Below are 72,089 nucleotides of genomic sequence, written 5' to 3'. Positions count from 1 at the left end.
ATGAAAACTGACCTTTTCCAGTCCTGTGACCACTGCTGCGTTTTCCAAATTTGCTGGCATATTGAGTGCAGCACTTTCACAGCATCATCTTTCAGGATTTGAAAGAGCTCAACTGGAATTCTATCACCTCCACTAGCTTTGTTCGTAGTGACGCTACCTAAGGCCTACATGACTTCACATTCCAGGATGTCTTGCTCTAAGTGAATGATCACACCATCGTGGTTATCTGGGTCATGAAGATCTTTTTTATATGGTTCTTCTGTGTATTCTTGCCACCTCTTCTTAATATCTTCTGCTTCTCTTAGGTCCATATGATTTCTGTCCTTTATCGACCCCATCTTTACATGAAATGTTCCCTTGGCATCTCTAATTTTCTTGAAGAGATCTCTAGTCTTTCCCATTCTATTGTTTTCCTCTATTTCTCTGCACTGATCACTGAGGAAGGCTATTTTATCTCTCCTTGCTATTCTTTGGAACTCTGCTTTAAGATGCTTATATCTTTCCTTGTCTCCTTTGCTTTTCACTTCCCTTCTTTTCACAGCTCTTTGTAAGGCCTCCTCAGACAGTCATTTTGCTTTTTTGCATTTCTTTTTCTTGGGGATGGTCTTGATTCCTGTCTCCTGTACAATGTCACGAACCTCCGTCCATAGCTCATCAGGCACTCAGTCTATCTGACCTAGTCCCCTAAATCTATTTCTCACTTCCACTGTATAGTCATAAGGGATTTGATTTAGGTCATACCTGAATGGTCTAGTGGTTTTCTGCACTTTCTTGGTGTACACAATAGGTGTATATGTAAGGTATTAAATGGAATAGACAGATTGGGGTGAATGTACTTGTGTGCATAGTTTTCTAGATCTGCTTTATTTTAAATTACTTAATTTCCCCAGGATACATCCAACTACATGCTGTATCAATTAGCCTAAATATTCCTCAAAAGAACATCTAACTCAAGTCCAAATTAGAACTTATCTCTGTCAGCAATGCCACTAGCCAAACCTTTTATTATCCTCAACTCCTCCCTCTCCTTTACTCACACATTCAACCAGTCACCAAATCTTGACTTTTCTTTCTCCCATATAGCTCTAAAATGGAACTATTTCTCTTGATTTTCCACTGGCCAACTTAGGTCCAGGCCATTTTCACTTGAACTGTTCCCAAACTCTTTTGTCTCTGGCTCCCAGTTCTTACTGTTGCATGCATACTTATGTAGAACCCCACATCTACTCACCCCTTGGATTGACAAACTTATCAAATAAAATTACAGAACTCCCAGTTACATTTGAATTTCAGATAAACAATTTTACTATAAGCATTTCCCAAATATTGCATGGGACAATGTTGCAAGTATTACAAATAGTCAGTCAATATTTCAGACATACTTATATTAAAAAACATTTTCTAAATCTAAAATTCAAGCTTTACTATATTTTGTCTGTTAACTGTATTTTATCTGCTTAACTATATTTCATCTGGATCTTTATCTGAATGATTAACACTGCTATCCCCTGATCTCATATGCATCCCCTTGTCACTTTTTCTATGGAGATATAACATTTTATGTGATCATTGTCAACTTACCCCTCAACCATTTGTTTATGTAGTTGAGAGTTACATATATAGCTAAAGTATGAAACCATATGTGTAAGAATAATAACACTAAATTCGAGATAGTAGTTTCTATGAAGTGTGAAGAAGGAAATGTCATCCGTTAGGGATACAGGAGGAAATTCTATCATATGAATGTTTATATAGAGTATATTTTTAAATTTTGCTTTTGAGGTTTTTCTCTAAGAGTATTTATGTTTCATGATACATAAATGGTGCAAATGCAGACTTTTTATATTACTACGCTTCTTTGTGTGTCTCAAATGTTTGCAGTAAATATTTTAAAAATCTCTAATAGCCCTCTAGATAAAGTCCAAAGAACAGAACAAGGATTACAAACACCTTCATAGGTCCACTGACTCTGTTTATCTCTCTAATTGTACCATTTCCAGCTTGTACTCAACAGTTTGGTCATGTTGAAAAATTTTTGCAAAAGGTGTCCAAGACAGTCCATACTATTTTCTCTCAGAGGGGACTCAGCCCCACCCTCATCCTTTCATCACTAAGTCTCAAATTAATTATCAATATCTTTGGGGGAACTTCTCTGACACCTTATCTGTGTCTGGGTTAGGTTCTTCTTCTATGTATTGAGTTGGCCAAAAAGTCTGTTTGGGTTTTTCCGTAAGATGTTACAGAAAACCAGAGCAAACTTTTTGGCCAATCAATAATTTCAGTGCTTTGAGTACTGTCATCCCCACTTACATCTAGGCACACCACAGTGTAATTGCTGACTTCCTTCTCTGTGTCTCCCATAGAATGTAAACTCCTAAGTACAGACTATGTTGTGTTCACCCTAATATCCATAGCCTGGCATTAATGAACCCTCAATAAATACTTGCCTTAGAGAAAAAAATACTTACAATAGGAATTAGTTAATTAATGAATGATGGACTGGTTTATTTAACATTCTTCTGGCCTGGAGAATTCCATGGACTGTATACTCCATGGGGTCTCAAAGAGTTGAACACGACTGAGCGACTCTCACTTTCACTTTCACTTCAAGGCATGCTATAATTTACTTTTAATAAGAATCCTGATTTGTAATCAGTATTTAGATGGAATCATAAAATCTTACCACCTCATGGTGTGTAGATTGGAAATCATTACCTGGAATAAAGTTCTCTTCTGTCATTCATATTGCAAAGTTTAGTTTCAATATCATCTGTCACCTAAACTAGGTTTTGCTTTTGCTGTTTAGGATTAGCATATCATAAACATTCATCAATTTCTACAACCTACACAGGCATATGTGATGTTTCTGAAAATTGCTTTTTATACTTATATATTCAATTTAGTGAATATGATAGGCATTCTATTATACATTAGGTATTAGATATTTATACCACTTGCATTTATGGAATCTAGTGTAAATTTTGTTGTTACCTATATCTTCTGCTCAGTCTGCTCTTTTCCTTCATTTTCTTTAAAGTCCATGTGCTACAAAAGTTGTGATTTACTAAGAATTCCTAATCCCTAACCATGTGTAAAAATCAATGCATTATTACCTTAATAAAATAATACAATTTTCATTTACTATGTAAATTTGCCTCTGAGTTTTCTCTCTCCTGTCATCTGTTTTCTGGATACAACTATTAATTTGACCAGTACTCTTCCTTCAATTCTGATTTTAAGATGCTTCTTAGAGTCTTTGCTCCTCAGCATTTTCCCATTCTCATTTATAGAAAAAAAAGTGGATATTGGGAAAGCACTGAAGCAGGAGAAATTGGTGCAATGAAAAACAGTATGTGAAACATACTTCAGACTTCCCTGGTGATCCAGTGATTAAGACTCTGTGCTTCCAATGCAGGGGCTATGGGTTTGATCCTTGAGGGGAGAACTAAGATGTCACATGCCTCACAGCCAAATTTTTTTTTAATTTTTAAAAAAGGATGTCATCTTTATTCTACCTACTCCCTGTTTATTTATTTCCATCCCTCAAACTTCCATAATTTCAACTCTCAGTTAAGTCTTATCCTCACATTCTACTCTTGATACTTCTAAAATAATATCATCTGGATTGTTTTGAGGCAATATCAAGAGAAGAAAATTAAGTCAAGTGATCATATAATTATTGAAGATCCCCTATTGCTAAAATCCAACCTACCATACTTCCCTGACTGTTATGAACATTTGGTCCAGGGAATGCAAAGAGTTACCATTTGGAGAATGTTGGCTGATAATCAAGAGCCTTCGATAGTGGAACATGCTACAACGGATTCACCATAGTCCATGAACTGGTCCCCAGTATGACAAGTAAAGAAACCTATTTTTGTCAGCTTCTTGAGAGTCAGTCCATTTTTCAGGAATGGACTTGAGACAGTGGAAGATAAATGACTGATAAATCAGAATTCTAATCTAAAATTAATGATGGATTGGGCTAGAATTACTCAACAGCACACCCTCCTGTAGATAAATCTCATACAAAGCCAAATAAGCAGAAGGCTGCTTGGTGAGCATGGAATCAGAATAAGTGGAGCCAATTATTTGATTCTAATGTTTAGTGGCATTGTGTTTTGTGAGCTTTTGTGTTCTGTGTCACAGGAATGAAATTTCTGTCTGTGAGGCAGATGGAGATTTACATGACCTAAGAAGGACCAGCCCACGCCTCATCAGCACACAATGCTTGGATTGCGGTACAAATTTGTGCGTTCGTGATTCCTTTTTTTCCTGGAATTTCTGAATGATTAACACTGCTATGCCCTGATCTCATATGCATCCCCTTGTCACTCTTTTCTATGGATATATATTATAACATTTTATGTTATCATTGTCAAGTATAAGCCTGGAAGCTATTGTTTCTTTCCATGACTTTATACATTTCTACTCAAATTGACTATGTGATCATTTCAAATTTTAACTTTCAAATAACTCTGCTTACTTGTAACTGCAATTTTTCTTCCTGGAGGAGGCTCCTCATCATGGTTTCTATATAAGGCTAACACATGAAAGCAAAATATTTTTAATATTTCATCTCAGGAAATAAGGATTAGGCATAATACTAATGGATGTGATCTATCAGTTGAAATATTTGTTAGACTTTTTAAACTATCCTTCTGAATGTATACACAAACACCTACACAATATAGGACAATTCTTTTAGTTCTTGGACTTCCCATGTGGCACTAGTGGTAAAGAACCTGCCTGCCAAGCAGGAGACAGAAGAGATGCAAGTTCGATCCCTAGGTCAGGAAGATTCCCTGGAGTAGGAAATGTCAACTCACTCCAGTATTCTTGCCTGGAGAATCCTATGGACAAAGGAGCCTTGTAGGCTTTTACTTTCACTTATGATATACATTCAGCTTCATTTTGATTAATCAGCTTTTCTTTAAACTTGTTTTTAATAGTAGGATAATTGCTTTACAATGTTGTGTTGGTTTCTGCCATACAACAATCATAAGTATACCTATGTCTCCTCCTTGAACCTCCCTCCCATGACCTACCCCATCCCATCCTTCTGTATCGTCACAGAGTGCCAGGTTGAGCTTCCAGTGTTATACAGCAACTTTCCATTACCTATCTATTTTACATATGGTGATATACATGTTTCAATGTTATTCTCTCAATTCATTCCACCCTCTCCTTCCCCTGCTGTGTCCATAAGTCTGTTCTCTATGTCTGTGTCTCTATTCCTGCCCTGCAAATAGGTTCATCAGTACTGTTTTTCTAGATTTTCTATATATATGTTAATATACGATATTTGTTTTTCTCATTCTGACTTTCTTCACTCTGTATAACAGGTTCTAGGTTTTTCCACCTCACTGGCAGTGGCTCAAATGTGTTCCTTTTATGGCTAAGTAATATTCCATACATATACCAACTTTGTTTTGTTTCCAATCTGTTGCAGACTAGTATTTTGTAAAATATACCAAAAACAAATAGCTAGAAAAATTTAAATGTCATACAAAATTTTGTTATACTCAAAAGATATCAATTTACTCTGTCAAATTTTTATAGTAATTTCTATTACTCACATTTCATGTCTAACCTGCAACAAATAGTCTGCTGACAGACACTGCTATGAAGACCACACTTGGAGTAGTGCTATCCTATACTATAGGAGCTCCCCAGGTGGTGCTAGTGGTAAAGAACCTGTCTGCCAATGCAGGTGACATAAGAAACATGGGTTCAATCGCTGGGTCAGGAAGATCTCTTGGAGGAGGAAATGGCAATACCCAAGTAATCTTACCTGGAGAATCTCATGGACAAAGGATCCTGGGGGACTACAGTCCATGGGATCGCAAAGAGTCGGATATGACTGAAGCAACTTAGCATCCTATACAAAGGGGTTTCCCTGGTGGCTGTGGACTAAAGAATCCACCTACAATGCAGGAGATGCAGACTCACTGCAAAGATGGAGGTAAAGGGTCTAGAATGGTATGTTTATGCAGTAGAAAGAATGGCTATTATTGTGAATGTCAGTCTTGGGCTTCCCAGGTGACTCAGTGGTAAAGAATCTGCCTGCTACTGCAGGAGACACAGGAGTCATGGGTTTGATACCTAGGTTGGAGTGGGAAATGCAACCCACTCCAGTATTCTTGCCTGGAAAATTCCATGGATGGAGAGGCCTGGCAGGCTGGAGTCCATGAGGTCCCAAAGAGTCAGACATGACTGAGCACACGCTTATAGCCCTATGTTTGGGCTTCCCTATTGGCTCAGATGGTAAAGAATCTGCCTAAAATGGGGGAGACTCAGGTTCAGTTCCTAGGTCAAGAAGACCCCCTTGGAGATGGGAATGGCAATCCACTTCAGTATTCTGGCCTGGAGAATTCCATGGACAGAAAAGCTTGGTGGGCTAGAGTCCTTCAAGTCCCAAAGAGTGTGACATGACTGAACAGCTAACACTTCCACTTTCAAGGTAATAGAAAGGATTTCTCCTTTCGATTGCTCAGAATAGAATCCCATTGATTGATTCTGTCACTAGCTATGTCCAGGCCTATAAGTCTTTCTTTCCTTGGACAGCCATAATGCACAATAAAGTAGTCACTATGAGTTAATAGCAATATATTCATTGTAACGATTGACTGTCCTTTTGATTCAAGAATGTATTAAAAGTGTATGTAAGGAATAAAGTTTGTCACTCTGAGTGCTTAATGAAAATTGTATTTGAGTGAGTAAAAAGAAGTTAACTGAAGTTAAGCACAAAGTGTTTTTTGAGTAGTAAAAATAGTCTGTACGGTATTATAGTGATGTCAGACATTTGTCCAAACCCACAGAATATGCAATACTGAGAGTGAATGCTAATGTAAAATATGGGTTTAATCTAACAAACACACCACTATGGTGAGGATGTTGAAATTGGAGAAGCTGCACACATGTAGTGCAGGAGGTAAATAGGAAATCTCTGAATCTTCCTCTTAGTTTTTTAGTGAACCTAAAAGTTCTCTTGAAAATAAAATCTTAAAAAAAAAAAACAGAAGAAATGAAAGATTTTCTGAATTAATGAGAAAAAAAAGGTTGTTAGCCTTTGGTGCATTTGAAATGTATATGGTTATTTGTAATATTATTTAAGAACCACTGGGTCTTAATGCAATCCTTCAGGAGTCAAGGGTTCAATCCCTGGGTTGGGAAGATCCTCTGGACAAGGGCATAGCAACCCACTCCAGTATTCTTGCCTGGAGAATTTCATGGACAGAAGAGCCTGGTAGGTTACAATCCACAGGGTTGCAAAGAGTCAGACATCACTGAAGCAACTGAGTACAGCACAACATATCCTATACAAAATAGGGATTATTATTTCCACTTTCCTGTTAAAAAAGAAAACTTGGCTAAATAAAATAATTTACTTAATTTCACTCAGATAATCAATGGCAAAGGCCAAATGTGTAACCAAGACTAATTCCAAATTCTGAAGTTATAAATAAGTATGGTTTCACTGACAATTCTAAAATGGTGCCATCCAATACAATAGTTGCTAACCACGTTTGGCTATTTAACTTTAAATTAAGTTTAATTATATAAAATTAACTTCATGTTTTCAGTTCTTCAGTTGCGCTAGTGACATTTCAAGTACTGAAAAGCCACATATAGTTCGTTAGTGGCTACTGTATGGAAAAGTACAGACAAAATTCGCATCCTCACAGAAAATACTATTGAAATGTCTTGCTCTAGAATACCAATAATTCCATGTTTGTAAGCTACTATTAGACACTTTGGGGTTGCCTGCTTGACACACAATTATCCCCTCCTCTTCAAGAAGCTGCCCTCTCCTCAAAACAAGGCAGTTTTTATCCTCCAAGAATTTGCCCCACCTTTCCAGTCATGGCTGACTTAACCAGCTATGAACAACTTACAAAGAAAGTGAAGTCACTCAGTCGTGTCCAGCTCTTTGTGACTCCATGGACTGTAGCCTACCAGGCTCCTCCATCCATGGGATTTTCCAGGCAAGAATACTGGAGTGGGTCGCCATTTCCTTCTCCAGGAGATCTTCTGACCCACGGACTGAACCCAGGTCTCCCACATTGTAGGCAGACGCTTTACTGTCTGAGCCACCAGGGAAGTCTATTAGCAGATTGGTATAAACCCCTGACAGGGTTTCTGCCATAAGCTGTATTAGATCACTGCGGAACCACAGCCAAAGCAAGTACATGTGTTTTTTATCTTTAGGAGAAGGTGCAGGCATCCTAAAGTTATTTACCTTGGTGAAAAGAGAACATTCACAATCTAATAATGTCAATTATTTCTCAAGAGAAAAGAAAATAGTAATTAAGGCATGAAAAGGAGAATTTGACCTAGAGTCCCACAAAGTATCAGCTCCAAATCAAACAACTATAGTTATATATTAAGATTGAAATGAACTAATGTGACAGCCTTGCAGCAGAGCCTATGGATCAATGGAAGAAAATTGCCAAGGAAGAGGAAATAGTAATGAATTTTGTATCTATAGCTATAGCCAACATTGAGTGTTTGTTTACTGTTTTTCAGTCATGTTTAGGCATTTACATGCCTATCTTCTTTGTTGTTCAAACAAATTTTTGAATACACCAATTTTGCAAATAAAGGGTATAGAGAAAACTGAGATTTACAGAGCACTAGGGCATAGTTATGGAGAAGACAATGGCACCCCACTCCAGTACTCTTGCCTGGAAAATCCCATGGACAGAGGAGCCTGGTAGGCTGCAGTCCATGGGGTCATGAAGAGTCGGACAGGACTGAGTGACTTCCCTTTCACTTTTTACTTTCATGCATTGGAGAAGGAAATGGCAACCCACTCCAGTGTTCTTCCCTGGAGAATCCCAGGGATGGCAGAGCCTGGTGGGCTGCCGTCTATGGGGTCGCACAGGGTCGGACACGACTGAAGCGGCTTAGCAGCAGCAGCAGCAGCAGCAGGGCATAGTTAAAATCTTTGGTGGTTGCTGAAACTTCATACAGTAAGAAAAGTACTATACAACACCATAAAATATTGAGTTAGAAAAATCAATGTGAATTCATAAACTTACAAAGAAATACTGGACTCTAGTTGTATACTAAAAGTGATCCAGCTGCAATAGTCGTAGCAGTACTTTTGCCTGCCACAAAAAGCCATGGGCAATCCTAGCAGCCCAGATTTTTATCCCTAATGTTATTTTAGGAAAAAATAATAAGATTGAATAGAGGGCAGTTGAAAATATTTTATCTATTATTTATTTATCTATTGTTATTATTAAAAAGTGAGGATGATTTCAAGAATGTCAGGGACAGGAAAAAAAGTGCCATCTTAAAGGGATTTCCATCCACCAACTTGTAACAATTTGACCATTAGAAACTCAGTAATGATATTGAAAAAAGAAAGATTAACAATGTATTTTTAATATGTGTGACTATAATCAGTCATTTCAGTTCAGTTCAGTTGCTTAGTCGTGTCTAACTCTTTGCGACCCCATGAATCGCAGCATGCCAGGCCTCCCTGTCCATCACCAACTCCCAAAGTTTACCCAAACTCACATCAATTGAGTTGGTGATGCCATCCAGCCATCTCATCCTCTGTCGTCCCCTTTCCCTCCTGCCCCTAATCCCTCCCAGCATCAGGGTCTTTTCCAATGAGTCAACTCCTCGCATGAGGTGGCCAAAGTATTGGAGTTTCAGCTTCAGCATCAGTCCTTCCAATGAACACCCAGGACTGATCTCCTGTAGGATGGACTGGTTGGATCTCCTTGCAGTCCAAGGGACTCTCAAGAGTCTTCTCCAACACCATAGTTCAAAAGCATCAATTCTTCGGTGCTCAGCTTTCTTTATAGTCCAACTCTTACATCCATACATGACCACTGGAAAAACCATAGCCTTGACTAGATGGACCTTTAATAGTAGATGTTAAATTATATTGACTTTAATACAAATAGAAAACATTAATATATAGGTGCATTTTCTTTATTCCATTAAGTATGTGTCTATAAAATATGGATAAGTCCTTTTTTCTAAGTATAAGCAAGATACAACTTACATTGCTGTTGTTCACTGTTGCTCAGTCAACAAGTCACGTCCAACTCTTTGCAACCCCATGGAATAGAGCACGCCAGGCTTCCCTGTCCCTCACCATCTCCTGGAGTTTGTCCAAGTTCATGTCCATTAAATCAGTGATGCCATCCAACCATGTTATCCTCTGTCAACTTCTTCTCCTTCTGCCTTTGATATTTCCCAGCATCAGGGTCTTTTCCAATGAGTCAGTTCTTGGCATCAGGTGGCCAAAGTATTGGAGCTTCAGCTTTAGCATCAGTCTTTCCAAGAATATTCAGGGTTGATTTCCTTTAGGATTGACTGTTTTGATCTCCTTGCTGTCCGAGGGACTCTCAAACGTCTTCTCCATCACCACACTTCAGTATCAATTTTTTGGCACTCTGCCTTCTTTATTGCTTAGGTCTCACATCCACACATGACAACTGGAAAGACCATAGCCTTGACTGGGGAACTGTCAGTGAACCAAATGCTTCCAGAAAAAAAAAAAAAAGAAATAGGTTCTGTGTCAAAATCAAATGGACTGATATACTCCATGGGTGATATAATATAATGAAGCAGAAGGTGGATCCAGCAATTGCTCACTACTGGTGGTCATATACATAGTAATCAACTTAAAGATAATTTTAAAATTTCCCCCAAAATAATGAATTAACAGCTATCCCACTGTAAGAATTAACTGAAAAGTTGATCTCTCATCTTCTGGTAAACAAAATCTTTAAGTGTTCTCTAAATAACCCTACACAATGAATTATAAATACTATTCTGATATGACTTAGAAAGTTTCCAATATTTGTATCAGACTAGATCCAGTAACAACAAAATGGCATCATCTCAAAAAGCAGGATGGTTAATTGCATGTGAACAATGGCACTGAGGTCAGCTGGCTTATGCTCAAAATAACTTCCTGCAGACGAGTTGTTTGATCTTTTTGTATTTTGGTTTCCTTATCTATAAATTGGAGTTGTAACATCTCCAAACAGTTTCTTATCTAGTGGGAGTTCCAGTAGTTTCTTTATCAATAGTTACTGTGAGAATTAAAGAGTGAATATGTGTGATATTGTAGGATTGACACTACCTGATGTCAAGACTTGGTACAGACATAATACTGAAAGATGAAATCCCCAGGTCAATAGATGCCCAATATGCTACGCTACTGGAGAACAGTAGAGAAATAGCCCCAGAAAGAATGAAGCGATAGAGCTAAAGCAAAAACAACACCCAGTTGTGGATGTGACTGGTGATGGAAGTAAAGTCTGATGCTGTAGAGAACAATATTGCATAGGAACCTGGAATGTTAGGTCCATGAATCAAGGTAAATTGAAAGTGGTCAAACAGGATATGAGTGAACATCAACATTTTAGGTATCAGTGAACTAAAATAGACTGGAATGGGCAAATTTAACTTAGATGACCATTATATCTACTGCTGTGGGCAAGAATCCCTTAGAAGAAATGGAATAGCCCTCTTGATCAACAAAAGAGTCTGAAAAGTAGTACTTGGGTGCAATCTCAAAGATGACAGAAGGAAAAAAAAATGAGAGAAAGATCTCTGTTCGTTTCCGAGGCAAACCATTCAATATCACAGTAATCCAAGTCTATGCCCAGCCAGTAATGCTGAAGAAGCTGAAGTTGAATGGTTCTATGAAGACCTACAAGACCTTCTAGAACTAACACCCAAAAAGGATGTCCTTTTCATTATAGGGGACTGGAATGCAAAAGAAGGAAGTCAAGAGATTCCTGGAGTAACGGGCAAATTTGGCTTTGGAGTACAAAATGATGCAGGGAAAAGGCTAACAGTATTTTGCTAAGAGAACACACGGGTCATAGCAAACCATCTTTCAACAACACAAGAGAAGACTCTACACATGGACATCACCAGATGATCAATACCCAAGTCAGATTGATTTTATTCTTTGTAGCCAAAGATGGAGAAGCTCTATAAGGTCAGCAAAAACAAGACCAGAGGCTGACTGTGGCTCAGATCATGAAGTGTTTATTGCCAACTTCAGACTTAAATTGAAGAAAATAGGGAAAACAAGTAGATCATTCGAGTACAACCTAAATTAAATCCCTTACAATTATACAGTGGAAGTGACAAATAGATTCAAGGGATTAGATCTGATAGAGTGCCTGAAGAACAATGGACATAGGTTTGAGACATTGTACAGGAGGCAGTGAACAAGACCATCCCCAAGGAAAAGAAGTGCAAAAAAGTAAAATGGCTGTCTGAGGAGGCCTTACAAATAGCTAAGAAAAGAAGAGAAGCAAAAAGCAAAGGAGAAAAGGAAAGATATAAGCATCTAAATGCAAAGTTCCAAAGAATAGCAAGGAGAGATAAAAAAGCCTTCCTCAGTGATCAGTGCAGAGAAATAGAGGAAAACAATAGAATGGGAAAGACTAGAGATCTCTTCAAGAAAATTAGAGATATCAAGGGAACATTTCATGCAAAGCTAGGGTCGATAAATGACAGAAATGGTAGGGACCTAACAGAAGCAAAAGATATTAAGAAGAGGTGGCAAGAATACACAGAAGAACCATATAAAAAAGATCTTCATGACTCAGATAACCACGATGGTGTGATCACTCACCTAGAGCCAGACATTCTGGAATATGAAGTCAAGTGGGCCTTAGGAAGTGCTACTATGAACAAAGCTACTGGAGGTGATAGAATTCCAGTTGAACTATTTCAAATCCTAAAAAATGATGCTGTGAAAGTGCTGCACTCAATATGCCAGCAAATTTGGAAAACGCAGCAGTGGCCACAGGACTGGAAAAGGTCAGTTTTCATTCCAGTCCCAAAGAAACGCAATGCCAAAGAATGTTCAAACTACCACACAATTGCACTCATCTCTCATGCTAGCAAAATAATGCTCAAAATTTTCCATGCCAGTCTTCAACAGTACACGAACCGTGAACTTCCAGATGTTCAAGCTGGATTTAGAAAAGGCAGAAGAACCAGAGATCAAATTGCAACATTTGTTGGATCATTAAGAAACGAGAGAGTTCTAGAAAAACACCTACTTCTTCTTTATTGATTACGCCAAAGCCTTTGACTGTATGGATCACAACAAACTCTGGAAAATTCTTCAAGAGATGGGAATACCAGACCTCCTGACCTGCCTCCTGAGAAATCTGTATGCAGATCAGGAAGGAACAGTTAGAACTGGACATGGAACAACAGACTGGTTCCAAATCAGGAAAGGAGTATGTTAAGGCTGTATATTGTCACCCTGCTTATTTAACTTACATGCAGAGTACATCGTGTGAAATGCCAGGCTGGATGAAGCACAATTGGAATCAGAATTGATGGGAGAAATATAAATAACCTAAGATACATAGATGACACAGCCCTTATGGCAGAAAGCAAAGAGGAACTAAAGAGCCTCTTGTTGAAAGTGAAAGAGGAGAGTGAAAAAGTTGGCTTAAAATTGAGCATTCATAAAACTAAGATCATGGCATCTGGTCCCATCACTTCATGGCAAATAGATCATGGCAAATAGATGGGGAAACAATGGAAAGAGTGAGAGATTTTATTTTGTTGGGCTCCAAAATCCCAGGGATGAGGGAGCCTGGTGGGCTGCTGTCTATGGGGTTGTACAAAGTTGGACGCAGCAGCAGCAGAAAAATCACTGCAGATGGTGACTGCAGCTATGAAATAACATATGAAAAACAGAGACATTGCCAACAAAGGTCTCTCTAGTCAAAGCCATGTTTTTTCTCAAGTAGTCATGTATGAATGTGAGAGTTGGACTATAAAGAAAGCTTAGCTCCAAAGAACTGATGCTTTTGAACTGTGGTGTTGGAGAAGACACTTGAGAGTCCCTTGGACAGCAAGGAGATCCAACCAGTCCATCCTAAAGGAAATCAGTCCTGAATACTCATTGGAAGGGCTGACTCTGAAGCCAAAGGTCCAAAACTTTGGCCACCTGATGCGAAGAACTGACTCATTTTAAAAGACCCTGGTGCTGGGACAGATTGAAGGCGAGGAGAAGGGGACAAGATGGTTGGATGGCATCACCGACTCAATGGACATGAGTTTGAATAAGCTTCGGGAATTGGTAATGGACAGGGAAGCCTGGTGTATTGCAGTTCATGGGGTCGCAAAGAGTCAGACATGACTGAGCGGCTAAAGCGAAATGAACTGAATTGGTATTATTAGGTGATTCATCAATCTGGCAGCATCCCATCTGGCAACTACAAAGGCAAGAAGTGATACCAAATGGAAAGCTTAAAAGAAGGGTTGGGCAAGATCATTAGAAAAAGAAAAGAAACCATGATTTGAGGGTGGCACATCTTTTTTTATGGGGAAGGAAATGCAAGGATTTTATCATACAGATTTCCTCTTCTTCCCTTGGGGAAAGGAGTGGGGATGAAAAAGGTCCACGTGACAGATTACTTCTTTGGTGTTGTCATTCAGTCACTAAGTCATATCTGTCTCTTTGGGACCCCATGGACTGCAGATCCCAGGCTTCCCTGTTCTTCACTATCTCCTAGAAGTTGCTCACACTTGTGTCCATTGAGTTGGTGATGGCATTCAACCATCTCATTCTCTGTTGCCCACTTCTCCTGCCCTCAATCTCTCCCAGCATCAGGGTCTTTTCAAATGAGTTGGCTCTTTGCATCAGTGGCCAAAGTATTGGAGCTTCAGCTTCACCATCAGTCCTTCCAATGAATATTCACGGTCGATTTCCTTTAGGATGGACTGATTCAATCTGGTTGCTGTCCAAGGGACTCTCAAGAGTCTTCTTCAGGAGCACAATTTAAAAGCATCAATTCTTCAGTGCTCAGAGCTCAAAGATACTGTTATGTATATCCCTTGAGGTTTCCCAGATAGCTCAGTGGTAAAGAATTCACCTGCCAATTTAGGATATGCATGTTTAATCCCTGGGTTGGGAGGATCCCTGAAGAAGGAAATAAATGGCAACTCTAATATTCTTGCCTGGAAAACCCCATGGACAGAGGAGCCTGGCAGGCTCCAGCCCATGGCATTGCAAAGACCTGGACAGGATTTAGTGACTGAACAACTTGATGTGGAACCAGGACCCTGATATAAGGTTGCAATATTGTTTCTTGACTGCACCTCCCTTGTCTCTGCATACCCTCCCTTCCCTGACTGTTGTTCATTCAGATCTGTCTGACTCTTTGTGACCGCGTGAACTATAGGAGGCTAGGCTTCCCTGTCCTTCACTATCTCCTGGAATTTGCTGAAACTCTTGTCCATTGAGCTGTCAATGCCATCCAACCATCTCATCCTTTGTTGTCCCCTTCTCCTCCTGCCTTCAATCTTTCCTGGCATCAGGGTCTTTTCCCTTTCCTGATTAGCAACTGTTTGAAAGTTTCCTGTGCCTAGAAGCCCCACCAGGGTCCTGCTCATTTTCAGGAGTTTCCTATGAACATTAATGTTTTAGAAGCATTGTTTAAAGTAAAATTGAAACTATCTGAGCTTTTAGGTGTGTGATCATTTCCATGGTAGAACTTTTGTCACTTTTCTAGTCTCTATTTAATTTGCCTTCTTTCTTAAGTCAATTTTTGTAATGCTTATTTTTCTAGTATATTATCCTTTTCCTGTCTTATCAAATCTGTTGCCATAGTTACTATTAGTATTTTCATGATTATTTTAAGATCTCTTACCTTTGTAGTTATATCTCTGTCGTTTAAGTTGATGTCTAGCTTTGAGACAGGAGGGAAGGGGGCAGGGTATAATTGTCAAAAGAACCACAGCTGTTGAGAATACAACATAAACTGATTAGAAACAATTAGGCCCAAGTTGGTGGAAGATTCAACTTCCTGTAGACCTTGGACTTTATTGCATTCTAAATGATGCACCCACAGGCACCATGACAGTTCCAAGGTTGATCATAAAAGGCTAAAAAGTGGGCAGTGCCCCAATTCCTGGAAATCCCCACCGCTTCCTCAAAATAGTTGGAATAATCCTCATTCTTTAGCCTATTAAATTACCCAGCCCGTAAACACTAACCACCTCTGCACCCCAGAGATGCTCTCACCTTCTGAGAAGGCCTACATTCAGCCTATGTAATGTGCATCTCTGCTTTAGCTTTACTATGGCTTGCCCTTGAATATTTTCCTGCATGAACCAAAGACCCTCCCTTGGTAGCCTGTCTCAGGAACTTGCCTGAGACCTGGGACAGGACAGGACCATCCTCTCAAATCCCATTTCCCTGCAACCTCTTTACAAAATATATTAATAAATCTCAGTTCAGTTCAGTCACTCAGTTGTGTCCGACTCTTTGTGACCCCATGAATCGCAGCACGCCAGGCCTCCCTGTCCATCACCGTCTCCCGGAGTTCATTCAGAGTCGCATCCATCGAGTCCGTGATGCCATCCTGCCATCTCATCTTCTGTCGTCCCCTTCTCCTCCTGCCCCCAATCCCTCCCAGCATCAGAGTCTTTTCCAATCAGTCAACTCTTCGCAAGAGGTGGCCAAAGTATTGGACTTTCAGCTTTAGCATCATTCCTTCCAAAGAACACCCAGGACTGATCTTCTTCAGAATGGACTGGTTGGATCTCCTTGCAGTCCAAGGGACTCTCAAGAGTCTTCTCCAACACCACAGTTCAAAGCATCAATTTTTCAGCACTCAGCCTTCTTCACAGTCCAACTCTCACATCCATACATGACCACTGGAAAAACCATAGCCTTGACTAGATGGACCTTAGTCGGCAAAGTAATGTCTCTGCTTTTGAATATACTATCTAGGTTGGTCATAACTTTTCTTCCAAGCAGTAAGTGTCTTTTAATTTCATGGCTGCAGTCACCATCTGCAGTGATTTTGGAGCCCAAAACAATAAAGTCTAACACTGTTTCCACTGTTTCCCCATCTATTTCCCATGAAGTGATAGGACCAGACGCCATGATCTTCATTTTCTGAATGTTGAGCTTTAAGCCAACTTTTTCACTCTCCTCTTTCACTTTCATCAAGAGGCTTTTTAGCTCCTCTTCACTTTCTGCCATAAGGGTGGTGTCATCTGCATATCTGAGGTTATTGATATTTCTCCTGGCAGTCTTGATTCCAGCTTGTCCTTCTTCCAGCCCAGCATTTCTCATGATGTACTCTGCATATAAGTTAAATAAGCAGGGTGACAATATACAGCCTTGACGTACTCCTTTTCCTATTTGGAACCAGTCTGTTGTTCCATGTCCAGTTCTAACTGTTGCTTCCTGACCTGCATACAGATTTCTCAAGAGGCAGGTCAGGTGGTCTGGTATTCCCATCTCTTTCAGAATTTTCCACAGTTTATTGTGATCCACACAGTCAAAGTCTTTGGCATAGTCAATAAAGCAGAAATAGATGTTTTCCTGGAACTCTCTTGCTTTTTCCATGATCCAGCGGATGTTGGGAATTTGATCTCTGGTTCTTCTGCCTTTTCTAAAACCAGCTTGAACATCAGGGAGTTCACGGTTCACGTATTGCTGAAGCCTGGCTTGGAGAATTTTGAGTATTACTTTACTAGCATGTGAGATGAGTGCAATTGTGAGGTAGTTTGAACATTCTTTGGCATTTCCTTTCTTTGGGATTGGAATGAAAACTGACCTTTTCCAGTCCTGTGGCCACTGCTGCGTTTTCCAAATTTGCTGGCATATTGAGTGCAGCACTTTCACAGCATCATCTTTCAGGATTTGAAACAGCTCAACTGGAATTCCATCACCTCCACTAGCTTTGCTCATAGTGATGCTTTCTAAGGCCCACTTGACTTCACATTCCAAGATGTCTGGCTCTAGATTAGTGATCACATCATCATGATTAATAAATCTACTTCTTACCTATCACTTCACTTCCGGCTGAATTCCTTCTGCACTGAGACATAAAGAACATGAGCTTCATTAGGTCCTGAGACAAGTCGTGCAGTTTCAGCAGAAAAATAGTTGGTTTGAGTCTCACCTGAGTTATGGCATCAGCTTCTCTAATAGTTCTTTTTCACTGAGTGGTTATTCTATTTGACCAGACTAATTTTGCTGTCTTTTACTCCCAGGCCCTGGTTGGATGCTGCAGTAAGCCACCTGGATTCCCAGTTCTCAAGCACTCACTCTCCCAGCTGCTTTTGAAACAGGAAGGAAGGGAGCAGGGCACAATTTTGAAAGGATGACATAGCCTAAGGATACAGTAAACTGATTAGAATTAGATGGGTCCAAGATGGCAGACAAGTCAACTTTGACTAGACCTTGATCCTCCATATACACTCATTATAACACATCAGGAAGCTAAATGACATACCCAGAGGAGCCAAGACTGTTCCAAGGCTGACCATTAAAGATAAAAAGTGGGCAGTGGCTCAACTCCTGGAAATCTCCTCTTCTCCCAGATAGTTGGGACAGTTCTCCCACTCATTGGCCTATGAAATTACCCATCCATAAAAGCTAACCACACTACATTTTGAGGCCACTCTTGTCTTCTGTCATGGCCCACACTCTGTAGAGTATGTTTCTTCCAAGGCCACACTCACCCTCTGAGATCCATGGAGTATGTTTCTCTCTAAATAAATCCATTTCTTCTTCTTTTTTAAAAAAATAAATCCATTTCTTACCTATCACTTTGTCTCTCACTGAATTGTTTTCTGCTATGAGACATCAAGAATCTGAGCTTCATTAGGTCCTGAAACTAGGTCTGCAATCTCAGTTGGAACATCATGGGTTTTGGCTGGGTTCAAGTCCCAGTCATGTGAGTTAGAGTCCCAAGCAGGGTTTTGTTGAAGTTCAAGCCCACACCTCATGATTCAAGTCCCAAACTGGGTTTTGGCTGGGTTTGAGTCCCAATCTGCGATGAATGGCTTCACTTTGAATGTTGGAGGCTGATGACTTGCAATTATCTCTCTTTCTGGGGACTGTCTTAGCAAAAGCAAATTACCCTACCCAAGGATATAATTCTTTCCTCAGGATAGCCCACAACCCACTGCTCATCTCCCTGGCCTCAAGGTAGGACAATTCTGAAGGGTCATTCCAGGTCCCAAGCATCCCATGATTACTCCTAAAGCCTCTGTTGCAACTGCACAAGGGTCAAATCCTTCTGCCCAGTTCTCTCTATTGCACCCATCATAAATATTGTTCCCAAGAACACTCCCTAAAAACATCCCTGTATACAAATCTTATAATTGCAAAGACTGTTTCTAGGGGGACCTGATATACCATATTTCTTTGAATATGTTGTAGTTTCCTTTGTCAGCTTTTGAGTCTTAAGTCTGGTTGTAAAGTCAGCCTGAGCTATGGCAGTGCTACAGATGAAGGAAGCAATTCTCTCTTTTTCTGCATGAACTAGAAGTAATCCACTAGTCAATGGTGATATAAGCAGATATAGTATGAGGTCCCTGGAATAAAGAGAACTACGCATATCTTTCTTGACTTAAGAGAAGCCATTTTTGTCCAGGACATTTTGTGATCTAAGCCTGGCCACAAGGTTTGTCCATGAACAGATCTCAGTGATTAATGATCTTAAGGGAGGCAAGGGAATGAAGGAGTAAAGAAAAAAGTCAAGAAACAGTAGTTCAGTGATAAAGTAATCCTAGTTTTGGAATATATGTAACAATTTGATACATGTCTTTGAGTTCTGCAGGACCTAAGACCCTCACTCAGGTGAAGGATGGAAGACTGATGTCAATTCTGACTTCAATCAGCTAAAGCTTGGACTCTGGACCTTTTCCTTCAGAAAAATCACTGAAGTAGTAGGCCTCAAGAGATTTATGGATATATCAATAGATTTCATATAGTATCCTGGTTAATAATTCATCTGGGAACAAAGTTATTTTATAAAGAAGTTTTCTTCACTCAAAACAAATAAACAACACAATAAATAGTATGACAGTACTGATATGCTTCCACTGCTTACAGTTTTTAGACTTCTTGAAGGGAGAATGAAATCTTGGTATTTCCTCAATTGCCCAACATTTATTCAGTCATTTAACAAATATTCATTGAACATATTCTGTATGCCAGATTCAAAGCTAGGAGCTGGTGGCATGATGATACTGCTGCCTTCCTTCCAGGAACAGGTAACCCAGCAAAAGACATTTAAACAAGCAATTTCAAATAAAAACAAATAAGAATTGTTATAGAACTCACATCTGTGAAATGGAAACCAACTCTGGAGACAGTAACCTCAGATAAATCTTGCCAGAAGAGGGAAAGCTTGAGCTGAGACTTATAGAACCTAAAGCAGCTAGCTCATCTGGTGAAGAAGGGGGAATATAATTCCAGGGTAACAATAGGCATGTGTGTGGGTTAGTGGCTTAGTCATGTCTGACTCTTTGCGACCCCATGGGCTGTAGCTCACCAGACTCCTCTGTCCATGGAATTCTCCAGGCAAGAATACTGGAGCAGGTAGTCATTCCCTTCTCCAGGGAATCTTCCTGACCCAAGGATGGAACTCGTGTCTCCTTCATTGCAGGCAGATTCTTTACCAACTGAGAAACTAGAGAAACAATATGTACAACCCATAATCATGAAAGTGTATTGGAACATTCTAGGAACTGGACGTGGCTTGGTGTGGCTGGGGAGGGGTAAGGACTGGCAAAACACAAGGGTTATAGTTGCCAGGTGAAGGAATTTAAACATTTTCTGGTCAGGACATATCATAATCAGTTTTGCATCTTCATTTTCAAAGTTATTCCTGCTAGAATGGAGGATAGAATGTATAGACTAGATAGCCTAGGTAACACATAATAAGAGACTTAAGCAAAGACAAAGCATTATGCTTGCACATAATTGTCACTGAATGGTTGTCTGTTGAATGAATATATCAGTGAAGAATGAGTATAGCTCAGTGTTGTTACACATGTATATACAGCTCTAGGGACAAAGTGCAGATAGAAGTCCTTTCTTGAGAGAAGGGACTTGAAAGTGCTGACATGATCAAAATTGCATTTTAGAAGAATAATTCTGCCTGTAAAGTACAAGGTGAACTGAAAAGGAAACAGGCAGGGCATGCAGTAGCACCTGATCGAGGATACTGCAGCGGGCATGCAGAAGAGAGACTGTAGCCCACCAGGCTTCTCTGTCCATGGAATTCTCCAGGCAAGAATACTGGAATGGTTAGCCAGTCCCTTCTCCAGGACATCTCCCCCACCCAGGGATCAAACCCTGGTTGCCTGCATTGCAGGCAGATTCTTTATGTCTGAGCCACCAGGGAAAGACCCTAACTCTCCTCAAGGTCTTAACTCTCTTCAATTCTGTGAAGGTTGAGAGAGCTGAGAAAGCTGCAGAGGAAAAGTTTGAAGCTTGCAGAGGTTAATTCATGAGGTTTAAGGAAAAAAGCCATCTCGTAACATAACAGTGCAAGGGAAGCAACAAGTGCTGATGTGGAAGCTGCAACAGGTTATCTGGAAGCTCTAGCTAAAATAAATATAAAAGTGGCAACACTAAATAGCAGATTTTCAATGTAAGATGAAACAGCCTTATATTTCAGTGTAGACTGAAACAGCCTATATTGAAAGATGTTGGCATCTGGGCTTTTACATAGGTAAAGAGGAGAAATCAAAGCCTGCCTGAAAAGCTTCAAAGGTCAGGCTGACTCTTGTTAGGGTCTAATGTAGTTGGTGACTTGAAGTTGAAGTTGATGCTCATTTACCAAAAATCCTAGGCCCATAAGAATTATGCTAAAGCTGCTCCCAGTGTTCTATAAATGGAACAACAAAGCCTAGATGCTTAGCATATCTATTTATGACATAGTTTACTGAATATTTTAAGCCCACTTTTTGAGACTTACTGCTTAGGGAAAAAAAAGATTATTCCAAAATAATTCTGTTCATAGACAATCCACCTGGTAATCTAAGAACCCTGATGGAGATATACAGCAAGATTTGTGTTGTTTTGTGCCTGCTAGCACAGCATCCTTTCTGAAGCCCATAGATCAAGGAGTAATTTTGTATTTGAAATCTTATTATTTAAGAAGCAGAACCATAGAAGACAGACTTATTGTTTCCTATGGGTTGGAGTTGAGGGAGAGATGGATTGGGAGTTTAGGATTAGCAGATGCAAACTCTTATGTATAGAATGGATGTAATTTTTTGAAAAAGATTATTTTATTTTTTAATTTTTGGCCACATTGCATAGCATGTGGGATCTTAGTTCCCAGACCAAGGATCAAACCTGTGTCCCTGCAATGGAAGCATGAGTCTTGGCCACTGGATCATGGAAGTCCCAGAATGGATGTCATTAGCAACATTAATGATCCATGAGAAGGGGTCAAATGCAAACATTAACAGGACTGTAAAAGAAGTTGATTTCAACTCTCATGGTTGACTTTGAGATTGCTCAGGGTTTGAGAGGATTGGCTCCAGTTTTGAAAGAATTTTTGCTGTGGGTAAGATGCTATCAAATATCAGTGTATCCTTCAGAGAAATCATTCACAAAAGGAAGGGTTAATCGATACTGCAAACTTCATTGCTGTCTTATTTTAAGAAATTGCCACAGCCATCCTAACTTCAGTAACCCACACTATGACTAGTTGGCAGCCATCAACCTCAAGACAAAATCCTCTACCAGCAAAAAGATTGTATCTCATTGAAGGCTTGGATGATGATCAGCATATTTTAGCAATCAGTTCAGTTCAGTTCAGTTGCTCAGTAGTGTCCAACTCTTTGCAACCCCATGAATCACAGCACGCCAGGCCTCCTTGCCCATCGCCAACTCCTGGAGTTCACGGAAACTCATGTCCATTGAGTAAGTGATGCCATCCAGCCATCTCATCCTCTGTCGTCCACTTCTCCTCCTGCCCCCAATCCCTCCCAGCATCAGGGTCTTTTCCAATGAGTCAACTCTTTGCATGAGGTGGCCAGGTATTGGAGTTTCAGCTCAGCATCATTCCCTCCAAAGAAATCCCAGGACTGATCTCCCTTAGGGTGGACTGGTTGGATCTCCTTGCAGTCCAAGGGGCTCTCAAGAGTCTTCTCCAAGACCAATTCTTCGGCACTTGGCTTTCTCACAGTCCAACTCTCACATCCATACATGACTACTGGAAAAACCATAGCCTTGACTAGATGGACCTCTGTTGGCAAAGTAATATCTTTGCTTTTGAATATGCTGTCTAGGTTGGTCATAACTTTCCTTCCAAAGAGTAAGCATCTTTTAATTTCATGGCTGCAATCACCATCTGCAGTGATTTTGGAGCCCCCCAAAATAAAGTCTGTTTCCACAGACTCTAAAGTGTAAAGACACTGTTTCCCCATCTATTTCCCATGAAGTGATAGGACCAGATGCCATGATCTTCGTTTTCTGAATGTTGAGCTTTAAGCCAACTTTTTCACTCTCCTCTTTCACTTTCATCAAGAGGCTTTTTAGCTCCTCTTCACTTTCTGCCATAAGGGTGGTGTCATTCGCATATCTGAGGTTATTGATATTTCTCCCAGCAATCTTGATTCCAGCTTGTCCTTCTTCCAGCCCAGCCTTTCTCATGATGTACTCTGCATATAAGTTAAATAAGCAGGGTGACAATATACAGTCTTGACGTACTCCTTTTCCTATTTGGAACCAGTCTGTTGTTCCATGTCCAGTTCTAACTGTTGCTTCCTGACCTGCATATAGGTTTCTCAAGAGGCAGGTCAGGTGGTCTGGTATTCTCATCACTTTCAGGATTTTCCACAGTTTATTGTGATCCACACAGTCCAAGGCTTTGGCATAGTCAAGAAAGCAGAAATAGATGTTTTTGTGGAACTCCCTTAGTTTTTTGATGATCCAGTGGATGTTGGCAATTTGATCTCTGGTTCTTCTGCCTTTTCTAAAACCAGCTTGAACATCAGGAAGTTCATTGTTCACATATTGCTGAAGCCTGGCTTGGAGAATTTTGAGCATTACTTTACTAGCATGTGAGATGAGTACAACTGTGTGGTAGTTTGAGCATTCTTTGGCATTGCCTTTCTTTGGGATTGGAATGAAAAATGACCTTTTCCAGTCCTGTGGCCACTGCTGAGTTTTCCAAATTTCAGGATTTGAAACAGCTCCACTGGAATTCCATCACCTCCACTAGCTTTGTTCATAGTGATGCTTCCTAAGGCCCACTTGACTTCACATTCCAGGATGCCTGGCTCTAGGTGAGTGATCACACCATCATGATTATCTGGGTCATGAAGTTCTGTTTTGTACAGTTCTTCTGTGTATTCTTGCCACCTCTTCTTAATGTCTTCTGCTTCTATTGGGTCCATACCATTTCTGTCCTTTATCGAGCCCATCTTTGCATGAAATGTTCCCTCGGTATCTCTAATTTTCTTGAAGAGATCTCTAGTCTTTCCCATTCTGTTCTTTTCTTCTATTTCTTTGCATTGATCATTGAGGAAGGCTTTCTTATCTCTCCTTGCTATTCTTTGGAACTCTGCATTAAGATGGGAATATCTTTCCTTTTCTCCTTTGCTTTTCGTTTCTCTTCTTTTCACAGCTATTTGTAAGGCCTCCCCAAACAGCCATTTTGCTTTTTTGCATTTCTTTTCCATGGGAGTGGTCTTGCTCCCTGTCTCCTGTACAATGTCACGAACCTCTGTCCATAGCTCATCAGCCACTCTGTCTATCAGATCTAGACCCATAAATCTATTTCTCACTTCCACTGTATAATCATAAGGGATTTGATTTAGGTCATATCTGACTGCTCTAGTGGTTTTCCCCACTTTCTTCAATTTAAGACCAAATTTTAGCAATAATGTATTTAAAATCAAGTATGTACATTATTTTTTAGATATAATGCTCTTCCACATGTAGCAGATCGTAGTAGAGTGTAAATAAAAGTTTTATATTCACTAGGAAGCCAAAAATTTTGTGTGACTTACTTTACTGTGGTATTCCCTTTATCCTGGTGGTCTAGAACTGCACCCACGGTATCTCTGAGGAATGTCTGTAGTTTAAAGCCTATTCAGAGAAGCTCTTCTTATTTATTTTTAAATTTAAAATTTTATGTTTCTATCTTTTAAAATTACTGTTGGGAAAACTATTACAGTAGAAATGGAAGATATGCCAAAGGAAGAGAGCGTATTAATAGATGTATAGAGAAGAGTCATCTCTTTAGAAATGTTTAACACTTGGTTTCCTATTCTAAGATTTCTCTGACCCTTTATTATGCTAATAATATGTATTATAACTCTAAAGATGTCTGATTAAGTCTGTAGTGTTTCCAAAACAGTTTTTGGCCACAAGCCATTTGTTTTATATAGACATTCCTAGGGACATAGTTTGGGGAGGTTTGGTCTAGGAAGTGTATCTTAAATATCTTGCTTTCCATTCCTTGGATAACAGAATCTTCAGGATAACAAGTCATTTTCTCCCAGAGTTCTCTGTGTGTCTTCGTTACCAATCCATTCTCCTTTTGGTATGATTAAACTCAGAGCAGTCCCTCGGTTCCTCTAGTCATAGTTCTCAAGTGAGGTTAGTCGTTCCATGTTTGGAAATCTGTGGAACTACGTAGGGGTGTGTCATCCGCTGCCAATGAGCTAAGACAGTCCTGAAACTTGAAGAATTCCCCCTAAAATGATTTCCCTATGACATAAAATTGCTAGCAAGAAAGTCAAGAGCTCTTCAACTGCTGTATTATCAGTTGAACAAGACTTTGGCCCATTTGAATAGTTCAAGTCACCTATCACTCTTATCTTATCTCTGTGAGCTGTGCAAAAAGACATCATTGACTTTCTCCACTGGGATACATGGCCTATGTATAGTATACCTCTGCAAAGAAGCTGAAATATCAAAACATCAAACCATAGCTTTCTGACCTAAGTGCTACCGACTTGGTCTACTTGCCACACATCCTATCCTGGTCTGCCATGAGCTTCTAAGGACTTAACTTTTGAAAACTACGAAGTATTATTATTTTTCTCATTTTTACAAAGGAGGAGCCTGAGATTTAGAGGTTCAGTAAATTGACTCCTCAAGGTAACATAGATAGCACGTGCTAGAACTAAACTTCAAACTCAAGCATTCTGACTCCCAAACTCAGGAGCTTCACTGTTGAAATGCCCCAGCTGCTAAGTCGCTTCAGTCGTGTCTGACTCTTTGCGACTCCATGGACTGCAGTCTACCAGGCTCCTCCGTCCATGGGATTTTCCAGGCAATAGTACTGGAGTGGGGTGCCATTGCCTTCTCCGAAAATGCCCCAGATGGTACTTCATTACATTTTTCAGTCATATTCTGTTCCTTTTATATTATTTGGAATGCATCTTAATGATTTATAGGCTACTTTATTATCCCAAATATCTGAGACTCTGTTTATTATCAGATTAGATACTCACTGTACATGTCAGCAAGAGCAAGCCACAACTTTTTTCATCTCATCACTAAAACAAAGAAATTGTATTAGAAACTTGAGCTCCAGTGTTGCTCTTGATAACAAATTTAATAATTTTATCAAGAGTATTTAGACTTGCTCTCAAGACTTATCACTTTCAATTATTCCATATCAAAACCAGATTAAGGAATTTTCTGTTAACTATTTTGAAAAACGTATTTTTACTAGCAAACAAAAGTAGGTGTCAAAAGTGATATCCTCAGGGCTTTGGCTCCCTGCAGTGATCTACAAAACCCAAATTAAGAACTTGTGTTGTAATGTCCTTCTTCTCTCCCTGAGCCCCAGATTGCCTTCTCATAAACTTCATTGTCAAAAGCCAAGGAAGAGCAATTTTGTTTCCTTTGAGGTAAAACAAAACAGATCTAAGCACTGCCTATATTATGCTTTACAGTCAGAAAATCCCTCCCAGGTCTTTACTGGTTTTGCTGTTCCTTCAAAATATCTTTATCCATAGCCTGACTTTAATGACAATGCTATTTTCATAGTGTGTAAAAAGTATTTATTATACAAATATGAGGGAGCTTTGTGTAATGAAAGAATGTAAAAAATGAGGAATCTCCCATTTCTTCCAAAAACACACATTCATGTAGAATCACACTCCAAGAGGAATTAATCTTTTTTTCAGTGTTATAATGCTGTTTTGCTGTTCATGAGCTCATTTACATGAAAAATTAGCACACACTCCAAACTATATAGCATTTACTATATTTAAAGTAGTTGTCTTCTTTTCACTTAAGAAGTTTTTTCTAAATAACTTAACTGCCATTTTCAAATTAGGATGGCTGGTATTAATTTTATTATTAAAAGGTAGCATATGCTCATGGTATAAAACTTAAACACAAAAGCAAATAAAACGTTATCTTTAAAAAGTTATCGTTTTACGGCAGATCCATGATTTAAACTACCAGAACGATTTTTACACATATTAAATTACACGCTAAGTTGCTTCAGTCCTGTCTGACTCTTTGTGATCCCATGGATTGCAGCCACCAGGGTCCTTTGTCCATAGATTCTCCAGGCAAGAATACTGGAGTGGGTTGCCATGCCCTCCTCCAGGGGATCCTCCTGATCCAGGGATAGAACCCTCGTCTCCTGCGGCTCCTGCACTGCAGGTGGATTCTTTACCACTGAGCCACCTGGGAAGTCCATTGAATTATGTATGTTGCTCTAAAATTAATGCACCATGGTATAAACTGTCTTGAAAAAGTGGGAGCATAATATACACATTGCTTTGCACCTTGCTTTGCTGTCTCAGAAGTTAGAGATCATGACACACCAACTGAGATCAATCTCCATGCTTCTCTACTACACTGTACCCCTCACAGAATTGTGTCATTAACACACCAGTCTCCCATAGATGGATACATAAGCTGTTTTCTATTCTTTTGCTTTTAAAATAGCAAAAATAGGTATGAATAACATCCTTATTCATCCTTACACACATATGGGAATACGTTTGAAGGATACATTCCTACAAGTAAAGTTACTAAGTCATGGGAATCCTTGATACATAATACTGAGCTGCTGTCTATTAAAGTTTTCTCAATGTATGAGAGTGAAAAAGGCTTGATTTAGAGCATTTATACTAGTGTCATTTAAAAAAGAATCTTTTGTTATGGTAATACTAAATACAATATCCATATATATGAAACTCAGTGTTTGTTCACAGACATTAGGAGGTAAGCTCATATAGGAGATAAGCCAATTAAGACTGTGCTGGTCCCTAAGATTCCTATCGCATAAAAACATACGCATGTACAGCTATATATAACTCTTGAAATGAGTTGCAGTTGATATATTTTTAACAGAAAAATGTTAATTAAATATACATTAATATTTATTAGTGCTTTGGAGTCCATTCATTTTTTTCCCCAGGGCTAAAAATTTTGCCTGGTTTCTTAAAAATTTGCAGGTCCTTAGGCACTGCTCCCCAGTGCTTAATGGCTGTATCCTCGTAGTTAATTTGAAAAGCAAATTGCCTCAGTCCTTTCAGTAAAATTTTAAGAGCCATTTATTCTGTATTCTTTTCTTCCTTAATTAGTTTAATAAAGTTTCAGATATTTAGCTAATACTTTGCAGGAAGAGAAGTATTCCTAAATTCCCTAGTCCTAGAAAATAGTAGCCACACTAAATAGGTCAAGTCTGTATTGTTTAGGGAACAAGGAGACTTTTGTTGTTGTTTTTTAGAGGAGTGATCCTTGTGAGAGTAGGGTTGTGGATACAGGTGAATAAATTGCGACCCAGGACAACTTCCATTCCTACCAGGATGTTGCTGGTCAACTGTGTAACAATGAAGGCATTCTGTCTAAGGATTTAAGGCTCGAATAAGTTTTTCAAAGCCACACTTCGTTTTGTATTTCATCAGAGAGAGGTTTCTCTGGGTACTTTAAAAGATAATGATGTTTGAATAGCTCTTAGAAAGGTGCCAGAGTTTTCCTTAGAGATCCTCTCTACAGTAGCTTTACTATTACTTAAAAATACGACTGTCACTCCGATTTCAATCAACGTTAAGTACTGGGTCATTACAGAATTCGGCGTACTTTCAAAGGCAGGCTGCCCGCTGTTAACGAGAACCCAAGGGGCGCATTTGGCAGCTTGGGCCGGCGTTTTCGTCACCGATCTCCACTTTGTCGCTTGCGTCCTTCGGAACCGCCCTCAGGACAAAGGGTGGTAGGTGGAGGTGGGGAAGGGTCCAGGCAAGGGCTGCTATTAAGAGGAGGCTATCTGTGTGGCCTCTTTTCAGGTTACTGGGTTTCAATGTCAAACCAGGTTTTCTCCTCGTCTCCCGTGAACCTCCGGTCTGAGGTCACAGAGACGCCCGGGTGGCTCACAGGAGCCAGCAAGGAAGTTTTCCCAGGGTCAGGACTCAGGAATTTCACCCGCAGGAACCAACACCAAGGGGATAACATAGACTCCAGCCTCACTGCACAGCCTGTACCGGGAAGAGGTTTGGCGGTGACGCTCCAGGCTACGCCTCTGCTGCCAGCCAATGACAAGCGGGGGCCGCTTTGGGCCTGCGCTCATTGGGTCGTGCTGGCTCCGCCCCAGGGTGAAGCAACGCTACCGGCCGGTTAATAAAGTCCCAGCTACTGAGGGGTAAGGTTCGGCTCTTGTGCACTGGCTGCTGGTTCCCCCTGCGTACCTTTACCTCCCATTCACCTGATTCTTCTTTGTTTTTCAAGTCCTGACGCATCAGTTTCATAGTTTTATCTTCCTCGCTCTTTTACTCTTTCCTTTCTTGGCAGCTCAGCATGCAGGAAAAAGAAGCCTCCCCACACGGATTCTTGCCTAGGTTCCAGCATTTCGCCACGCAGGCCATCCACGTGGGCCAAGAACCGGAGCAATGGACCTCCCAGGCTGTAGTGCCCCCCATCTCGCTGTCCACCACGTTCAAGCAAGGGGCTCCTGGCCAGCACTCGGTGAGCTGGGTCTGTCTGGGGCGATCCGGTGTTGGGCGCCCCAACGCTGGGCGCCCCAAAGAGAGATGGCTTATAAATTAAGAAGCACGCAAGTAATTTGTAAGGTGTAATTTGTGTATTATCACGAAGACTGTTTACTGTAAGGATGATGCCTGTAAACCTCCTTGTAGTAAAGCTTTGTATTGGATGGTTCAGGGATCATATTTCTTTTGATAAGCAGGACTAGAGGGAACAGTTTGTCTAACTTGCTGTATAGATTTGGACTGATATTCATGTGATTAGGGCAGATTTGCATGTCAAAATTATCATAACTTCCTTGAGTTACCGTAAGCAACAAAAATTATAAAGATATAGTAAGAAGTCAACGTAAAAAACTAAGTCATAATTCACTTGGAATCAAGATCCTTCCCAATAGCTTTTAACTCCCTATTATTCCAATAGTTATTAATAGATATTGACTACTGCTTGTATGCCAGATATCAGTACATACCTACATTATATCATATGTATTACATATATTACCTCAGATAATCCTTACAGCAATTCTATTCTGAACTGAGTTCTCATGTCTCTCATGAAAAACCTGAGGTTTAGGGATGTTAAGCATCTATTGCAAAGGCCATTGTAATGGAGCTGGGGTTCATTCTTGCTCTAGAGCACCACCCACTCTTGGGCTTTAATCCACACTGTGCTGTACTAACAGTTAGGTTAGCAACAATCTAACCCATTGCATCAGTGTGTCTTAGTGATTAAGAGCATAAATCATGTAGTCAGAGGCCCTGGGTTTGAATTCTAACAGCACCTCTTCTGAGCTGGGCAATCTTGAGGAAGTAATTTAACTTATCCTGTGTAAATAAATGTTTTAATAATAGTACCTGCCATGTAAGTTCATATGTAAGTTAAGCTGTATGGTATGATACATTATAATTGCTTAGTAGTTTCACAGTGTTCACATGTACGTTTTTTCCATTTGATCCTTAACAACCAGATTAGAGTGCAGGACAGGTATATTTTTTGATAGAAAAGGAACCTACTCGGAGTCATAGATGAGACAGCTCTCTGTGTTAATCATATAGCTTTTTCTTTTTCGGTAGAGTACTTGATGGATCTTGTAGTATTTAAAAGTTGCTGAGGTCCAAAAGAAATTACTGTTGATCCTTGAACAACAGGGGTTTGAACTGTGTGGGTCCACATATATGTTGTTGGTTTTTTGTTTTTCAATTGTAACTACTACAGTGCTGCACAACCTGTGGTTGGTTGAATCTGGGGATGCAGAGCACAGATATGTAGGAACCTCAGATATGGAGGGCAGACTGTAAGTTGTACATGGATTTTCCACTGAGCAGAGGGTTGGCACCCTAACTCAAGAGTTGTTCAGTGTCAAATGTAACTAAATAAACTTTGTAGATCTGAAACCTTGGTTGTATCAATATTTCAAACACCTCTTTAGTGTGTTATATAAGTTGAGGAAATTCTTTTAGACATGGCCCTTTGTTTTGTGAGGTGGAGTTCTAAGGACGTTTCTACAACTGGTTTAGGATACTTGGAGCTATTGTAACTTGTAATCAAAATGTGTACACCATCTGTCTTTCAAGTTCCTTCCCAGTGTAAGCCTTCATGAATGTGTAGCTGCCCAAGCTTTAATATTTAATGCAAAAGTTAATAATTTAGCTATGATATTAATAATTAAATGTTTTCAGAGAGTCAACCAGGTGATAAAATCCACAAACTCCTCTTTTTTTTTTCCACCATGCTGTGCTGCTTGTGGGATCTTGTTAATAGTTCCCCAACCAGGGACCAAACCTGTGCCCCCTGCAGTGGAGGCAGGGAGTCCTAACCACTGAAACACCAGGGAAGTCCCCTTAACTCCTCTTACTGTCTTTAATATATCAGTTAAGAGCACTAAAGAGAACTCAAGGAACTGAAATGAGAAGCATCTAATTCTTCATTTCCGTTTGGAAAACCATCGAATGAGTGATAGTGTGGGAATTTTTGCTTCTTTTCTCTCCACAAAGTTAAATCTCTGCCATGAATATTTAGGAAGATGTGGGCTACCTTTCCATGGCAGTAGTCACATGATTCCAAACAGTTTTTTTTGCATCTGGAGTACAGCTGCAGGTCCTATCAAGGAGGCAATGGTGGAGAGTGATGAGGATATCCTGGAGCCCTATAAAATATGTCTACTCCGTTTCTCAAAAACATGGCAACAAAACTTAAATAAACTACAGATTATATATATATATTTATATGTATAAAGCATATACATTTATGTAATATATGTGTTTTTGTTGGGAAGATCCTCAGGAGGAGAGTATGGCAAACCACTTCTGTATTTTTGCGTGGAAAATCCTTGTGGACAGAGGAGCCTGGCGGGCTACAGTCCATAGGATCACAAAGGGTCGGGCATGACTGAAGTGACTTAGCACACATGCGTGCACATGTGTGTGTAACTAGTCCTGGGAGCTCCTGAATCAGAACCAGGTGTAAAAAGTGGTTATGTTTTGTCATGTGCTGTATGAAGCAGGAGGAGAAAAGTATGTATAGGATTTTTAGTCAGTGTTTAAATCCTGGTTTTGAATTCTGGCTCTGACATACCTGGTAACATTTGGCTTTAGTTTCTTCAGAGCAGGTTGTGAGGATTAAGCAAAATGACTGGATGTAGACAGAGACTGACAAATACTATATGATATCACTTACATGTGAAAGCTAAAAAATAAAACTAACTAGTCACTATAGCAACAACAAGAAAAAAAACCATACTCACAGATATAGAGAACCTCGTGGTTACCAGTGGGGAGAGGGAAAGAGGAGAGGGAAGTTAGGGCAGGAGATTAAGAGGTTAAATATTACAATATGAAATAAATAAGCTATAAGAATACATAGTACCAACATAGGGAATATAGTCAATATTTTATAATGACTATAAATGGAATATAACCTTTAAAAATTGTGAGTCACTATGTTGTACACCTGAAACAAGGTAATATTGTACATCAACTATACCTCAATAAAAATATATCAAATAAAATGACTGGGTGACTTCAGCTAGTATAGTACCATATGTGTAAAAGGAATATAACGCAAATTTTTAAAAAGGATTGTGTAGAGCTCTTTTGCTGAGAATGACTCCCTTTTCTGAGTCACTTTTATAGAACTAAGACCTGAACTTCAGGCATTTGTAAGCATATCTTCCTGCTGGATGCTAAACAGAACTTGCATCACTTATTTTTTAGGAAATGACATGCAGGTTAGAAATAGGTTTACTTTGTTGATTCAGGTGACTCCTGTTTCCTAATACCCCTAGATTAATGGGTAGAGATGAGTCTAACATAATAATAATGCTAATAATAAAAACATTTATCCCAGTGGTTAGCACATGCCAGGCATCATGCAAAGAAGTTATACATTATCTCATTTTATCTTCATGTCAATTTTATGAACTAGATACCTGTATTTTTTTCCCATTTTACAGGTCTAAAGATTGATTCTTGAAAATATTAAGTAACTTATCTATTGGCATATAGCTCCTAAGTGGCAGACCCAGAATTCTAATCCAGTTTGGCTGACATAATACTCATTCTTGTGACTAATGGCAAGACACGTCATAGATAAACAACAAAAACTTGTTATGGTGGGATGCTCCTGTAGTTGTGGAGATGTCCGTGTTAAGACTCTGATAATAAATTTAAATCTCTTAGGGTGAACTCTGACCTCTTTCCTTCAGGGTTTTGAGTATAGCCGTTCTGGAAATCCCACCCGGAATTGCTTGGAAAAAGCAGTGGCGGCACTGGATGGGGCTAAGTACAGTAAGTGATTTTTGTTTCAAAGTCTGTAAAATCTAGAATTCATCCTTACTTTTATAGAGAAAATCATAGAGGCACAGAATGTAAAACTGGAAAGAAATAAGGAAATCAGCTGGTTCAAAACTTATTTTTCTAAGACATTGAATTATTTGCCCAAGGTTGCACAGTGGACTTCATATGTATATGTGTAGGTATAAAGTGAAAGTAAATCTGAATAGAGGCAAAATGGCAGAATGTGTCACTTAGTATTCATGTAAATTCACTCTTCACCTGGAGCTGGCAATATAAATAGATACAGATTAACCAAGTTTTATAACACCATGCATGAGAACATAAACTTTTTAATGCTCTGGTCCATTCACCTGCCATTGTGTTGGTTTTTTTTTTTAAGCAGAGGGCTACTTTTTCAATATAAAAATCTCTTACAAGTTAATGAGAAGGCAACAAATATAGATATTAACACAGGATTTGAATAGTCATTCCATAGGAAAAAAAGTATAAATGGCTTTTAAAATTATGAGAAATTGATGAGTAAATTCTAGGGAATCTCATGTCAGCTGCTATTGGGGCCCGAGAATAGGACCAAGGGACATTTGCAATAGCCAGGTGTCCTTGATACTGTGCTTTCAGAGATTACGAATTAACTCCTCAGATCTAGTATTCTTTCAGTGAATAGAATGAATGGCTATTATATCATCTTTGTATTTTTCATACAAATGATACTAAATGAGGGCAGAATAATGAATTAGAAAATAAGAGTCTTAGGAGTTTTCTCACAGCAAGAGTGTAGGAATTAGAAACATTAACATGAGTTGTTGGGGTTTCTTTTTTTTAGATGAGAGAATGTTTTAAACACCAAATTTCTGAAATTTAATACTGTATGGGGAACATTTCCCACAGAGGGTATAAAAGCTGAGGGTTCATATGCTAGACACTTTACAGGTGGGCTGCAGAAAACATGGTTGTTTTGAATTGGATTTCAAGGTTAGCTTTCTATATGAATTTGTGGTTGGACTTTGAATCTGCCTAGTAGAAAATTGCAATGCCAACCTCAACATTTCTGAGAAAATTTTGAAATAATTACATTTTTCAAGTTAATTGGATATCCCATCTATCAGTCACAGGTGATTTTTTATCATAAAGGTGATATATTGATATTTTGTAGGATGTTTTCCTTTACAGGGTCTAATGTACAATGCCACTTTTTTTTTAATAGTTCAATTTCACTATTTTTGCTCAATATGTGATTCCAGATCACGTATGTTTAGAAGAGAATCCACATTAAAACATTTTTTAAATAAAATTTAAATTTATCAGACACATCTCAGGTATGATTTTGAATTTTGTTAAAATGTTTGCTCAATTGAATATCATATAGTTAACGGATGAATCATAAAGAAATTTGAAATTTCTTTAGAGTTGAATATTTTTAAAATATAATATAATTGGCAATTGATCTTTTGACTCAGAATTTTGTAAACAATTATTTCTTTGAAGCTTTTCAGAGAGATGTTGCTATAACCAAAGCAGAATTAAGTATTTTTTGTTTTTGAAATAGAAAGGATTTTGTAATGGTATTAATCAGGGGATTTCTGATGACTCAGTAGTGATGGTTGTCCTTTAGTCAGCAGAGAGAGGGATTTAAAGTAATGCAAATAAATACTGTAGGTGTTTTTTAACCTTTGGGTCTGGCATTTTGGCTTACTCTAGCTTGGTTTTTATTTTAGGTTTGGCTTTTGCTTCAGGTTTAGCAGCCACTGTGACCATTACCCATCTCTTAAAAGCAGGAGACCAAATTATTTGTATGGATGATGTGTATGGAGGTAGGTGACCTCTCTCATTCACGCTGTTTCAGCTGTTATTTTAAAGACAATAAAATGGGTCCTGAATTATATTAACATTGCTACTTGGATTATTGATTATCTTTTCAAAATATGAACACCTCCATGCTGCTCCACACTTGATAAAGGAGGAGCAGAAACACCTGGGGTCTAAGCTCTAGAACTGCTTAAAGACTGATTGTTTAGTAACAATTTTATTTAAGCTGCTGCATGCATGCTCAGTCACTAAATTATGTCCAACTCTTTACAATCCCATGGACTGTAGCCCACCAGGTTCCTCTGTCCATGGGATTCTCCAGGCAATAATACTGGAGTGGGTTGCCATTTTTTCCTCCAGAGAATCTTCCTTATCCAGAGATCAAACCCACATCTTTTGTATCTCCTGCATAGGCAGGTGGATTCTTACTGCTGCACCACCTGGGAATCCCATTTAAGCTGCTGGGATGAACCTATTTGAGACATACTCTGCTCTAGAGAAGATAGTATTTAGGGAGATAGTGTTCTACTATAATTTAAAATTTTTTCTTGCAGTGAAAATGTCTATAGTCCAGGTCATTTTCAAAGGCCTTAACTCTACCCAACTCTTAAGCACCATGCCCCCTGATTTTTTTTTAGGGACTCTTTTGAAAACCCATTGAAAGCTATGGACCTTTTTCTCCAAAAAACATGCTTAAGACTATACTCAACATTTATCATTTTAATTTAAAGATCAAAGGGCCTACTCTTTGTAGCCTGAATCTGTGGATACAAATTTAAGAACTTTTATTCCAAATTGTTTAAATGCTAGTTATAAAAAGTGGTAAGTGGGAAGTTAAGGGAAACTAGTTGCCCTTATCTTTAAGTAAGACTGATATTTGTGTTCAAAACAGCAGCAAAAAAAAAATAAATTTTTAATGTACTTCAGTTCAGTTCAGTTCAGTCGCTCAGTTGAGTCCAGCTCTTTGCGACCCCATGAATCGCAGCACGCCAGGCCTCCCTGTCCATCACCAACTCCTGGAGTTTACTCAAAATCATGTCCATCGAGTCAGTGATGCCATCCAGCCATCTCATCCTCTGTCGTCCCCTTCTCCTGCCCACAATCCCTCCCAGGATCAGGGTCTTTTCCAATGAGTCAACTCTTCGCATTAGGTGGCCAAAGTACTGGAGTTTCAGCTTTAGCATCATTCCTTCCAAAGAAATCCCAGGACTGATCTCCTTTAGAATGGAGGGGTTGGATCTCCTTGCAGTGCAAGGGAATCTCAAGAGTCTTCTCCACAGTTCAAAAGCATCAATTCTTCGGCACTCAGCTTTCTTCACAGTCCAACTCTCACATCCATACATGACTACTGGAAAAACCATAGTCTTGACTAGACTGACCTTTGTTGGCAAAGTAATGTCTCTGCTTTTGAATATGCTATCTAGGTTGGTCATCATTCCTTCCAAGGAGTAAGCATCTTTTAATTTCATGGCTGCAGTCACCATCTGCAGTGATTTTGGAGCCCAAAAAAATAAAGTCTGGCACTGTTTCCACTGTTTCCCCATCTATTTCCCATGAAGTGATGGGATCAGATGCCATGATCTTCGTTTCCTGAATGTTGAGCTTTAAGCCAACTTTTTCACTCTCCACTTTCACTTTCATCAAGAGGCTTTTTAGTTCCTCTTCACTTTCTGCCATAAGGGTGGTGTCATCTGCGTATCTGAGATTACTGATATTTCTCCCGGCAATCTTGATTCTAGCTTGTGCTTCTTCCAGCCCAGCGTTTCTCATGATATACTCTGCATATATGTACATATGTATTCCAAGTGCTTCCAGATAATTAAAAGATCACTTCTAGAATATTATCACTTTGTCTATCTCCTGTTTGAACAACAAGTTAAATCTGTAAGTTCTTTGAAGGAAGAGACTTACTCTTAATAATCATTTTATCCCTCTCAGAAATTTGTAAAAAGCTTTATATTTTATCATAGTTCCCTGTGATAGTTTGATGAATTGAAATTATAGAAAAAACAAACATTTAGATGCTATTATAATACAGTATTAAAGCCTCTTGATAAACCTAGGTACAAAATCTTGAAAATTGCTGTTGATTTTTTTTTTTTTTTAAGAATTCTTTACATTCTTTTTCAATGTTACATTACCTAGGGTCAGTCTACCAAAGGTCTAGTGAGTCTTTGATGATAAAGTTCTTTTTCCTTTTTTGGTTCACTGTCAATAATGGTAAACTTTTCTTTAATTTTGCATGTATAAACCTTAAATCCAGACCAGTGTTTATAAAATTAACTATTCTCAATTGAATGACTTATCTTTTTTCACTATAAAACTCTTGTTGTTTGGTTTACATGATCTCATTTTTCTATTAAGGCTTTCAGAACCACAAAACAAAAAGATTGAGAAAGTACACAGGATAATAACTAGTTCTTTTCTATTACCGAAGTATAATCAGTCTGAAAATTTACTTTGAACATTTCATTGACTTTGGTTCATTTATTTTAGATTTAAATACTAGAAAGGAATTGTTAGAAAAATGTATTGGTGTTTTAGGGAGCATGCCACCTTATGTTTGAAGAGTAGAGACTGCTAAGAAACATTTTCTGCTTCATGCCTCTTGGTGTGGGTATCAAGTGTGTTTTATTTGACTCTTATACTTTCAGTTTAAAATTTAAGCCCTATATTCTTTAGTATGGCTTAAAGCCCTATATTCTTTAGGTGGTTCAGTGGTGAAGAATCCACCTGCCAATGCAGAAGATGCAGGTTCGATCCCGGGGTCAGGAAGATCCACTAGAGGAGAATGATAACCCACTCCAATATTCTTGCCTAGAAAATCCCATGAGCCTAGGAGCCTGGAGAGCTGTAGTCCCTGGGGTCGCATGGACCCACCTGAGCAACTGAGTGCATTCTTTAGCATACAAGAAAGTTCAAATAAAGTAGACTTGCTTTTGGTTGTTTCTTTATTGGTGATTGACACTTCCTTGTATTTTTAAAGTGTTTATACTTTTGAGGAATGAATATTTCTGAATACAATGTTCTTTTTCATTTTATCTGATTTTCTTCTGCCTCAGGTACAAACAGGTACTTCAGGCAGGTGGCAACTGAATTTGGATTAAAGATTTCTTTTGTTGATTGTTCCAAAACCAAATTGCTAGAGGCAGCTATTACACCAGAAACCAAGGTAACTCAGTTTTCAGTTTGTCTGTTTTTCCTTGTGATTTTTAAATTTTCATCATTTCTGTTTACTTGAGGGCATAATTTACATCTGAATAACCAATTTTCCTGGAAGCCATTGGAAGACATCAAGATTAGGATAGGGTCTGACTTCTGTTGGATACTGTAGCCTAATGATTAGGTACATGCATTTGGTAGTGGGATTCAAATTATAATTCTATATCATAGTTGGTGTATTATCATGGGCAAATTATTTAATCAAAGTCTCATTTCTTTCATTTACTAAATAGGGGTAATTTTATCTGCTTTATTAAAAGGTAGTTGGGCAAATTAAATGAGATAAGGCATATGCTCTGCTTAGTTGCTCAGTTGTGTCCAGCTCTTTGTGACCCCATGGACTGTAGCCCACCAGGATCCTTTGCCCATGGGGTTCTCCAGGCAAGAATACTGGAGTGGGTTGCCATGCCCTCTTCCAGAGATAATAAGGCATATGAAATCTTTATTATAGTACCCAATACATGAAGACAGTTAAAAAATTTGTTAGCAAAAGCAGATGATTCTTAACTGCATTACCAAGTTAGTATTGGTAACAGAAGTCATCACAGAGTTTGGATTACAGAAAGGAACCTTGTAAAATCCCAAATCCTAATAAGCATAGCATTAAGGGTTCTGAAGGATACTTTAGCAAAATAACAGAAGCACAGAAGGACCACAAGCAATCCTTAGCTTCCGTCCTGGGAAGGCTTGTATGCCACTGGAAGGTGTTTTGTGCTGGAATGAATGGCATATGTGATATTCTTTCTTGGAACCTCATTGAAATTCTGCATGGGGAAAAGAAGGACCAGCGTCTTTTATAAGTATTAGCCTTTTCCAACTTTTTGCTAATGATTAAAAGGTTTGTACTCAAGATTTTGCTGCGAATTCATTGCTGTGAATGCTAAAAAAGAGAAAATTTTTTCTCATACAAATTACTTTGAAGATTAACTCCAGGGTGCTCTTTGAGTGATTAAGGTTTGTTTTCAAAGGAACTTTTTTTTTTTCTTCCTTGGGAGAAAAGATATTAAAATAGATGGTCTGAGTCTTTCTAAGGGAGGAAAGCAAATTGTGTGTATATTAATTCTTGTCAGCAGAGCTTTGTGTAGTGGTTCCTTACCAACTTGAATTAATACATTTTCCCCCCTGATATATCTGCCTCCTCATTTAAAATAGATTTTTAAAGTCTAGGTTAAATCTACTTTGTATTTATTTACTTATTTGTATTTTAATTACTTTTAAAAATTATGAATGGGAATGATAAATTCTTTCCCAGGAATAAATTTTTATAGGTTCTCAAATAATTATGCTCTTGTAGAATATGCATTATTTTAACTACCCTATCTTTTCTAAGGTAAAACTCTAAAATAGGATGGGTGTTAAGCCAGATCACTTGCTCATTTATATAGGCAATGAAGAAAGAATCATTAACCCTTTTTAAAAGAAAACTGTAGATACTGTCAGGCTTCCCTGGTGGCTCAGACGCTAAAGAATCCAGCTGCAATGCGGGAGACCTGAGTTCAGGATTGGGAAGATTCCCTCGAGGAGGGCATGGCAACTCACTCCAGTATTCTTGCCTGGAGAATTCCCATGGACAGAGGAGCCTGGCAGCTACAGTCCTTGGGGTCGCCAAGTGTTGGACACGACTGAGCAACGAAGCAAAGCAAAGCACGGTAGATAATGTCAATCAAAATAGTAGCAGCTTGTTTAACAAGTAGAATTCTGTTCTTTGGCCTTTTAGTAACTATCAAATATACATGGTGCGGGGACTGTGGCAGGTTTTGGAATAGACAGATACCATCTCTTAAGTGAGCTCTGGCCGGGTTTTTTGTTCTGTATGTGTCACTTCTCTTCCTCACTCCAAAACCCAGGCTCTTCTTCAGGTTCTGGGGACTTATTTTGTAGTTTCTAGTGCATCTGACATTATTTAAGTTACTAGTCATAATATTTTTGGCATCAAATAGTTCTCTTAACTGAAAATTCCAGAATGTCATCTTACACAATCTTTTGTTTATCTTTGAGAGCAAAATTCCCAGACTTTGGAGTATGTCTTTGGAATTCATCCTCTTTTTAATGGAAAATAATTATAGTGATTAACTTGAGTGCTCTTCTGCTTATATGTACGTTATCTCATTTGATCCTTATGACTACCGTATAAAGTAAATGATATCAATCTTATAGTATAGATGCAAAATTGGGAGAACATAGAGGGTTAGTTACTTAGCTGTGATGACCTCTCAGAAATTGATGGGGCTAGGATTCAGATTCAGACCTTTAAACTTCATTCTCCATGGTCTTCCCATGTAGCCTCCTAGATGGTTACAGTGCATGAGATATATGTTTGTGCAGCGTATTTTTGCAAACTGTTGTCATTTTCTAAATTGTTTTAGCTTGTTTGGATTGAAACCCCCACAAACCCTAGCTTGAAGATGATTGACATTGAAGCTTGTGCACATACGGTCCATAAACATGGAGACATCATTTTGGTCGTGGATAACACTTTTATGTCAGCATATTTCCAGGTAAATGAAAGTAATATTTTTGGCATAATTGGTAGACTACACAGGTACTTGTAATTAGGAGAAGAAGGACATGTTTACATTAAGTTAGCCGAAACCTAATCACAATTATTGATTTGACAAAGAATTGAAATTGGATCTTTCCTACCATTAGTTAATATTTTTTCAACCCTAGGCTAGTATATTGTATGGGACTTTGTGTTTTTTAAATATTATCTTCATTAAAGCTTTTAGGTTCTCTGTAAACTCTCTGAAGACCTGCCCTTATTATATGATTGTATATGTCAGTGCCTTACACATAGTAGGGACTTCAATGTTTATGTGTTGGTTCTAAGCCAGTTTTGTGTGTATGTATATACATACATGTCATTATAAGTCCTGCAGATGTCCATCATATACTGAAATGTCATTGAGTATAGCTTTTCCTTTTATTTGCAAGGCTAGGCAGGTAAAATACATGTTATTTCTCCATTTCCCTTCCTTCTTTCTAGTTTGTCTTCTCTTTGTGTTTCATAGACCATTCCTTCTGTATCTTTACCTGACTTGTATCATAAATTCCTATTCTATGTATCACCTTGTATCTGTGCAGCTCCTTTATCGTTCTCCTTTTAAACTCTTTTCCTGCTTATCCCTTTTCATACATCTCTTCCCAACTCAAACCCTCCCATCCATCCTCAATCCCTTTCTTTTTCTCCCTGTACTTTTTCCTTTCTGTTTTGCTCCTTTTGGTAGATCATCTTGGGAATCTTTCTATAATTGCCTAGTTGTCTGCCATTTCCCCACATGTTCTACCTCTTTCCCTGAGTAACTTAACTGTTTCCTTTCCTTATTAGGAATTACCGTCTCCCTGCTCTTTACTTTCTGTCTGTGCCTTGTGGTCATTCTTATTGCACTTCCTGTAGTTCACCTGTATTCTGTAGAGTTCCTAAAAGCCCAGCTCATTTTCTTCAGCTCTTCAATTAGGCTGATGTTCACAAGCTCAGCAGTTTACATTCCCTTCTTCTGTTATCGGTCCCTGAAGTTGGCCCAGGTTGCTGCCTCCATGTGAGGGACTGACTCCCTGGGAGTTTGCACAAAGCTGTTTTCACCTTTGTCTGTTTTATTCAGGAGGCACTACTGTGTTTTATCTTTCTTTCCTGAAACACATTTCCTGGTTACATTGTATTCAGATGGTTTCTGTGCCATTTGTCTTTGGCTTGTGATACAACTTCTGCTGACTCTTCTCTCAAGTAAAGCAGTCTGTTTCCAAGTAAAAATCTCCTGGCATCATCTATTTATCCCAGGTGATTTTCACTCTGGGTGTTTTTATACCCGCTCTTTACTCCATCTACCACTTGGAGTAGGGCAGTTAATACAGCAGAGGATTGCTCTGGCTGAGTCATCATAAGTCCTGTTTATTCTCAAAGCGATTGTATGAATTGTTTTAGCTTGAGCCTGCCCAGGTTACTCATCAGGCCTGGCCCTTTTTCTCATATTACTGTCAGTAAAATAGGTCCAGTTTTTCTGCTTTTCTGAAGCCCACATCATATTCCATTTGCCAGGAACTGCACTTTTCAATCTGGATTCATTCCAGTTGAATTAATCAGAATCACATTGTCCCTAGGCAACCACATGCATTGGTTCCACAAAGCAAATCTTCTGAAAAGATCCTCTCTGTTTTACCCTCATGAAAACTGGGGATGTTCTTTCTTTTCCTGCCTTTTATCTTCTTGATCTTCTGCCAGTCTCACAAAAGGCAAAAATACCAGCATAAAGTTTCAGAGTAGAATCCCTGGATTCTGGCAGTAGTCTGAGTTCTGACTCTACCAGTTTTTAAAATCTGAGTGATCTATTTTATTTGTCTCAGTTCCTTTTCCTTGTCTGTACAATTAGAGTCATAAACATACTGATTTTACTGAGTTGAAGTATTTTTGAAGACTGCTTCACTAAGTTATGTGAAATATTTAACATTTTTGGAGCATAATGAGATCCATAGATGTTAGTTACAGGCTTTTATTTTTCATTTTGACCATAGGGTTTACAGAATGTTAGCACTGGAACAGTCTTCACACATTGTCTAATTTGACCCATCACTTTAGAGATGAGTAAACACATATGTACAGAGTGCTTTGAGCAATACTTTACTTAAAATGTCCTATTTTTGAGAATTTAAGTGAAAAGTCCCCCAGCCTCCAGGTGGTGAGGTTAAACGCACACACATACACACACCTGCATATACACACACTTTATTTTAAAGAAATTTTAAATGAAAAGATGTTGATATTTTATTGTTTAGTGAATAAGTTGGTTATTAATTTTCACTGTGAACAAAGACATCTAAGACTAAAGAACTACTTTGCAGGAAAATTGAGTGAGGGAAACCAATCTAAACGCATTTCTGTACAAGTGATTTTACACTTGACAAAACTAGAATAATAAAAGAGTAATTAAGAGTCAAGATCATGATAAAATGAATAGCCACAGCATACACTGTAAGGTTTTAATGATTAAAAACCTAAGCAAATTAGTTTTACATTTACTTGACATAACAATTGCTAAGTGTTTGTGTCAACCATTCTGTGTATTTACTGAGTCATAAAATGCCAGCATGTCTTCTGTAGGTAATAAATTTAGGGGTTAGTCAGCAATTGCTCTAAAGAAACAAGTTCAGAAGGCCTGTTGACCTGAGTTATCTGCTATTTCCAGAAAATGTCTGCCTTTGGATTGAATAATGAATCCAATACTTTTGTAGTTTTATTTGATGTGAGGGAAGAAAGGGAAAGATGATATCAAGAGAAAGGTAAATAGAGGTCCTGGAAAAATTTAAGATGTATGTATTTTTGAAAAATTAAAATACGGGTGGAAATTACAATAGTAAATAGATAAGTAATGCAGGATATTTTCAAGTGATTTCCCATTTAAAATAAAAGCCTTTTTTTATTCCTTTCAGCGGCCTTTGTCTCTGGGAGCTGATATTTGTATGTATTCGGCAACAAAATACATGAATGGTAAGACATGCATAGTCTACACTTCATTCTTTTCCATGGATAGATGATAATAGCATAGGCTTTATCCTTTTATCCTTTTTCTTCTACTATTATACAGATTTTCTCTGACATAGGTAGAAAGTTAGAGAATCATCCTTTGATTAAATATAGGACTTCATTTATAGCAGACAAAACTATGCTCATGATACATCAGCAAAGGATTAAAATTTACTGTAAAAGCTTTTATCCTGCTGACAGCTTACAAAGAAACACTTATATTTTATAGGATTTTAACTTTATTGTTTTAGATATAGCCTTTGCTACTATCAAATTGAGTAAAGTGTATTTAAACTTATTCTATAAGGCTTTTTCTCAGAGATTTTTTTCAAGTGAAAGTCTCATTTTAGAAATTATAAGCTGAGGAATAATATTTATACATTGCTTTTTAACTTAAAGCTTTTTGGTTTTGTTTTTAGGCCACAGTGATGTTGTAATGGGCTTAGTGTCGCTCAATTCTGAGAGCCTTCATAATAGGCTCCGTTTCTTGCAAAACTGTAAGTATTAAAAAGCCTGAATTTCCCCTTGTGCTCTCAAAGTGACTTCATTTGATATTGTATTTCCACTAAGTGTTGTGAAGTGATAGCATTCCACTAATTTACAAAGAAATGGGGAATAGAAGGGAAATCCTGATTTTTTTAGAGGAAAGAAAAATTGGGTTATAAAAATACTATTTATTATAGCATAACAGAGCAACATTTGGAATGATGGCTTTCTTATACTATACCTTTTATATCTGGAGTGATATCTAATTTTAAATGGCACTTAAGATATATAAACTTGTATTTTTCAACAGATATCTAAATATCTGTTTTCTGTTTAGATTGTTTACTATCTCAGGTGTCCATAAGGGTTTATTGAAAAATACTAGATTTTAACCAATGTGATTTGACAGAGATCAGTATAATTAGGAATACAAATCCCCTTCTAGGAAATAAATATTAGAGCAACAAAAGGGGGCACTGAGGAAGGAAACCAGAATTTATTGTGTGCTAAATTCCTTTCATTTATAAAAAGAAGGAATGAGGCATATATCCTGGAGGCCTGGGAAACCACTGGCTGCCCTAGACAGAAGCTATATATAAGTAGAATTTTGGTAGAACACCCAGGAATAATAGAAGCTGAACTGCTATTTTTTCTGTCTGTTTTAATACTCTTTCAAAGAAATACAAGATTAAGCTATGTGCAGTGTGTCCTTTTATTAAAATCATGGAAATCACTATTGATGCTCATATTTGAAAAATTTATGTGATTGTGTTTGTACTTCATTTTTAGGATATTCATTTCCCTTCTCATTTTAAAGCCCATTTCTCTAAGCTTGTTTTATGCCTCATTCTCATGCTTCTTATTTGCTATATTAATTATTCCTACTAAAACTCAAATATTGAGCTTTGTTGTTAGCTTCTCACAGTCACTATGATGAAAAAGAGTGGTGAGAGGCTTTTCTAGGTCTGTCTTCACCTTCAAACCTGACGCAAGACATACTCGTTTTGCAGCTCTTGGAGCAGTTCCATCTCCTATTGACTGTTACCTCTGCAGTCGCGGTCTGAAGACTCTACAAATCCGCATGGAGAAGCATTTTGAAAATGGAATGGCAGTTGCTCAGTTTTTGGAGTCGAATCCTCAGGTGGAAAAGGTTATTTATCCTGGTATGTTAATCTGCTTTCTAAGCACATGTGGTTACTCTAGGATTTTACATGTTATCCCTTGCATTCTGTTTATGTAACATTTGTAAGTTAGGTGCTTTCATGTTTTTTTGTGTTTGTTTTCCGCTTATCATTGAGTGCTGCTGTACGTGGGTCTGATGGTAGAGAAGACAGATGTGCTCTTTAGCCTAGAGTTGTCTAATAGTCTAGTGGATGCTTGAACTCTGCTTGAAGAGTTAGACCCAACTTAGTGATTGAACAACAACATTCCAGGATTACAACCTTGTACTTTCCAGTTGATTTGCTTATAATCTTATCAGTCTGCTGTTCTGTACTAGCTCTTTTATCTGATATACATTGAGACTTCATACTTACCAAGTTAAAACTTGATACCAAAATTCCCCTGAAATTCTCTTACCTTTTTTGGAATTCCTTCACTTCTCACAAATCTATAAGTGCTGATGTGAATTAGCAGACTTACATGTTACTCTTTGAATTTATTTTACCAAACTTCTATATTGTGGTGGTCTTAAGTAAATAGCTGTTTTAAACCCTTTTGAGGTGTGCATTCATAGAGTCTTGGGTGTAAAGGAGAATTATGCTTGATCCCTGCCTTTAAGGCATTTAGGTAAGCCAAGGCAGAAATACAAATGAGACTGTGTGTGTGTGAAATCGCTCAGCCGTGTCCGACTCTTTGCGACCCCATGGACTGTAGCCTACCAGGCTCCTCTGTCCATGGGATTTTCCAAGCAATAGTACTGGAGTGGATTGCCATTTCCTTCTCCAGGGGATCTTCCTGACCCAGGGATCGAACTCAGATCTCCTGCATTGTAGACAGACGCTTTACCGTCTAAGCCCCCAGGGAATGTACACTAGGTAAAGAGCTGTTGACTGGTGTGTATTTTGAATGGAGAGAGGGAGAAAAGTTTTGGACTGTGCCCTGAGGAAATAGGTTAGCATTTGTTAAAAGGGCCTGGACAAGGCAATTCAGATTTCTTCAATAAATGTTTATCAATTGCAAACCATGGGCTTTGTACTGGGATCTGGGATTCAATTATTAACAAAAGAAGTAGCTTTCTCTTCATGGAGTTAGCCTGATGCATAAGATAGATATTAAGCAAGAAATTACCGAGGATATAATTAACAGAGGGAAGGGGGCAGTGAGCGGGAGAATGTTCCAGGCTAAAAGGATAGCATGTGCAAAAGTCCCAAGATAAAAGAAGAGTACAGTGCCACTGGTGTAAAGAAAGCTGGCATGGCTAGAATGAGGAGAGACTAGGAAAGATAGGTCAAAATGATGGCAGTTTGGTTTTCCCTTGTGGCTCAGCTGGTAAAGAATCTGCCTGCAATGCAGGAGACTGGGTTCGATCCCTGGGTTGGGAAGATCCCCTGGAGAAGGGAAAGGCTACCGACTCCAGTATTCTGGCTTGGAGAATTCCATGGACTGTATAGTCCATGGAGTTGGAAAGAGTTGGACATGACTGAACCATTTTCACTAGATAGATAGGGGCCAGAACAAGAGGTCAGATGTGAACATGGCATAAAGCCTGTTATTAGCCTTATTTGCAGTTGACTTAAACGAAATGATTTTTTGTTGTTGTTGTCCTGAAATTACATGTTTGACTCTGAAGTAAGACATTCATTATACTTTATGACTACAGGGCTGCCTTCTCATCCTCAATATGAGCTGGCCAAGCGTCAGTGCACAGGTTGCCCCGGGATGATCACCTTTTATATCAAGGGCTCTCTTCAACATGCTGAAACTTTCCTCAAGAATCTAAAGGTAACTTTACAAAATCATTTTTCAATTTATAGACATTAAGGCCTTCTTGTAGCATTATGATCTTCATTATTTCTCACTTCCACCCAACTCAGATTAATGTGTTTGTATCTGGAGGTCACACCCACAAACCTCTTTGTCATGAAATGCATTGGGTTAGAAAATCACCTGAAGCAAGAGTGATGTGATAGCAGAGAGAACATGTTCATTTTCTTAACTCTGCAGAGGCTTTCATCCATTTGAGAGAGACAGAATGTTCTAAGCCATTTGTTTTTAAATTTATAGTGAACTGACTGCCTTTTCAAATGAAATATTATGAAAAACCTCAGTACTGTGTCAATGCACTGCTGAAAAACTGTATGGAAATCCAGCCTAGGAATGACTTCCCGAACCCTGTGCCTCTCAGGCTGTGTCTGCCTGGAGTGAGGGAAAGGTGGCCTTTGTCTAAAGTTCACAGAGGTAGGAGTCTCTCCAGAGCCCTGGGAGAGACGCCTGTGTAACTCCATGCTTTGGGTTTTAAATGCTACAAATCTAAAGAAAAGAAAAGGATGCTGCCAGATTAGTCAAAGTCTTCCTGGTTCTAAAATTTGTCCACTTCTAAAATCAGAAATATAGTGGTGTACATTTAATTGCATACAGTTGTGAAAGTAACTTTTAACATGTTTGTAAAATTCTGCAACACACAGTAACACCAAATAGAACTACTGAGTTTTTTTCCCTTCTACTCCAGGATGGGGTTAAATGGATATATTTATTTGATAAATGGTACATATTAATGAGTAAGTTTGTATAACTTAATAGATATTAAGACATTTTTATATAAAGGGTAACCACAAAGCTGGGTCTCAAATGTAATAATTGTGAGGTTTGAGAGCTCATGTTAAAGTTTACTTTTGTATGAGGTCAAATGAGGAAGGTATAGAAGATTCACTTTGATCAACTTTTAATGTTTTAAAAGTTAACACACAGTGTGTCTAATTGGTGAGATCAATTGTTAATGGCCTCATTGTGATGGATTTTATTTTCATTTTTTTCTCCAAGTTTTTATCCAGTTTGTAGTTTTTGTAATAATTATTTTGTAGTAATTATTCATAATTGCCACAAATTTCCATCTCGGATTGCAGGGTCATTGTATTTTATTTTTAAGGTTTTTTTTTTTTTTAGTATTTTTATTTTTTAGTGGACAGTCTATATATATATATATATTTTTTTTTTTTTTGCCATAGTTATTTACTCTGGCTGAGAGCTTGGGAGGATACGAAAGTCTTGCTGAGCTTCCGTAAGTATATTTCTGTTTTTCTCAGTATTTTAAATTTGATTTCAGCTGTAATGATTGTTTGAGAAAGGAGTAGGATAAAATCAGTGATTGTTCAAGTTATTTAGCAATAAGGACAGCATGGCATTGTCCAGTTGGAATGGACTCTTAACTCAAGAGAATGGAGACCCTGTTAAAAATCTACTGTGATCAATAAGCTGTGTTTTCCCAAGTTTTGTTTTTTTCTCTGTTTGCCTAAAGAAGATTTCAGCAGTGGTTCTCTGACCTCTGAACCAGGGCTACTTATTCTACCCGATTCTGTCCTAGAAGGGAGGTTGAAGACTGAACTAGAAGGGCTGATTTCAAAGCTCCCAGAGAATGTATTTCTGATAAAATACCTCCACATTCTTATTTGTCAGAGGAGAGCCCTACTAGTTGCCATCAGGTCCATTTATTTTCTTTTCTCTGGGGTAAAAGGTAAACCCCCAAATCTAACTTAGTATTCCTGGCCCTTCACTATCTAATCTAGCTAATTCATCTAATTTTATCAAAGCACCAGAGGATATTAGAAAACCTAATATCAGGGAGTCCAGCAACTTATATTACAGACAAAGAAACAAAGATTCAGAAAGTTTTGCTGATTGATCAAATGTCACACAGAAATATGTTAGCAACTTCACTCTTGAGGCTTTGCATCAAAAACAGTGAGCAGGGAGGTAAGTTTCTATGACCATATATTATAATTATTACAGGGATAAATCAATATTGTTTGCTATTAATTTTCAGCTGTATTAGATGCATGGTATATTTCTATGTTTTAATTTTCATAGACATTTCTGAAATAACTATGTGTTGAGGAATGTCAGGGATTAAGAATGTAGGCACGTTTCCTGTCCTGTTATAGTAGTTTACAGTTCATGGGGAGAGTAAGGTAATTTCATAATCTTAAAAAGATGATGCCCAAATAATGATTCAAACAATTAAGAGAAGACAGAGACGTTTTTGTTAGTCTTTCAGGAAGATGCCTGCTAGTAAGTCTGGATGCACAAGAGGGCACACTCAGCATATGAAATTGGTTTATTTTTCGTAGTAATACAGTGTGTATTAGTTTTAAGACTCTCTTAAAAGTAGACCTCACCTGACTTATTTAGGGATTTGGCTTAAAGTTGCTCGGCCATCGGGCACTCCAGCTAGGCTGTAACCCCAATGCCAGTGGAAGAATAAATTTAGGTCAGAGCTTGTCTGTTCTGTCCTCCTCATTTCGAGTCTCCCAACAATGCTGCAACCAGTGCAGCATTGCAATCAGCGAGAGAGAAGCAGAGCCAATGGGTACTGGGTCGGTCTCTCAGCCTAACAACATGTGTTAGCTCAGTGGCCTTAGAAAACTCACTTATCCACTCTCCATTTCAGTTTCCTTGGTTGTAAAGTGTCGATAACACCGTACCAGATGAGGAAATTGACTTGAGGACTGGTAACTTACAAGCCCAACACAGCCAGTATGTGGAGGGGCTGAGATTCATGTACCCAAGTCTTTTGCTCCCAGAGGCCTGTGTTCTTGTTTCTGAGTATTCAATCTCTTTCAGGGAATTAAAAACCTTAAAAGGGAGAAATTTTTAAGGAGGACATTTGCGTGTAAAACTTCATTAGTGATAGAAGAGGATATTCATTTACTGTGAGCATCACTTCATTAGAGTCATAAAAGAGGTTATTCATTTAATATTCATTTACTAAGATTTTCTTTCCATGGGCCTGAAGTGGGTAGGAGAAAGTAGTTCCTTCTCCTGGATGTGGGAAGGGAGGGTTGGGTGTGGGGGCAGTGTACTCAAGTGCTCAATAAGACTGTAAGCCTTTCCTCCACGATGCCTCAGCCCACAGAGATTCAGCCTCCACTGAATTCCAGCAACCCTTGTTGTCCATACTTGTTTAACATTCACCGTAGACTGTTCTGTGAATTGTCATAGTCTTTAGCTTCTGCCTTGTTACCTAGAGTAAAAATAATCTCTCCTTCTTGGTTTCCCAGCTCTTACTGTAGTGCCTGACCCATAGTAGGTGCTCCACCCTTACACAGGTCGATGTTGACAGTGAGTTACTAGATGGTTTTAAACATCCTCCGAGGCCTCTTTGTCATGAACTGTGAGTTGAAATTAATTCCTAGTGCTTAGTGATTGCTACTAGCAATCCTAGGTTGTCTTTTCCCTGATCTGCCTCAGAAGGTCCAATTCTGGACTGATCCTCTGATCCAAACAGAATTAATTCTGACCAACTGTTGGTCCAAGAGGCCTCTTATAAGTACAGCTGGATGACCATGGGGTGTTGACTTCTGGCCAAGGCCTCAGTCAGGTAGGTGTTAAACTTTACACACTGAAAGCTATGTCTTTCCCTCCTGTATGTGAGCACTTGACTGGCACTTTCAGTTTCTGATTAAGTATACCTCACTGATGGTATAAAAACAGCAAAAGATAGTGGTTTTCATTTAAAAGCATGACTAGAAAAGATAATTTTCACAATTCCTTAATCTTTTGTTTACAAAACATTGCAGGTATATGTATGAAGGATTTGATATTTAGAATAGAAAAAAATTTGAAAATAAGTGCAATTTATGAGATAGAAACAAGCCTTCACTGCTACAATATAGTGATCAGAAATTTGCTCACTCTTTCTTCCAGGGCAATCATGACCCACGCATCAGTGCCTAAGAGCGACAGAGAAGTCCTTGGTATTAGTGACACACTTATTCGACTCTCAGTGGGCCTAGAGGATAAACAAGACTTACTGGATGATCTAGATCAAGCTTTGAAGGCAGCGGTAAGTTTTGTTTTAGTATGTGTGTGTGTGTGTGCATGCATGTGTGTGCTTAATCTTGAGGGTGAGGGGGAAGTCACTATGTTTATAGGGTGGCCTCACTGTTCTCTGTAAAGGTTTTTTTCTTCCTTTATTACAATAGCATGTATAAATGTGCAGAGAACTCAGTCCAAAGTGCAGATTTAAAAGAAGGTAGTCGTCAGAAAAGAATTCTTGGAGGAGGTGAAGTCTTTGCCTGGAGGTTTAATAACATATTTTTCTTGTGTACCATTAATACAGCACTCTCCAAATGCAAGTTCCAACTAGCATCCCAGAACTGCTATTGGTGACTGCTTCCTGAGACGATCAAATCTGAATAATTGAATGAACCATTAATGAGCCTCCACAGAACTTTCAAATGAAAAATTTAAGGCACCTCATTACCTTTCACAGCTGTAATCTTCCTAGGATCGTCCCTGTTAAAAAATTTCCTCTTCCCCTTATTGTAACTGACAGGTCAATTCTGTTCAGATCTTTTTATTAATTTTGATATACATGTGCCTCTGAAGGAGGTGAGATTTGTGATGCTATTGGGGATTATATTCTTTTTTTCAAGTTTAAGATTTATATTGATTATGTTTACAATATAATGGTAATTCATTTTTGATGTTTTATGAAGAATTTAAATTATTGAATAAATGTTCTTAAGTCAAGTGTGATTTTTGTATTGTTGAAAATAGCACTCAAAGCAATGGTTTACACTTAATTATCATAAGCCAAAAATCAAATATCTGAAAAGTCTGTGAAATTCTACTGATTTAAGGTTGTACTTACTATTTTTTTAAGAATAAATCTAATTACCACATGCATCCCATTGTGATATTTCTGTATTATATGGCATTAAATTATACTCCTGGGCCCTTTTAATTCCCAACTCTTAGAGATTTCAGCCACTGAATTTATAAGTTTAACTGTGTAACAATCATGCTCAAATCTTATTGTTAGCAGATTAGTTATAAAAAATTGGTATATGGCAGGTCAAAAGCCAAGTTTATAGAGAAATATTACCCTTTTCTGAAAATTTTATCTGAAACAGTTAATTTGTTGAGGCTAAAATAAGAAATACTTAAAATCTTTCATAGTTAGGTGCATCATCAGGATGTTACTGTCAATAAGTTATAGTCAGATAATTGAATTTTTAAAATTTTTGTACTAAAGCCTTTCAGTCATGTTTGCTATCACCATTTGTTTCAGTGAAAACAACAACAACAACAACAAAAACTTATCATTGAGACTTCCCTGGCAGTCCAGTGATTAAGATTCCATGCTTTCATTGCAGGGGCCATGCGGGTTTGATCCCTGGTTAGGGAACTGAGATTCTCACATGCCACAGAGCATAGTAAAAAAAAAAAAAAATCTTGTTATTGAACCTGGAAATTCTGTCTCTGTAGGTAGCAGAATTTTGAGGCTGGTTATATCCATCTGTGGTTTCTGAAAGATTAACTTCTTTCTATTTCATTACCTTATGGCTGTGGGGATAAACAAATGACCATTTGAATGAGAAAAGCAAAGGCTTTTTATTCTAAGCTTGCAAGGGAGTCCGTTACTGTCACTTGTTTTTTAGCAGACTCAAAGGAAGGCAGAGCATAGAAATTGTAGAAAGGTTAATATCTGTTAATGTGGATAAGAAACAAATTTTATATTTAAAACTGATAACGTTTGAATGAATAACATTAAGTCACTGTTATAAATATTAAAAAAAAAAGGCTAAGAAAAACAAAGGCAGACAGAAGAATGGAAAAGCTTTGTGGTGTAGAGAGAAGGCTTCACCTGTACCCTGATTAGAGGCTACTGGCCTAGGAAAGCTTGGGCTGGTTGACTTAATGTGGGCATCCGGTGTGATTGGGTGGTGGTGGTGGTTTAGTTGCTAAATGCTGTCCAACTCTTGAGACCACATGAAATGTAGCCCTCCAGGCTGCTCTGTCCATGGGATTTACCAGGCAAGAATGAAGAGCATATTTGACTTTGTAGGATTAGTCCTCAGTTAAAAGCAGGGACAAAAATTAGGGAAGCAATCAGTTATTAATCAAGTCCTAACCATTTGGGGCTGATTATTACAGAAGGAATTGTTTAGCTTCTTGGATGTCACTCAAGATGGCAATTAGATTTGCTATAAATCTGACTTATAGCAGCTGGCTTCCTAGGTTGTTTATTGTAGAAAAGGAGTTGGTTTCTGAGGGGATTGCTGCAGATGGTAGGTCAAAGTTCTGTTTTTATATATGGTCTATCCTTTGCCCATTTGTATATTCAGTCCTGTGGAGTTTCTGATGAGCAATAAGTAACTACCATTTTATTAAAGTTCTCCAGAGAAACAGAACCAACAGTGTGTGTGGTGTGTGAGTGTGTGTGTGTGTGTGTGTGTGTGTGTGTGTGTGCACATGCATATGTAGAGAGAGAGATTTAAAGAGATTTATCTCAAGAAATTTGATCATGTAATGGTGGGGTATGGCAAGTCTGAAATGTGTGTGGGGCAGGCTGGAGATTCATCTAAGAGTTGTTGCAATCTCGAGTTCAAAATCGGCAGGGCAGGCCAGCAAGTTAGAATCTCAGGCAAGGTTTCTGTGTTGCTGGTTTTGAAGCAGAATTGCTTAGCCTTTGTCTGATAGTCAGGGCTACCCACATTACAGAGACTAGTTTCCTTTACTCAAAGGCTACTGATTTAAGTGTTAATCACTAAAGAAATATCTTCACAGCACCATCTGGATGAGTATTTATTTGACCAAACAGTGGGCATTATAGCTCAAACAAATTGATGTATAGAATTAACTGTCAAAACCATGTTCTAGGCACTGTCCCTTACTGCCTGAGAAGGCACCGTTATATTTATTGGGGTTTGAGAAGCTTCTCTACACTTTTGGTTATCTGCAAGTATGTCTCCATTAGCACAGTTCACACTGAGATGATGACTCTGTTTAAACACTGCACCCCACTTCATAGTACATCTGGCATTATAATCAGACAGGCACATACTGGTCAGGAAAGATGAGGTCAGGCTTCTAGGACACAAATATTCGGAGTTGCTTTATAAGGCACATTAGTCAAACTTCAATCCTGCCTCATACATTTTCATTAGATTTTTAGTGAATTCTGCTATACATAAGGATCATAACTGCTACTGCTGCTAAGTCGCTTCAGTCGTGTCTGACTCTGTGCGACCCCATAGATGGCAGCCCACTAGGCTCCCCCGTCCCTGGGATTCTCCAGGCAAGAACACTGGAGTGGGTTGCCATTTCCTTCTCCAATGCATGAAAGGAAAAAGGGAAAGTGAAGTCGCTCAGTCGTGTCTGACTCTTAACGACCCCATGGACTGCAGCCTACCAGACTCTGTCCATGGGATTTTCCAGGCAAGAGTACTGGAGTGGGTTGCCACTGCCTTCTCCAAGGATCATAAAGTGGTCCATTATTTTGGAATATTGTGCCAAAGATGGCCAGTGCTGAGATGTGAGGGGTAAATAAGAGAGTAATGCAATCTGGCATTAAAAAAAAAAAAAAATTAAGACATTCCTTTTAGCAACACCATAGCCTTAAATGACCTGAATTCCACAGAGGAGCCAGAAAACAGTTGGGAACTACAAACTGATTTTACACAAAGATAGAAATCTCACACCCTATGTTTTTGTAAAGTAAAAATAATATAATCAATTACTCAGGGGAACCTAAAGAAAGTTTCAGGGAAAAGCAAATAAAGCTTGTAATGCACTTTGGAAATGCATGAAAGGGAACACAAATGCTTCATAAGAAAGCTCTCTTAGGAGGCCAGTATCAAAAGAAATAAGAAATATGGCAAACATGATTAAACCAAAGTCATCAAGGGATAACAAAAGTCTTATTATTAAAAATAGGAAAACTTCTCTTAGTAATTATCCAAAGGTAAGTAAATAGTTAAAAAAGAATTCTCATCTCCACAACTAAAACCCTAATTCCACTTGGTTCATAATACAACTACAAACTTTGAAAAAAATTATGCAATGTAATTGCTTTGGGATAGAAATTGAAGGTTTGTTGAAGAACAGATTGTGGTATTTCTTGTTTTAATAACCACACTTGATTAAATGTTGACATGGCTTACAAAATTAATTTAAATTTGTTCCCATGAGAATGGTCAGATACTGCAAATATTCCTATCTTTCGAGTAGTATGACTCGATAGAACACATACAGCACAGCACTGGGGAATGAGAGATTTCTGAGTTCATTACTAATTTTATAATATTTAATTTTTTATAATAAAATTTTGTTTTAGACTTCGCTGGGTCTTCCTTGCTATATGGGCTTTTCTCTAGTTGTGGCTAGTGGGGGCTACTCTCGGGTGCGATGCTTGGGCTTCTCACTGCGGTGGCTTTCTTTGTGGAGCACAGGCTCTAGGGCGCTCGGACTTCAATAGTTGTGCACGTGAGCTCAGTAGTTGTGGTTCTCTGGCTCTAAAGCACAGGCTCAAAAGTTATGGCACATGAGCTTAATTCCCCTGCGGCATGTAGAATGCTCCTGGAGCAGGGAACAAACCTGTATCCCCTGCGTTGGCAGGTGAACTCTTAACCACTGGACCACTGCAGAAGTCCTTAATTTATTTTGATTAAGAGTTTGGCACAGTCTTGCCTTGGCCAGCTCCTCAAGGGACGTTCTCTGGAGTAAATGCCCTGTAGATGTGGGTTTGGAATTTTATAGTCCTGTATTAATCAATCATTAGTTGTGGCCTGGGGATGGGAAGGGGCAGGGAAGTTGATGGGGGGCGATCGTGGGTGTTAGGTAACTACCCTATGTGGCTCTACCTCACAGAGGGCAATTCTATAGACAAGGGTGGATAGCCTGGTACTATTACACCCACTGCAAGTAACATGCCTCGTCCATTTACATTTTTGGTGTAGTTAATCAAGAACCTGGAGAATCCCATGGGCGGAGGAGCCGCCTGGAGAATCCCGTGGGCGGAGGAGCCTGGTGGGCTACAGTTCATGGGGTCACAAAGAGTCAGACACGACTGAGCAACTTCACTTCACTTCAGTCAATAACCAAACTATAATATGAATAAAAAAGAGTTTTATCTGAGCCAAATTGAGGACTATAGCCTCAGAGACAGCCTCTTAGGTAAGTCTGAGGAATTGCTCCATAGAAGCATGGTTTTCACACAGCTTTATACCTTGTCACAACAAAGAGCATCAAACAAGTCAGCGATACATTCCTTCAATATTTACAACAAACAAACAAGCAAGCAAATAAACAGATCAGCATGTACCCAGTGAGTCAGTATGACCTTGACACCTGGGGAAAGGGTCTCATCATTGAAGGAGTACCAGCACTGGTTTCCCAGAACTTAATTGAAAGAGTCCCATCTGATATTGAAATGAAGGAAAATTTACTTATAATGGGTAATGTGAGTCTTACCTATCCTCACATCTTTATTTTTATATGTTGTACATAGTGATATTACCATATTCACAGGTTACAGGTTTGATATTGTATGAGTGTTCTCCAAAGAAAGCAATGTGTATGTGTGCATATGTGTGTATGGCCCAGGGAAAGTCAATGTTGCCATTCAACTCAAAGGCCATCTTCTGGCTAATCTTCCTTTTTTGGAGATCAGTTATTTGTTCTATTCAGGCCTTCAACTGTTTGGATGAGGCCCACCCCATGCGTGTTATAAAGAGTAATCTGATTTACTCAGACCACACCACTTTAAATGTCAATCTCATCCATAATACTCTCACATAAACATTCAGAATAAGATTTGATCAAATATCTGGACACTATGGCCCAGCCAAGTTTACACAAAATTGACCACATCGTGCGTGCATGCTAAGTCACTTCAGCCGTGTCTGACTCTTTGTGACCCTATGGGCTATAGCCTGCTAGGCTCCTCTGTCCATGGGATTCTCCAGGCAAGAATACTGGAGTGAGTTGCCTTGCCCTCCTCCAGGGGATCTTCCCAACCCAGGGATCAAACCCGCATCTCCAGTCTCCTGCATTGCGGGCAGATTCTTTACCACTGAGCCACCAGGGAAGCCCTTAACCATCACAGATACCTAATGATCATACAGATACCTAATAATAATGATGACCAACATTTATTTAGCTCTTCATATGCAGCAGGTATCTGGCTAAGATTTTTGCAAGCATTATTTCAATGAATTCTCATAACAATTGTTTGAGCAAGGTGCTGCTACTATCTCTTTTTTTTTTAATGAGAAAATAACAGTAAAGGAAATTAAACATCAAAGAAAGTATTTAAGGTCATACAGCTAACAGATACTGGAGCCAGGACATGAACCTGGCTTGTCTGATTCTCAAGCCTATGCTTTTAACAGATAAGACATACTGCCCTTCAAGGCTACCAATTTGTTTCCCACACTTTGGTCATTTTCAACAGAATACTCTAGCAGCATGTTGAGTAAAACAAAGTCCTTGACCTCAAAAATGTAGTAGGAGTACTGAGAGGTAGACGGTATGCTAAATCATGCAGAGGGTGCTATATGTCCTGGAGGGCCAGGGAAACCTTCCTGGAAGAAAAGGAGTCCAAGCTGGATCCTGAGGTGTTAGCCAGATGGACAGAACTGGAAGGCTGTTTTACAGTGCAGGTAGAACTCAGTTTTATCACTGGTCAATATTGTGTGGTGGTGGTTTAGTTGCCGAGTCGTGTCCAAATCTTGCAACCCCATGAACTGTAGCCTGTCAGGCTCCTCTGTCCATGGAATTCTTCAGGCAAGAATACTAGAGTGGGGTACCATTTCCTTTTCCAGGGGAATCTTCCTGACCGAGGGATTGAAACTGGGACTCCTGCATTGCAGACAGATTCTTTACTGACTAAGCTATGAAGGAAGCATCAGTCAATATTAGGGATAGAGCTAAAAAAAAAAAAATCTTTAAGATCCCTTCTATATACGTTTTCTATTGCTACTATAACAAATTACCACAAACGTAGCAGCTTGAACAATACAAATTCATGATTTTCCAGTTCTGAAGGTTAGAAGTCTGACATGAGTGTCATTGGACTAAAATTAAACTGTTATCAGCCAGACTGTGTTCCTGGCTGGAGGATCTAGGGGAAGATCCATTTTCCTTCTCATTCAGGTTGTTGGGAGAATTCAGTCCTTGTAGCTGTAGAATAGGGTCCTCATTTCTTTTCTGGTTGTCATCTGAGGGCTGTCCCTAGCTTCTTCACATTTGTCGTCTCACGGACCTTTTCTCCATCTTCAAAGTCAGCAACAAGTGGGTTGAGTTCCTCTCGTGCTTTGAATCTCTCCTTTTTGCATTTTGCCTCTCTAACCCAGTGGGGAAAGATTCTCTACTTTTAAGAGAGGGCATCTGATTAGATTGCCCTCAGGATAATACAGGTAATTTGCCATCTCAAGGCCCTTAACCTTAATCACATCTGCAAAGTTCCATTTACCATGTAAGATCACATATTCATGGGTTATGAGGTTTAAGACAGGGACATCTTGGGGTGGGGGAGTCATTATTCTATTTACCATGACCTTCCAATTTTAATGTTTTCTTATTTTATGAGAATCAATGATGAAATAAGAGAAAATCTGTCGAGATAATGCCTTGGTTTCCAATTTTTAAAATAATCTACATCTGTAGATAAAAGTTTTTCCTGAGCAGGAGGGAGACGTCATGGTCTAGAGTAACCCTAGATACTTCTGCACATTTGGAAGGTCCTCCTCTTTCTAGAAGTGTTCTAGAACTCAGGAGCTTGGGGAGAGTTGAAGGATCTGACTAATTGGTGAGATGAGTGTTCTATCTTTAGGTTCTTCTGGAAAGTTTTATGACTATTTATGTACTCCCTAGTCTGGCTTCTGGTCTTCAGGTTGCTGAGTTAAATGAATTATGTTTTAGACAGATTAGCACTCACTAAAGTTGGGGTGCTGGTCTACAACAGTGCTTCCTTTCTACTCCAAAGTCAAAGCCTAGTTAACTGGGTCTTTATATCTTCCTCAGACTTTGCTGGATTCCTCCTTACTCCTCAGACCTATGATAACCAGGACCAGTATTGAGCTGGATCTTACCTGGTGGTAGGAAGGAGCAGTGTGGTTTAGACCAGTACCTACATTTTGGTGGAAGATAGCTAATCTGAACCAATGAACTTGACTCTTCAACCTAAAAGCCAGAGACCAGATTCCCAAACTCATGGAAGAATCAGATACAGAACCTTTAGATCTAGACATCCCTCCACTGTCACACTCACTAACCTGCTAGAAAATGCATTATCAAAAAAATGAAAAGGAAGAATTGTGCCAAGCACAGTTTCCATACAGTTATTATGATCTATAATTATTTTAACTAGCAAGACCACACATTTTGTAATACTGTGAAATAGAATTCATAAATCACATATTATCTCTAGAATATATCATACTTTTTTCAAATATAGAATAAATTGACAAGTATGGACTCTGGAACCACATGGCCTGAATTTGAATCTGTTTTTACTTCTCATGAGGCTTTAGGCAAATTACCAATCTCCTCTTTGTTTTCTCATTTCTAAAACAGAGATAATAATAGCACCTACTTCTCTGGATTATTTTGAACAGTAACAGGTAGAATACTGTGAAGTGCTTAGCACAGTGCCTGACATATACTAAGCACTCCCTACATAGTAATAGTCATTACTGGATTTATATTGTTGCTTTAAAAAATTAAAATAAGAACTCATTATTGGACTTCCCTAGTGGTCCAGTGGTTAAGGATCCCCCTGCCAATACAAAGGACACAGTTTCGATCTCTAGGTTGGAAAGACTCCATATGTTGTAAGGCAATTAAGCCCATGCGCCACAACTACTGAAGCCCATGTGCCCTAGAGGTCGGAGTCTTCTGCAAGAGAACCCATGGCAATGAGAAGCCTGTGCATTGCAATTAGAGAAAGCCTGTATGCAGTAACCAAGACCCAGCACAGTAAAAAATAAATAAATAAAAAACTCATTATTGAAAAAGCATAATTATTGTCTCCAAGGTATTGGAAAGAAATTGAAGGTGGTCACACAGCCAGTTATGGTGGATCCAAGACCAGAGCCCATTTCCTGTCTCCATCCTAATCCATGCTCTTGTTTCTGAACCTCAATATAGCCTGTGTATGCACTGACATCAGGTGATTTTTTACTCCAAGTCTCAGAGAAAATCTATAGGAGAGAAGCATTTTCTTGTCTCTCCATACCCCAAATAAGTTATAACCAAATTTGACTGCATTTTTGCTTCGTTACTGCAAACGACACTTCAAAATCACTCTCTAATTTTTCATTTTTTCAAACTGGTAATGTTTTCAAAGTTGCCAGAAACTGTGAAAATGTGTTTCCTTGTTCTCTGCTTCCCCCCCTAAAAAAAAACTTATCATATCGATAATTTTTGGTAAATCTTCAAGAACATCTGGTCTGGTGTCCAGTGAAGTGAAAGTCTCTCAGTTGTGTCTGACTCTTTGCAACCCTATAGACTATACAGTCCTTGGAATTCTCCAGGCCAGAATACTGGAGTGGGTAGCTTTTCCTTTCTCCTGGGGATCTTTCCAACCCAGGAATCGAACTGGGGTCTCCTGCATTGCAGGTGGATGCTACCAGCTGAACTACTAAGGACTCCCATAGCCTCATTAATAGTACTAGAAATAGTAAACTGCAATTGGCTCATAAAGGATTGAGGGCAATCCCTAACCAAAAAGCCCCCAACTTCAGACAGAAGAACCCACTGATGAGATGTGTCTCACTGAAGTTCTCAGCAAATACATGTAACAAGATTATATGATCAACAAGTTTGTTTCTACATAAGTACATCCTCAGTTGCCAGGAGAGATTATTTAAGAAAACTTTGTTCTCCTTCTTCCTTCTCCCTTCTTTTAATTGTTCACCCAAATAGTTTATTTTATGGGATAATATTTGATATATAAAAGGGGAAAAATGAAGAACCTATGAAATAAAATATTCACAAAGTCTGCTGAGTTGATTTATAAAAAATAATTATCTCAAATGTTAATCCCCTTTGTACAAATTCTATAAAAATAAAATGTCAAAGAGGAGGATCTATAACTGCAAGAAAAAATATATATGCTATATTTTCTTGACTTTTCCTTAATTTTTGATTTCATTTCCTTAACCCAAATTTGATCAATATTGTGGATATTTCTGTTTTATTTGCTACCCAGCATTAGTTCCACCTTCCCTGAATGATGCTTACCCTTCAGCAGGCTAGTTCAGGCTTGCTAAAGTGGCAGTGTCATAATTCTAGATGAGAATGGAAATGTGAAATGCCTCTTGAGATATTCACCTTGAACTTGCATGGCATTGCTTCCACTGCATTCTGTTGGCCCAAGCAAATCACAAGGCTAGTCCAGATTCAAGGAGTAGGGAAACAGACTCCATGTCTTTCTAGGAGAAGCTAAAAGTCACATTGCGAAGAGAACTTTTACTAGAAAGAGGTAAACCATTGGGGACCTTTTTGCAACAAATAACTCACAATCATGGAGGGAGTTTTCTGAGAACCCTCTGAGTCATATATATCTTCCTCTGGCATGGTAGTGCTTCTTAGATGCCATGAAGAGGCAGAGCCAATAAATCTTTCTAACAGAGACAGGCTAGCAGGTAAGTTCACAAAAGGAAACCCATATACAGTGAACATGTAATTTAAATCCTATTTCCCAAAAAAACACTTACTAGTATTAGGGATCATCAACAATGACTCTAGTACCATCTTCCTACATTCATTCCATCAGTGGAGAAAAATACTGTAAAAAAATGATGATTAAGTGTGCATTCTCTATAAACCTAACAGATAACAAATTCATTTTACATTACTTAAAAAGATAATACTTAGATATTTAAACTAACAAAAGAAAGATTGTTCATAATTTCTTCACCTCTACTTTCAAATAATATCCTGGTTACATGGGTATCATGTAGGACTCATGGGTCTCCATTATTATTTGTTTTGCTCCTGGAAAATCATCTGATGTATTTTGGAGCTTATTTGTTGTGACTTTGTTGGTCCTTTCCCACTTCTAGTTCCTTCGATAGTTTCTTGTCTATTGTTTTTCACCCCAGTCTCTTCTAAGGTCTAGAGAAATAATCATAGGTTTGCTACTCTCTCTGCCTGATAAACTCTGATTTGTTCACCAACATCATCTACAATGCCATGTTTAATCCTAGGAAAATGCTCATAGGTTAAAAAGCCAGGGGAAGTAAGTTTCGTGTGAAATATGGTATGTGAAACAAAGGCATTTATAAAATATGAAATAGTGATTCTGTGAACTGGTGAATTTTAGCATCAGCACTGATTTTTATTGGATGCTATTGTTGTTGAAGACGAGTGGCTTCTCTTCAGAGCAGTTTCTTCTCTTGTCGATCTGACCCTTGGTGAAGAGATCATCTGGTGTTTATGCTGTGCAAGTTGGCTGCTACTTCAAGGAAAGTCATGTTGTGCTTTGATAGTCTTTCCTTTTGCTAGAAAATAAAAACTGATGTGGAAGAAAATATATGAGATGGTTTTACTGCAGCCGACAAGGAGGATGATGCATGAAGGAGATAGGTAAATGGTTTTAAGCCATTAAAAAATCATATTTCTTTGCTTTCTTTATCCTGAAAAAAATTGATTAAACAGTTCTTAAAGATATAGGAGGAAAACCCCATCCATATGCCATTTTTTTACAACCTTATATTTTTTGTTTCTTTACTTTTTAGTACATTGAGAACCTTAAAATTGAAATGTCTCAAGTTGTAAGAAGCCTTGCTTTTCTTTGAAATCAAAATTGCTGTTCTGTTTTTACTGCCATCTATCAAAATGCAACCCATCCTTTACACACCAGCTCAAATCATCTTTCCATAAAGCCATCTCTCTTCTTTTTAGCTGGAAATAATTTCTCTCCTCTGCGAGCCCATATTTTTGATCTAAGTATTTTATTTCTTTATACTAGAACTTAGGCTGCATGAGAGCAAGGGTCTTGTCTCGTTCTTCAATTATTTATTTAGAAATTAAAAAAATAAATTTTCTTTCAATGGAGGTCTATGATTGCTCCATTTCATGAGTGATGTCTTTTATTAAACTGTATTATTCTCTGTCTCTCTCTCCTTTGTCTTGGGGTTAACTGGAACTAAAATTATGGCAAAATAATTTATATGCTGTGAGGCCAACATTTCTGAGCTTCGAGTAGTTTTCAGAGTAGAACATGAGATTAAGTGTAATTCAGTCTTTGCAGAACTGGATTAGATGTTCTGTCTATTTTCAAAGATTTCCATTACCATAACCTCTCTAGCACCAGTCTAATCTAGTGTGGAAGCTCAAGAGGGCTCTGCTTAGCTAAAAACTACTCCTCTGGTCATACTCTGGGCTACACAATGTGGTTAGTGACATACTTGCTTCAGGGGCAGAAAAACACTAAAATATCAGGGAAAAAAAAGTGCAGAATTTTCTAGAAAGAAAAAGTTTATATACAAAGATGACCATCAGAAAATAGAATAACATCAGACATCTCAATGGGAATATAAAAAGCTAAAAGACTTATTTGATATATAACAGCATACTGATCAGGTATTATAGTGGAACAAAGCTATTGAGATAAATGGACACTCCCAGGCTTTTATCTCCTATACATTCTTCCTCAGAGAGATACTGAAAAATGTATCTTTGATAAAGTAAGTGAGCAAATTGAGAAAAAAGTATTGCAATGCTTTGATTAAAAATTAAAAGTAATTTAAACAGTGTTGGGGAAAAGGGTCTGTGTAGAACCAATTTTTGCTGGTTTCAAATCTGTTCCAAACAAAACAAATGGTGGTAGACATTTAGCAATTATTCCTACAGTTCAGTTCAGTTCAGTTCAGTTGCTCAGTTGTGTCCGACTCTTTGTGACCCCATGGACTGCAGCATGCCAGGCCTCCCTGTCCATCACCAACTCCCGGAGTTCACTCAGACTCATGTCCATCGAGTCAGTGATGCCATCAAGCCATCTCATCCTCTGTCGTCCCCTTCTCCTCCTAACCCCAATCCCTCCCAGCATCAGAGTCTTTTCCAATGAGTCAACTCTTCACATGAGGTGGCCAACATATTAGAGTTTTAGCTTTAGCATCAGTCCTTCCAAAGAACACCCACGACTGACCTTCTTTAGGATGGACTGGTTGGATCTCCTTGCAGTCCAAGGGACTCTCAAGAGCCTTCTCCAACACCACAGTTCAAAAGCATCAGTTCTTCAGCACTCAGCTTTCTTCACAGTCCAACTCTCACATCCATACATGACCACTGGAAAAACCATAGCCTTGACTAGATGGACCTTTGTTGGCAAAGTAATGTCTCTGCTGTTGAATATGCTATCTAGGTTGGTCATACCTTTCCTTCCAAGGAGTAAGCGTCTTTTAATTTCATGGCTGCAATCACCATCTGCAGTGATTTTGGAGCCCCCAAAAATAAAGTCTGACGCTGTTTCCCCATCTATTTCCCATGAAGTGACAGGACTGTATGCCATGATCTTAGTTTTCTGAATGTTGAAGTTTAAGCCAACTTTTTCACTCTCCTCTTTCACTTTCATCAAGAGGCTTTTTAGTTCCTCTTCACTTTCTGCTGTAAGGGTGGTGTCATCTTCATGGTTGAGGTTATTGATATTTCTTCCGGCAATCTTGATTCCAGCTTGTGCTTCTTCCAGTCCAGTGTTTCTCATGATGTACTCTGCATATAAGTTAAATAAGCAGGGTGGCAATATACAGCCTTGACAAATTCAATGAAATTAGATAATTAAAAATGAAGCTAGAAATCCTAGGAAAGTCAATTCATAATGGTCAAGAGTCACCACACACTTCTCATACCTTGTAGCAGGATGCATTCCAAGGTCAAAATCCTTATGTAAAAGATGGCGTATTAGACCAAGATGGGATCCTAGAAATCCTTTTATATTTTATCATTTGTTCTTTAAAAAAAAATCTTATGTGGAAGAAATGTCAACTGCTCTGAATAAAATTCTGTGAATTTTGTTTCACAACCAGAAATTGATTACATGAAGAACCAACCAAGTGGTTTGTTACACAGTACTACTGGAGGGACTAAGCGAAGGTTGCACAAGTCACGGTTTTGTCCATTTTTTAATTCTGTCTTATGTAAGATTGGGGCTAACTTGTTCATGAGAGGTTCCCTATACACTAGGATCCCATTTGAGTGGCCTGAGTATCAGGGCTATCTTTTAATTTCAAGTTGTACTTGCTTGGGCTCTGGGATCACTGTGAGTAGTCTGCCAGTGCCAAGGACTTGGCCTTTGGCAAAGTCTGGAACTGGAGATATTTCTCTCAGCCTCTTGGCTGAGTCAGAATCTTGTTTCCTGCACAAGAAATGAAGTGCTAGCCAACATCCACATCCAGACAGCTTGAGATCTGAAGGTGACTGTATGATCTGTGAAAAGGCTGTGTGTGCTGATCTGCAAATTGGAGATAATTACTCTCGACAGAGGAAGGGTTTGAAATTGCTGTGTGAAGTCAATGAAAAGTATTATGAAGCCCACACATGAAAGGTGTATTTTCTTATTAGGTCTGCTGCTCACTGAGGGATAATTGTAACACATCATTCCTCTCTTTCCCTGTGAAAACAAACTGGGTTCTGTGCCGTACTCGGCATGTGTCGTCTTCCTAGGCCACCCAATCTCACAGAATGTTAAGCAAATATGGCTTTTATGAGCACAGAACTGCCTCCACTCAAAAGATAGACTTGTTAAAATGAATTAGCTTTTTTAGAAAACTAGCATAATTTAACCCCAGAGAGCACTGGGAGTAAATTGAACGTAGAAGCTGATGTTCGGCAAGTGACTGCTAACATGGAGAAAAATGAAGCAGAAGCCAAGACCCAGAAGCTCCCCTAGACATGGAAAGGGTTCTGGGGGCAAAACAGCCCTACAGTTTGGTTTCTGGGTGTTAAAAACATGCCCTTTTCTGGAAAGGGTCATAAATAAAATTCAGAATTTGGTGTACCTGTGGTCTGGATGAGATAGGGGACAAAGTCCTGAATTGTGCTCGGGGTAGTACATTTAATATGCAAGCAGTATCTGATCTTCTAATCTCAAGAAATTGGTTTAAAAAATTGAGACTCCTTGAGGAATGTAGTCTTAGTTCACTTGCTGCAGGAGAGGCAGCCTGAAGGTCCCTTGCTGGAACCAATCAGTCATGTCTGTGTGCATTATTTTTCTACCCAAGGACACAGGGATTCAAGCTTGAGTTCCAGGTACCAGCTTATCCATCTACCTTCCCCAATACTTGTGCATTCTACCCTCTTTTGGGGGAGCTGGCATGCTGCATGGCTTGTGGGATCTCAGATCCCCCACCAGAGACTGACCCTGGGCCACAGCATTGAAAGCCCTTAATTGAAACACTAGGCCACCAGGGAACTCACTCTTATGCCATTTATTTGTAGTAGAGTAAGTCCCTTATATATGAGTTTCATCTCGAGAGTGTGTTTGAAAGTCCAATTTTTTCCTAAGTTCTCCAAAGTTAACCTAGGTACCCAACTAACACAGTTGTCTATATAGTACTGTACTATAATAGATTTATAATACTTTTCACACAAATAATACATAAAAGCAAATACAAAAATAAAGAAAACATTTTTAATCTTATAATACAGTACCTTGAAAAGTACCGTAGTCTAGTACTACAGCTGGCATACAGGGGCTGGCTTTGAGTCCAGGCAACAAAAGTTACTGACGGGAAGACAGAGAGGAAGTGGGAGATGGTGGAGCTGAAGGATCGTCAGCAATAGTAGATGGAGGGAAGCTGCAGTTTCACTCAAGCCTGACATTGATGGAACATACATTCACATCTTTGAAAATTCACAACTTGAAGGTTCACAGATAGGGTAACTACTATATTAGATATAGATATTGACCTTACACTAGAAAACCTTTTATTGTTTTCAGATTGTTTCAGATGTACAATTCTTGTTCCTATAATGGGATTGTTCACTTTTTTGATGGCAAAGTTCATTCTGTATTAAAAAGAATTTTTTGTGTGACTTCTTAGTATACCTGGCACACGGTAGATATTCAGTAGATTGGAAGTCCCTAATTTATTATCCAAGTTGAAACAGTTTTGAGAGTAAAAGTAGATGCAATTTGTTGCTATGCTGAGACAACAGGTGCAAATTTGGACATAAAGTCAATTTATCAATCTATATTTGAAAGTGAAACTAACTTTTCCAGTGATTTCTTACACATGATTCTTGACTTTTATACATTTTCTTATCTCAGGAAACTTCCCATTGAGTCTTGAACAACTTTCCCTTAAAAGCCTTTTTACTGAGATTGTGCTTTCTAAAACCATATAGATGTCTCATGACTTGTTCCCTTTTATGAGCCATTGCATTCTTCCATATTCCTTCCATTTGTGTAGCAGTGTAATTTGGCATTGTTCAGTTCAGTTCAGTTCAGTCGCTCAGTCGTGTCTGACTCTTTGCGAGTTGTGTCCAACTCTTTGAGACCCCATGAATCGCAGCACACCAGGCCTCCCTGTACATCACCAACTCCCGGAGTTCGCTCAGACTCACGTCCATCGTGTCTGTGATGCCATCCAGCCATCTCATCCTCTGTCGTCCCCTTCTCCTCCTGCCCCCAATCCCTCCCAGCATCAAAGTCTTCTCCAATGAGTCAACCCTTCACATGAGGTGGCCAACATACTGGAGTTTCAGCTTTAGCATTATTCCTTCCAAAGAAATCCCAGGGCTGATCTCCTTTAGAATGGACTGGTTGGATCTCCTTGCAGTCCAAGGGACTCTCAAGAGTCTTCTCCAACACCACAGTTCAAAAGCATCAGTTCTTCGGCACTCAGCCTTCTTCACAGTCCAACTCTCACATCCATACACGACCACTGGAAAAACCATAGTCTTGACTAGACGGACCTTAGTCGGCAAAGTAATGTCTCTGCTTTTGAATATGCTATCTAGGGTTGGTCATAATTTTTCTTCCAAGGAGTAAGCGTCTTTTAATTTCATGGCTGAAGTCACCATCTGCAGTGATTTTGGAGCCCCCCAAAATAAAGTCTGACACTGTTTCCACTGTTTCCCTATCTATTTCCCATGAAGTGATGGGACCGGATGCCATGATCTTCATTTTCTGAATGTTGAGCCTTAGGCCAACTTTTTCACTCTCCACTTTCACTTTCATCAGGAGGCTTTTTAGTTTCTCTTCACTTTGTTACTCCCTAACTAAACTCTCAAAGATGGACTCCCCAAGAAGTCATTCTAGCCAAGATGTTTCAAATAATACTCCTGTTTCTGGATTTGAGTTATTAAGCCAGCAATCTGTGTCTTTAGTAGGTTTATAATTGGGGGTAGGATAAAATAATTTCTGTTTATGGGATCTGGCTCCTTACTCCTTGTCTCTGATTATCACAAAGTAGTACATTCTTCCAAAGCTTGTTCTGTGAAATATTACATCTTCAGTGTGTTATTTAATATTACATGAGAAAAGCTTTATTTGATCAATTTAGTTTGAGAAATGCTGTATCAAAGAGACAGCTTCCCTGGAGGCTCAGATGGTAAAGAATCTGCTTGCAATGCAGGAGATCTGGGTTTGATTCCTGGGTCAGGAAGATCCCTAAGAAGGGAATGGCAACCCACTCCATTATTCTTGCCTGGATAATTCCATGGACAGAGAAGCCTGGACGTCTACAGTCCATGGGGTTGCAAAGACTTGGAGCTATGAACATTTAATTTCATTTCATGTTAAAAAGATTTCTTTACTGCAACAGTTTTTCATCTTTAATAAGCTAATGTGTTTTACTGATTTCCAGGGAGATATATAGCAAGCATTTTTGAACCATGGAATTCACATTTCATCTTCTCCCTTAACCCTTCACCTTGACCCCAAACTAAGGAGCTTCAGCCATGTCTAATGTTTCAGAACATGTACTTTGCAAAAATCTAGATTAGTATAATGCATTGCCTTTCAAGATTGAAATAGACTCCATTACAAGAGAGTTCTGCAAGGTAGGGTATCCCTGATCACAACTACAAAGCCAGAAGTCTTACACGACTTTGATATCTACAATTGGAGACTAAATAAGAGTAATAAAATAAGTTGTTGGGAGTAAATAAGTCCAGACTTTGTAGCAAGAAATGTTTTACCTCATGTGTTTATGTAAAACAGCCTTTAAAGGATTCTTAATGGTTTTAGAAATAACTCCCCTATTCCTTTTTCTAAAAATCTAGTGACATTGTTATCTATTGTATTAATAGCTGAAACATAGTTTCCATTCTGGTCTCATCTTTATTCTGTTCTGTGTGTCTCACGTCAGTTTTCTCCTTTAGGGCTATTATTATAAAGCCAGTCTTTGATTATGCATTTACTCAAAGTGCAGTCTTTAAGTATCAAGTCCTTATTAACAGCATTTTACAAAAGGATATACTTTCTTTTAAGATGCTCAGCAAGCTACTGGCTGCTTACTTATTTGCATTATATACAAAGAAAACTTTCTGATGTTATAGTTTTCTGCTCTGTTTATGTGCTGTTTTTCAGCGGAGGGTTATTTTAAATTTGCTTTGGCAAATTCTGCTTGTACTCTGAATCAAAAAGAGACCCCTTTTGCCTCTGTGTAAAATCACTGATAGCATGAGATTAAAATTTCCCTGACAGTAACAGTTCTTTAGTGTTTTTAAACACTAAAGATTAACAAACCTGTGATCTCAACACTAGAGATTAACAAACCTGTAATGAAATCTTTGGATGTGTTATGAAATGCCTGTGCAAAGCACAGGAGTAAAGATAAATAAAGCATTTGGGGTCCAATATTGTGTAACTATGGCTACATAATGTCTCTGTTTTTCAGATAGTTTTGCCAGGTCATGTAAGAAAAAGAAATGGACACATGATGAAAATTTATAGATGAAATAAAAACAATATGATGTGGAAACATTAAAATCAGCAATCTACATCATGGTGTAAACTTTATATTATATGGTCTCTCTTATTTGTTTATTTTTGGCGGTGCTGGGTCTTCGCTGCTGCATGGGCTTTTCTCTAGTTGTAGCGGGGCGGGGAGGTCTGCTCTATGGTTGTGGTGCACAGGCTTCTCATTGCAGTTGCTTCTCATGTTGCAGAGCATGACCTCTAGGGAGTGTGGGCTTAAGGCTCGAAAGCACAGGGCTCAATAGTTGTGGTGCGTGGGCTTGGTGGCTTCTTAACATGTGGGATCTTCCCAGATCAGGGATCAAACTCATGTCTCCTGAATTGGCAGGTAGATTCTTTACCACTGAGCCACCAGGGAAGCACTAGATAGTCTCTCCTGTATTCATACAATTACACTAATAGAAAATAATATATTAAGAACAAGGATATTTGCATGATTGACATTTATTCCCAGTGAACATCAAAGTACTATACTGAGCAGGCTATATATTGGCTAGACTAACTGATATGTGCCTTTTACTTTTGAGAGATACTACCCAACATCTCCATGGATGTTGTGTGTCACTTTGCACTCCTACTAGCAAAGAATAAAAGTGATTTTTTTCCCCATCAATTTCCAACACAAGAATTTATCAAATGTTTGGTCTTTACCAATCTGATGGATGAAAAATGGTGTCTCATTATAGTTTTAACTTGCATTTAGTGAACATCTCTCATATATTTGACTCATTGTATTTCCTTTTATACCAACTTTCCTTCTCACTTTCCTATTGGATGAGGAATGCTTGGCAGAGAGTTTCTGTTGAAACAATGGCATTATTATTATTCTATATTCAGATTCAACAATAGCAATAGATATAGATTTATAGAGTGAGATGATATTTTTTTAATATGGAGATGCCAAAGAGTGAACTTCAGCACATTGATAATCTATATTTTTATTATTAAAATTTTAACCCAGGTTAAATGGATATATTTCATAGTTATTTCTTTTTGTGTTGTGAAGTGACAGAATTATTCAGTATTGGATCTATTTCAAAATACTACTTCTCAGTGGGCTTAAACACACTATGGTTTTACTTTCTATTATGCTCTAACAGACTGGTTCCAAATAGGAAAAGGAGTACATCAAGGCTGTATATTGTCACCCTGCCTATTTAACTTATATGCAGAGTACATCATGAGAATGCTGGGCTGGAAGAAGCACAAGCTGGAATCAAGATTGCTGGGAGAAATATCAATAACCTCAGATATGCAGATGACATCACCCTTATGGCAGAAAGTGAAGAGGAACTAAAAAGCCTCTTGATGAAAGTCAAAGAGGAGAGTGAAAAAGTTGGCTTAAAGCTCAACATTCAGAAAACTAAGATCATGGCATCTGGTTCCATCACTTAATGGCAATTAGATGGGAAAACAGTGTCAGAGTTTATTTTTCTGGGCTCCAAAATCACTGCAGATGGTGACTGCAGCCATGAAATTAAAAGATGCTTACTCCTTGGAAGAAAAGTTAGGAGCAACCTAGATAGCATATTCAAAAGCAGAGACATTACTTTGCCAACAAAGGTCTGTCTAGTCAAGGCTATGATTTTCCCAGTGGTCACGTACGGATGTGAGAGTTGGACTGTGAAGAAAGCTGAGTGCTGA

General features: G+C 38.6%; 1 protein-coding gene across 2 annotated transcripts; it reads left to right on the top strand.

The window, feature by feature from the left end:
• The first annotated feature begins 29,422 nt into the window (after positions 1-29,422).
• Positions 29,423-52,408, top strand: CTH (cystathionine gamma-lyase). Of its 2 annotated transcripts, XM_068964040.1 has the most exons (12): positions 29,423-29,725; positions 33,450-33,531; positions 35,256-35,351; positions 38,409-38,518; positions 40,935-41,066; positions 43,993-44,050; positions 44,506-44,583; positions 45,583-45,735; positions 47,394-47,515; positions 48,739-48,791; positions 51,434-51,572; positions 51,849-52,408. In XM_068964040.1, the coding sequence occupies exons 1-12, from the start codon at positions 29,558-29,560 to the stop codon at positions 51,873-51,875; spliced, it is 1,218 nt and encodes a 405-aa protein (XP_068820141.1). In that variant the 5' UTR covers positions 29,423-29,557; the 3' UTR covers positions 51,876-52,408. The 2 variants fall into 2 exon arrangements, with proteins under 2 accessions (XP_068820141.1, XP_068820140.1); XM_068964039.1 differs by lacking the exon at positions 51,849-52,408 and having other exon boundaries at positions 51,434-51,797.
• The last annotated feature ends 19,681 nt before the right edge of the window (positions 52,409-72,089 follow it).

The sequence above is a fragment of the Capricornis sumatraensis genome, chromosome 2, assembly GCF_032405125.1.
Source record: "Capricornis sumatraensis isolate serow.1 chromosome 2, serow.2, whole genome shotgun sequence".
Lineage (NCBI taxonomy): Eukaryota > Metazoa > Chordata > Mammalia > Artiodactyla > Bovidae > Capricornis > Capricornis sumatraensis.
Note: the sequence above shows the minus strand (reverse complement) of the source record. Positions and strands in the feature narration are given on the sequence as shown.

Bases quoted from the DNA above. Each gene is read 5' to 3' on its own strand.
- CTH (XM_068964039.1), top strand. From the start codon at position 29,558: ATGCAGGAAAAAGAAGCCTCCCCACACGGATTCTTGCCTAGGTTCCAG. The intron at 44,051-44,505 runs GTAAGACATGCA...TTTTGTTTTTAG, and splicing joins GGCAACAAAATACATGAATG to GCCACAGTGATGTTGTAATG. The intron at 47,516-48,738 runs GTAACTTTACAA...TTTTTGCCATAG, and splicing joins CTTTCCTCAAGAATCTAAAG to TTATTTACTCTGGCTGAGAG.